Source organism: Aegilops tauschii, chromosome 1 (genome assembly GCF_002575655.3).
Source record: "Aegilops tauschii subsp. strangulata cultivar AL8/78 chromosome 1, Aet v6.0, whole genome shotgun sequence".
Classification (NCBI taxonomy): Eukaryota; Viridiplantae; Streptophyta; class Magnoliopsida; order Poales; family Poaceae; genus Aegilops; species Aegilops tauschii.
The window spans coordinates 435,520,781-435,592,869 of NC_053035.3; the positions used below are offsets into that span (position 1 = coordinate 435,520,781).

At 45.1% G+C, this 72,089-nt stretch overlaps 1 protein-coding gene and 1 long non-coding RNA gene across 12 annotated transcripts; one reads left to right on the forward strand and one right to left on the reverse strand.

Moving 5' to 3' along the window:
* Positions 1 to 326: 326 nt before the first annotated feature.
* Positions 327 to 6,699, reverse strand: LOC109773416 (bZIP transcription factor RISBZ1). 2 transcript variants are annotated; one of them, XM_020332106.4, is made up of 7 exons: positions 6,128 to 6,699; positions 4,212 to 4,648; positions 3,495 to 3,585; positions 3,197 to 3,317; positions 2,443 to 2,518; positions 2,225 to 2,350; positions 327 to 927 (listed from the first exon to the last, which is right to left on the reverse strand). In XM_020332106.4, exons 2-7 carry the CDS (start codon positions 4,626 to 4,628, stop codon positions 547 to 549), a joined length of 1,212 nt encoding a protein of 403 aa, XP_020187695.1. In that variant the 5' UTR covers positions 4,629 to 4,648; positions 6,128 to 6,699; the 3' UTR covers positions 327 to 546. The 2 variants fall into 2 exon arrangements, with proteins under 2 accessions (XP_020187695.1, XP_040245201.1); XM_040389267.3 differs by lacking the exon at positions 6,128 to 6,699 and adding an exon at positions 4,714 to 4,852.
* Positions 6,700 to 7,900: 1,201 nt separating this feature from the next.
* On the forward strand, positions 7,901 to 15,258 carry LOC123494030 (uncharacterized). 10 transcript variants are annotated; one of them, XR_006663866.1, is made up of 9 exons: positions 7,901 to 8,226; positions 8,334 to 8,457; positions 8,548 to 8,629; positions 9,181 to 9,287; positions 11,441 to 13,265; positions 13,527 to 13,656; positions 13,757 to 14,065; positions 14,596 to 14,690; positions 14,976 to 15,258. It is a non-coding gene; the product is annotated as an uncharacterized lncRNA (long non-coding RNA). The 10 variants fall into 10 exon arrangements; XR_006663862.1 differs by lacking the exon at positions 8,548 to 8,629 and adding an exon at positions 10,661 to 10,715; XR_012184996.1 differs by having other exon boundaries at positions 9,181 to 13,265.
* Positions 15,259 to 72,089: the final 56,831 nt, after the last annotated feature.

The window sequence follows — 72,089 nt, forward strand, 5'->3', positions numbered from 1 at the left end:
GCATAATTCATACTTCTACATTTGTATAGGTTATAAATGTGGTATGGATATTGTTGCCCAATCACCCGTAAGCTAAGGGAGAATGTAACCGACTTCATCAACCATGCCTTTAGATAGTCCTATTAAAGACTTGCTCATGATAGACTTGCCAGCTCCAGCACACCATAAACACATGGGGTTGCAATACATATGGAAAAGTTTTTTTTGAAATATATGCAAAGTAAAACTTGCCATAAAAGCGTCCTAATAGAAAATAAACGACCATATACTGGGATGTTCATAGATAATTAAAGTGTTATGAAGAAACATGTGGAAGATAAAAAGTCTGACTCAACCACACCACTTTATTGTCCAATAACCTTTAATATATGGTTATCGGAGACCAACTATGTCTAGGTTCTTATTCTGAAACAACAACAATAGATGTTTCTTAAACAAGTCTAAGAAATGTCCACTTAACAAGCCAAACTATAAATACCCCCAACGGTCAACAACAATAATGAATATAAAAAAAAAATCCTGCTCAGGTCTCTCATATAATTCCTACTACATCATCATGTTGACTATTTCATTTGAATCCAATGTAGTAGATTCCCGTTGCGGAGTAGGTGTCGATGTAGGAATACCTATGTGCATCCTTTGTGGGTGATGATCCAGGCATGACACAGGTTGCATATTTAGCGAAGACATTTGATCATGGATCTGGAATGCCGGAGCTGGCTCAGGGATGTAGTTGTTTTTCACAACAAAATTTGTTGTTGTAGTGGGGAGGTAGCTAAGTGAGGTGTTCTGGGTTGGCAATGGATTATCACAGATACCATCCAATGGGGAGCCACTGAAAGGAATCCTGAGAGATGAGCTAGATATTGCTTGAGGAAAATTGTTGGTGCATGTAACCCTCTTCATAGTTTCCTCGACCATCTTTACCTGCAATGCAACCATGTTAAATGTTAAACACCTACACTAGTTAATATATTGTCCACAATGAAACTATGTTTGTTCTTTCTTTAGAGTTGAATGTAATCTACTATGTCGTTGCATTGGTTGTCACCATTCACGAGTTGATTCGTTACTACATTTAATGCAAGAATCTGATGGAGAAGAAGGATAAACATTTGTGGCCATCAAGACTTGGTACCCATGCCTCTCCATTGGATGCATGGAATCACCTAACAACGTGTTTGGTTGTTTAAGGGAAAGGGATTGGGAATTTATGAGAGGGAATTGCCTGAGGGATTAGGCTTGGCAAGTGGACTATTAGTCCTAATCCCACGTTTGGTGTGGGGTGGGAATTATATGTGGGAATAATTCTAATGAACAATAGATAAAGAAGGGGACACGCAAATGTTGAAACAAAATCTGTAACATGTGAAGGCAAAAAAGAGAATAGAAAGGGAAAATAGATCTGCGTCGAACTTTGTTACGTAGCAAAATCAGATGGGCTACACGCTGCTGGGTGCCCCTCTTGCATGAGATGTGCTCGTGCTCGGCATTGCATCTGTAGATTAGTAAGCAGTTAGGCTGGCCGATTTATTTGGAGGAAAAATGATGTCGCTGCAAGTAGTAGGATTTTCGTGGAGTTTTTTCCTTTCTTTGCGGGAGGTGGGCCAATAAATCTGTAACAATTTTCTTCTAGGCGTCAACTCCCATTCCTTCGCGGAATTACCAGGGTTCCCCCCAGGGAAGAGATCGATGGGAGTTGGGCCTCCTAATTCCCCTTCCCCTTCCCTTGTTAATTCCCAAGTCCATGAACCAATCAAGAGATTTTTAGTCCCAACCACCTTAAACTCCCATTCCCTAGCTCCAACTCCCCCCCAAACAAACAGGCTGTAAGGATTTGAACTTCAGGTCTACATCACCATCTCCGCGCCTATTTTCTCGGGCATATTAATTTTTGTTCATACTTTGTTTGCACAGTTGCCTTGATTGTTTGTGATGTTCTTGCAACTTTCTGGATTGCTCGCATCACCTACAATTGTTAATATAGAATTACACTAAAATACCTTTCATTTCAACAATATCATTAAAATGATATTATCGTTTATATAATTTGATAGTCACCTTTCCACCCCTCCATCCAGTCAACACTATTGATCCTTCAAATTCTCGCAACATTTAATTGGCGTACTGAAACTCATTGCAGCTATGCGCATTGACACATGTTTGCTAGAGGATAATTCGGGATTCAATATGTATAACACACCAATGTAGAAGCAAGACATACCTTTGCTTCTAGGGTTTCAACATTTGCCTTGAGTACCCTATTGTCAATAGAGATATTAACGTATCTTTGACTTACATCTGCAAGATGTCTCATCAAAGAGTTATTTGCGACTCTTAATAGTGAGACCTGTATTGTTTTAGCAGCGGTCATCAGATTCCTTGCTCGTGTAGTATGCAATTTTCATCTTGAGAAGTAAAATAGTGTTTAAAATATCAGACCTGCTCCTCTAGTTCCTTCGTATGAGCTGCTTTTCTACTCCTTGAGCGTCTTGCCGAATCCCTGTTAGATTCTTTCCTGAAATCATATGAGGAATGTGCTTAAAAGGCGGGACTTGAGGGCTAAACGACAACAAAAATAGATGTTCACAAATGTTTGCCAAATATGATAATTGGTAGTGGTGTATTTGGCATATGATGTAATTAAATGTAAAATTTTCATTAACGTGCATGAGACATGCACACCCATTTCAATAAGAGGAGGGATAAAACTCCATGAGATAAAAAAAATTGTAGTTTGTGATCACGACAAGCTCCACCAAAAATCCTAACCATGCTAAATCAGGTTTCACACCATGAAGACGCCAACAACAACAAAATAAGATATATCTAGTACGTCTTCTCACACAAATATGAATTCACCCTCCATATGCAAGATTGATTGCGTGGCAATGTTTCAAATTAATTTGTACCACTATATGGATAATAATGCATAAAAAAAATCATAAATGTGTTCCTAAGTACATGCCAAGGTGCATGAAAATCAATCAAAATTTTGGATAAAATCTAAGGTATAAGCCAACTCCATCCAGTACAAAGCCACAAAGAGACTACCAAAATTGATGTAGGGAAAACTAAAGATAAAACAATACAGATATCTCCACATAAGAAAACAAAAACATTGGACACACAAGTTATAGTACAAAAAGTAGGATTGAATGGAAGGACCACGAAATAAATATACAACATATATTACCTCTTATTCGCTTTCTCTGCACTAATATGCATAGTTCCAATTGTTTGTGCCTCCCCTTCCATATCACCATCTGATGGTGATGGCTCCAATGAGGAAGAGCTAAGCTGATGCACACTGACATCTGCAGCACCACATGACATTTGTTGCACATGAATCTCATTACCCATATGCACACAAATAGTAAAGCGAAACAACTAGATATGAAAACAAGTGATGCACAGTCAACTTAGCTTAGCATATATTATTCCATAATATTGTTTCATAAGTAGCAAAGACGTAATTAGGCACAATTGAGTACCTCCGGTGTGGTTTTCTGAGCCTTGGATGGAATCTGGATTTTGCGATGCTCCATTGTCATGGGAGCTTTGTCGGCAAATTCCCGGAGTGGTCTGTACATGGGTTTACATGCCAAAAGTGGAAGTTAAACATGAAAGATGCACACTTAATATTTTAGGGACACTATATTCATACGGGAAACAAAGAATTTCTTGAGGGGAATATTTAAACAAAGTGAAAATTATATCTCCTCCCTCCGTATGTAAAATTCCACACATCTTAACCCTAACTCCAATACCTTTCTCCCTGCTGTCGCCACAACCCTCCCAATCGATGCCTTTTCCAGCTCGTGAGAACTGACAAAAATTTGCCTCTTTTCAAAATTTAGTAAAAAAGATACCCATTCTGGAACTTTTACCAAGTATGACTCTTTTGTGCAACGCTAGCTGTTCTTGTTATGGATGACGCCAGAGCACCGATGGACACAAAATGGATTGGCTGGTTCACATATGAGGAAATTCGACTTATTTCCAGAAAAGGCGGTGTCACGCTTAGCAAATCTTGAAATATTGCATGCATATTAATTCGTTGAGCAAATTCGACCTTTTTTTCTTGAAAAAAAATTAGTCAACGTATGTGTATGATTTATTTTTTTTATCACAAATCAGAAATCGTTTCCTTCATTTGTACTATGATGATGGTTAAAATAAAGCGATTAGTACTTCGATTAGTAGCGTACCCTTAACATGGCGACGGCGGCGAGATGCGCGTCCAACTTCCGTCTCAGCATCGCGTTGTAAGCCACGGGGTCCACCACCGGGCTCGCCGCAGGCGGCGTGGGGATGACCTCCACCGCGCCCACCATCTCATGGACGTCGTGCCGCCTCTTGCGGCTCCCCTCGGCCGTGGGATTAGGGTAAAGCGTCGAAGCTTCGGGGTTCGCCACTGGCGCGGTGGGGACGTTGAGCAGCCACGGCTCGTCCACGGACTCGTGGAAGCACCATTCTGTCGCGCCACCGCCGACGACCTTGCCGGCGCCCACTCCTCCGAGTCCTCCGGCGAGCACGTGTGCCTCCAGCGGCGGCGACGAGGTCCGGCAGGGGTTAGGGTCGGGCTCGCGCATCGCCTCCTCCAGTGAGAAGAACACGGGCTCCATGGAAGGTTTCCGAAATGGAACTGGGGCAAAGGTGATTGATTAGAACAAAATTGGGCGAGGAATGGTATGGATTAAACTTTCTAACCCCGTGGGGAACCGGCGAAGAGAGACGGAGAGGCCCAGTCACGCGGGTAACACTGAACGGGTTTTGGCTATGGCTAACCCATGGGTTGAGGGTGCGATCCTCTCATGTTTATTTTATTTCAGTAGTACTACTACAAGGTTTTGCTGTCTTGAATACTCGAGATAGATACAAATTCAGCTGAACTGATAATGCAGTTTCGGCCGCGGCGCCACGTTAGTCATACTTCCTGTTGTCCAAAAGATGTTCACCTTTTCTGACGGTCTACCATCGTCTAGACAAGTGTATGTGCTCGTTTAGCATGACAACGCTAATGCAAACAAATATCCTTTATGAAAAGAACAAAAAGTGTTAACAGCAAGTGTAAATACGTGTCACTAATACGACATGTTTATTCTGCCTCGTTGCGAGCCCTACGTTTCCATGTGATTTACAGGTGTTCCTAACTTTAAATTATTGTTGTATATGAAAGGTAACAGAAACACTTAGCTTCTAATATACACTATAGCTAGAGCGACAAAGGTTGAGTGGAAACCTCCCCGTCTTTGCTCAGGATGTGTTCCTCACACGGGGCCACCCTCTTTTGAGAATGATAAAACGACTTTACCTATTAAATTTATATATTACATAAATATGTTCTCTGAATATAGGTGACGGACCTTGCGAGTTGGATGCGTTATTATACCCTATATACACTAACGTGGTCCATACCGATAGGCCAGTATTAGGCGCGGGCGCGCCGACCCAATGTTTCGGCCGGTCAGCCCCCATTGTTTGATCTGATGATTTGTAGCCAGTCGCCGAATCATCTCCTTCCTATCGCTTTGGTCAACGTGAGCAGGAAATCCCCTCCTTCATGTTCCCCGTGAGCATCTCTGCTCTCGCTCACATGCGTGTGCGCTCAGGCGAGGGGTGGCAGCACCCCGTCCCCTTGCACCGCTACTCGTTGCAGCACCACCGTCGTAGCCCCCTACCACCCTTCTGCTGAAGCTTGCAGTTGCCGCACGTCGCGTCCATAGCTCAGGAACCAGGCCATTGCAGCTCCGGCGGCGCCGGTTCCAGCGCACGTTCACCATGGTTGGAGCACCACCGGCGTCGCTGTGGTCGTCGACTTACATAGTCGTGCCCAGCAAAAAACTTGGAAAGTAGCAAATCCACCATTTGTCAGTTGAAGCAAAAAGTTACCCGGTTCCAGCAGAATTGAACACCGGTTCCAACAAAACAACTCATCAAGAAGAACTCTCGGGTGATCGATTGTAGCAAAAATTTACACGGTTCCAACGAAATTGAACAGCGGTTCTAGCAAAAAAAACTTACTAGCAAGAACTCTCGTTGATTGATTGTAGAAAAAAATTGGCCAGTTTGAGCAAAATTGAATACCGGTTCCAACAAATTCATCGGGAGGTTGAAGCTTTACCAACGAATGGTTGCAGTTTTTTTCCGCCGCCCGGGGTGACGGCCGATTCCAGCACGCGGTATCATCCTCTCCGGTGTTGCAAGACTGCCGGTTGTAGCAAATGGCGGTTGTCGTTCCAGCAACGCCGGATGCTGGTTGTAGCACCAACGCGTCCGCTCCCGTCTTCTCCATTACCATCAGCCTCAAGGCAGCAAATTCCGTCGCCGGTCGCAACAACTCCTGCTACCGGTTGCAGCATTAGTGCCCGCGGTTGTAGCACCGCTGGAAACTACACCAACCACCGCATGGGCATGGTCTTCATGGCAGCGCCACCGCAGCATTGGTGACAACCGTGGCAACTCCAGTGGTCGCTGGTTGCCCCTGCTTGTATCATTCCCAGCCGCTGGCTGTAGTTCGCAGCAGGCATGGTGGGGGGCCTTGAGGCGAGCGGCTCTCGCAGGAGAAAAGGTATCTAATGAGGTTAGGAGGTAGCTCGCCGGAGCAGCAGATCGGTATGATGTGGTACTTGGCTTGTTTATCAGAGAGAAGAGGAAAGGATGAGGAAGAAAGGAAAGAAAATAGTGGACGGGGAAGAGATAAGGCACTGGACGGGGTCTCACCCATTATAGTGGACCTGGAAGTGAAAAGCGCTGAACGCGTGCGTGAGGCGGCCAGCCCATGCTTTTGCCGGCACGCCGAAGACAAGTGTTTTCCATAATGATAGGACTACTCTCATCCAAAATTTCATATTTTCCTAGTCCAACATTTATCTCTTCCAGTTTTGTATCGACCCAATGTTTGGTATTTCGAGGACACAAAAAAGTACAATCCCTTTCCACAACCCCCATGTTGTCACGTTCGGTGCGCTACTTAGATGGTTGCACAACCATATAGACCCCAGGCTTTCCAACCAACATCAGCTCTCATGCTGATGCTTGAGGCTGCCGGTGGGAAAGCCCGCACGACCACCATGGACGGCGGTGGCAAGGCATCCCCATTTGGTCTAGTTTCATTCATGGATGCTCAAATCTATTCGGATGCTAGTGTGACGGTATTGCTTCTCTGTCCTTCGGTAGTGCGTTTTTGAAGGGATGGGCTTGTGGTCGTGTCGCGGTGAACTGGATGTTCTTTCAAGTTATTAAGTTAGACCTAATAATAAATGTGATCCACATGTGACCACTCTCTTTTAAGAATGGGATAAGAATTTACTGGTTAAATTGTATAAACACACACGCGCGCGCACGCATGTAGAGAGAGTTGATAAGGTTATGCGAACTTGTATCCTCGTACTAGTATACGACTCGGTTGATGACTGGCATAGAGATGTTAACCTAATAGTATGGACTCGTATAGGGATCTGAGTGACTCACTCGGATGTAATCAAAGTGATTCACTTGCATGAATTGTTGAGTCGGATAGACCCACTACGAGATACAACTAGTTTATGTCATATGTTAGTCTCACGAACAATGTAAATGTCATGCCATAGACCGGAGTTCAGATGAGCCCATTTTGCATCACTTCTTAACCTTTGTTTTCGCATAATAGTCGTGAGATATTTGGAATTTTACTACATTCAAGTGTCCTTTTTGCCTGATTCTACCATTGAACATATAAACCCTGAAGAAGTGCTAGGCAGAACCAAGCCCTCCACGTCGCCCCTAATTCGCTATGAACAGTTTTGCTGCCACCGCCTGTAAGTTCTGCACCCCGCCGAGGGCATTTTAGTCTTTTCACGTGCAGTATAAATCTCAGCGAGCGCACAACGCACCGCGCAGGGGAGAGCAGCGCGAGGAAAAAAACAGAGAAAAAGGGCAGGAGGCAATGGGCGCGTCTCCCCCGCGACCCTCATCCCCTCTTGCCGCCGCCGGCTCCTCTCCTCTCCCCACACCTTGTCTGCCTCCCTCTCCGTCGTCTTCTCTCGCCCCAGCCGTCTTTGTCCTCTCCTGCGCCGCCAGCCCCGGATCTGGAGGAGGAAGAGGAGAACCGGGCGTCCTGGCGGTGGCTCGACCGGCGGGCACGGAGGCATGCTTCTCCGGTGGCGGTCAACAGCGGCGTCGGCGGTGCGGGTTGATTCACCGCCTGAAGCGACCAACGGCCAGCGAGGAAGACGGCTTGAGGTGAGCCGCCACACCACTCCCATCTATCCACCCCTTCTCTCTGTTGCTAACTCGCGCTGCCACCGTTCCCTGCCCCTTCTCTATCGCTAATCACCTGTTCTTGGCAGGAGGAGCACGGGTCAAGGGGAGCCTCCTTCGATCCTACAAGGCTCCATCTCGAGCACTTGAACGCGACACCAAGGACGGTGTCTCGGGAGGACGACGACAGTGGTGTGCAGCCTGGAACCCTAGGTAAGGTTATTACTTTCTTCACTGTTGAGATGCCACGTTCTTCCACCCGATTCCCTTCCCCGCATTCCCCATCTTTTGTTTCCTCCGTAGGCTTCTCTGCTCCATACCCATGGTCGAGCTGCCACGTCCTTCGCCCAGATTTGGTGCAGGTTTAACTGAACTCTTGATGATGGTGAGCAGATTTACTAGGCAACCATATCTCATTGGTGGAAACACATCATTTCTACCTGATTTCGGTTACTACTTTATAAGGGCAAGCATGGTGTCAGCCGATAATGCAACTGCAAAATTGGCCTACTATGCCTAAGATAGAGGCTCATGAATCAGAAATGGGACCCTGAAGCCGAGCATATCCCCATCCATCGGGAAACTACTACAGTCCACCCTCATGTTGGTTATACAGAACTACTGCAGTCCACCCCTCTTCAGTCCATCTTATATAGAAATCTCAAGCCTATATCTATATAAGATGTACGTGCATACATATACATTGCTTGAGCAACAACAACTTGTATACTACATACTCCTCTCTATGTGTATGTATGCATTACAAAGAGAAGAAACTGGCAATAGAATTTGTCAGTCGATTCACGGAACAGGGAGGGGAAGTTTTAACAACAAAGTGTTTTAGTTTACTCCATCCTTGATCTGGCAGCGGAACAGGGACCTGCTGTACTCCTTATAAACTATTTTAATTTATAATCATCTTTTATTTCTCTCCAGTTTTGTCAGCAAACACACCGAGACGTTGGAATAAATTGATGTGGTGTACAAGGAGCTGGCTTTACAGTCTGGCGTTAAGCACTGGGGAGGAGTTCCTTCTTTAGGTGGTGAGCTCACTTTCATTTGAGATCCTGTGGGTGTTACCGTAATCATGCCTTATGTTGGCACAATGGCAGATTCCAACCTCAGAGGCCTGGTAGGTGGCAAGTACACCACAGGACATGCAAATGCATTCTCTCTATTTGTTCATTCATGTTTTACATCTTACTCGATCATGTTGGCATCCAGTAATCTTATATGCATGTGGTTTCCTCAACCTGGAGTTAAATACAGGCTGGTCATGAATGAGCTTATAAGTGTTTCTAATGGTCTTTTTATGCATGAATTATTCAGTTATTTGAATCATGGGTTTGTTTTGGTATATGTTCCTTCGATGGTGACCTGTTCAGTTGAACTTTTGACAGGCTAGCTTTTAAATGGGTGTTTTAATTTTTTTATGGTGTTGTGTTTACATCACTAAACATGTTTTTATATACTTGATCTATGATGCATTTTTTTTGAAAATTACTCGGTGCTCATTGATATTAATTTATGCTTCAAAATGCCATTTCTCCTACAGCATTGTGAATCTAAACTGTATAGTGTATGCCAGTAGTTTTTGCTATTGATTAGTTTCCTAGGTAGAACAGAAGAGCATAAAACCATACATGTAACCTGCAGATTCAGTTACCAATTTACCATCAATATCATTTGATTCTTCTTGGAACTCAAGGTAGTGGAAGTGCACTGCTGTCCTGTATATGCCCGATAATTTTTTTTATTCTGTTAGTTATTCATATGGAAATTCTAGCATAAGGTGTGTTAGGATCTTTAGTTTTTTTACACATTCGTTCATTCTTATCAAAGTCGCGAACAGTTTAGCTTGAATCCAATGACTTTAAGAAGTTTAGAGATATTTTCTTATAAAATATTACTGTTTATTGCCCCCTCTGATCAACAATATTATTCACCATGGTATATAATGTGGTACAGATTTTTCTTCTTCTTTAACACAGACGTATTTAGAAGTATCTACAGTTGAAACATGGAAATGATGCAATGAAATTAGTAACATTTGTATACGTGAACTTTGTTTCCCTGTGGGTGCTAATTTTATGTTCCAGTCCAAACCTGTACAAGTATGATCTATAAAAGTAAAGCATTTTTTGTAATATTAATTTGTGACATTTGTAATCTTGCAGCCTATTTGTTTGAGCACTGCACAGGCAAGGACACAACCTCGGGCACCAATCCATTCTACCTTGCACATCTTTTCCTGCATTTACATTTTTATGTGCTTTCATTGGTCATGTTCTGTGTGTTTTGGGCTGACCCAATGCATTTCAGTTAATCTATATGTACCGTTGTTTGTTATTTTATATACTTTCATGCATTTTCTATGCCTGATCTGTTTCCTATGTTCTTTCCATTTGTGTTGCAGATCATGTCACTCTTCCACTGTCTTGTTGGTTCATGTACTGTTGTTCGTTGCCAAAGTTTGTGCTTCCTCTTTTCAGTTCTATTTTCTTTGGATTCTGAGATGCATAATGATTGAATGTGTTTAAGTTTGTCCGTTTCTGCCATGTGTTTTGGGTGACTATGTACAGTTTATCTATTCTATCTGGTGCATCTTGTGCTAAACTTCTCGCTGGATGTGCTCTAATTGGCTATCGCATGTGTGCTCTAGCCTAAGCCATTGCATTTGAAGTTGTCACTTTCTGAATTTTTCATGTTCCTGCTTGCATGCGCTGCGATTGGTTATATGCAAGGAAGAATGGTGTCCTGTTCTTTTTATTTTTATTTTTTCAGCCTCCACGTTCCCAATATTAATTAGTCACTTGGTAGAATTCTTAATCTGTGTATTTTCCATGCCTGAGTTGTTCTTGCTTTGTTATTTTCTTTTGTATTACAGGTCTTGTTGTTGTGGCACTCTCTTGTCATCACACGCGCTGCTGTTTTTGACTGCCAAGATTTGTGCTGTATATATTATAGTTCAAAAGCTTTTCGTTATGCTTCCTATCTCGAAAATAAGAATAGCTCCATGGTTTGTTGCTAGCTGCCTCCTTCTTTTGCCGTTGTTTATATTAAGTTACCTTCAGAGTATGGGTTTGTTATTTCCAGTCCTAATTAGTTGGCAACTTTAGTTTCATAGGTTCAGTTTGTGTTACAAATTTATAGGTCAATAATGACATTTAAGCAGAAGATTCTTTTCGTTATGCAGGGTGAGAAAGGGTGCTCCAGAAGGGCCAGAAATTTGGCCATTGTAAATTTGGACCAACACACATGAATTTCATCACCCAGAAGGGCCAGGACTTGGTGTTTTTTCAGAGACACCAAGCATGTATCCACCAGCGCAACAATTGCATGTCTCTTCCAGTTGGCAATTGGGAAGGCTTTCTGTTCTACCAGGATCATTTTTCTCAGGCTCTTATCCTCCAAATTATGCACCCATCTATAGTCATGCCGATGTAGTAATGGAACCCTTACATGGTAAGTTTCTAATATTGTATTCCTTCTCATTTTAAACGTTGTGCTACAAATAGTAGGCCATCGAACAAGGGTGTTTTATATTAATCTAGACCAAAGTATAAAAAAATAAATTTGTAGGGTCTGTTATTAATGATACAACCTTTACTGTCTAATTTCAGGAACTCACAATGTATGAGGAGCATTGTGCTGTAAAACAAGATTACAAAAATGACCCAAAACATGACTTTGTTCTTTTGTGCTATGAAGATTGTGATGCATTGTCAGAAAAATAAAACCTGCTCTGATGACTTCATTCTCCTTTATTTTCTTAGTCACCTATGAACCAAGTTGTGTCAACTAGGGCACAACAAACTGTTCTTTTTTTAGAAGAGACAACAAACTGTTCAGGCAGGACCATTTGGCGTATCACACCGAGGGCCTCCATCCGTAGTTGCTTATGGTAGTAATTATGCATCGTTGTCTTCTTCAACATGGCCTTCAAGTGGCAAACAAGAAATTGCCTGATTTCTCATGTTTTAATTTAAGCTTTGTAGCCACTTTGAAGCTTGCTTGCTACATATTTGACAGTACCTACATTAGAACCAAATATGTCTTAGTACATCCATTAGAACCAAATATGTTTTAGTTAAGTGATGTTCCTGAGGCCTTGCTCATACATATTCATGTTTTATTATCAATCTCTAAACTACTCTTGCATGGTTTGAATGCCTGGTTTTCTCTTGGTTTTTGCGTCAGGGGCGCAAAGGGTCATACTCTGTCGCATATAAGATATGTTGCAGATCACCTTAATGATGCAACTTATAATTAGAGAACATTCTACAGGAACCAAACAAGTATTATTAGGGGTTGGATGATGGTATGGAAGGCATTTTTATTTTTGGCAATGGCAACCCACCAGACACACCCACCATGAAGAGCTACTTAGATGATGAAGTCATATTCGATACCGATGGCATCTGCAACGATGACTACGTGATATTCATCACTACTCACCACGAGCTAAATGATCGAAGCTGTCTATATGCATAACCTATGTGTAGCTTTCTTGATAAACGTAGTATAAATAAGCTATCGTAATCTAATCCCATGCCTTTCTCATAATGCTATATATCAATTTCATACGAAAATATCTATTCTCTTATGATCCAATCGGCATCTAAATATTCTTACGTGCGTGGTTTGAATGCTTGGTTTGTACAATATTTGTCCCCTTATTTCCCTGATCTTTTTAGTTTTAGTTTCTGTTGCCGCAGACAAGCAATTCAAATGCAGAGCTACATCAAAGATCCGCGTCAAATAATTAGGCCAATATAAATAACAAAATTTGGGCGTAGTGTCGTAGTCGCCTCCATCCTGTAGCATCTTAGCTCTTTGTACATTTTGATTGTTCATTTTACTGGCTCCTTCATTTTCGTCTGCTAGCTCAATGATTTGTCATTGTTATAATTGGTTCCTTTCTGTCACTGCTGGTCTTGAACACATACTGGTGGCATCCGATGGGACAAATTCGACTGGTCTCTATCCGAGAGGAGAGATCCGGGGGAATGTGTGTTGAGGTATGTTAACTCATCAGAGGAATGCCTCTTTATTTTGGTTCCCCTTATTTTATTTGTTGCTGCTGGAGCTTCTTTGGTTGCCACTGAAACATATATACTACTTTTGGAGGTAGAAAACGATATGGCGTTGTTTGTACTGAGGCCTGAGTCTGATCATTAGGCATCAATTTCTGGATTACTTTTCAACAAATTTGATAAGTTGGTTGTTCTTTGGTATCCATTTTCACAACTGGTGAATAATGTTAGATGTATGTAATACAGGCTCTCATCATGTTGGTACATGGTGAATGTTCCATCAAGTTGTGGATGGCTCTAAGGCATGTGACACCAATGATAGATACTCCTGCCGTGTCATGAAGCTCATTAAGTGCTACAAAAATATTTCACAGGGGTAATTGTTTCTGTTCTTCACCAATCTACCGTGTCAGATGTTGTTTTATTATTGTTTGTTCTTCGTAGGCATAGCCTATTAATTATTCACTTGTCCGTAGGTATGTATCATGGCTCTAAGTCACGCACATGAGATTTGAGACTTTTTTGGGGGCTAATGATAAATATTGTTGGTGATAAGGAGTGTATGCTTATGTGCTGTACTTTTCATTATCCAATATATGGATAATATTTATCATTGTCAAAAGAGTGCACCTCGGGATAATGGTTATGAAATATTTTTCCTATATTATTATGTACTTCAACCTTTTCATATTTCAAAGTGGTTGTGAGAATGGCTATGAAATTGAAGAGGCGGCCAGAGGAGGTAGTGAGGGAGCTGCTCCTTCATCCTCCCCTCCATACTGTCGGTAATACATTATTTTCTCTCATAGATTTAAAGTGATTTTTTCTGTTGTTGCAAAGCATGGGTATTTAAAAAGCTGCAACCCAGTAACTTTGATTTTCATAGTCTACTCTGCCTTCTGCGTCTACCTTGTTGTATAAGAGACCAGTCAGCACTATGTATACCAACAATAACCACACACATGAATTCTGATTTGTGCACAAGGAAGCTCACAAATTTGTGTCCATCTTTTTCGTAGTAATCATATTGCTTGCATATTTTATTAGACTGATCATAGTCACGATGATCAGACAGATAATATTTGGTAGAGAAGATTAGAAGAAACATTTATATCATATTTTTGTATGTTTTTTCTGTAGAAAAGGTACCATGGGTTGATTGTGTTGGATCCCATTACTATATGATGTATTTGACTGCTATTCCTAAGAACTGCTCCTGGACACAGTGCTCTATGTTGACATGTCTTACATTTTATTGTGTCGCCTATCTGTATAGTTATTCGGATCTTACATTTTTGTATTTTTGTCGATGCAGGTGTGTTCTTCCTACTATAAAGCAACATGGATTTCTTTAAATTAAATTGTGCATATTATGGAAAATAAATCTTGTGTGTCTATAGTCATGTTCATGTATGTTCTGAACTGAGACAAATATTCTTCATTGTCTATGCTTTTTCCTTCTGTTAATGATGATAGTGCAGCTCTCCATGTTATTAATTCCTTACCCATTCACTTGAAATATTGCCTAAATATTATTATTTTTGTAGTTGGTTCAGCAGCCTGACTTAGATCTTCTACATTGCCCATAGAGAATCTTCAAAAGTGTAGTCATATAGAGAATCTTCAAAAGTGTAGTCATATATGTCACTTGATAAATTCCAGGACATTAATCTATACTGCTCCTATGCGTTTCAGCTGTCACAAATCCATGGTGAAATAAACAGGAGAATACATGCTTGCAGAAGTTGTCAAGAGGCTCCATTTAACCATCAAAGACCATGAGACCTACGAATCCAGTGATAGAGATGGACACAATCTCTCCTTGTGGAAGGACAATGTATCAATTGCCAACAAAACCAAACATTTCATCCTATCTTACCATGTAGTACTAACTTAACTGCAATGTATCACCTGTGTCAAAAACTATTTGAATCGCGTATTTGGCTATCTATGATATCAAACCTTTGTGTTCTTTCAATATCATATACACTCGAAAGCAAGGCCATTATATGATAAAAACCCATGTGCACTCCTAAGTTTATCAAAATAATTGCTTTCAGTTCATAGTGGGCTTTCGCCTTTCCTACACAACAAACAATTCAAAATATTTCTATATTGATTCATAGCACTTGATAAACAAGTATACATCAAAACCGTATGCTAAAAAAAGGCAAAGGGATCTCTTTTAGTTCTTGGTTCAAGTTTGTCTTGCGCGCCAAATGGCGCGATAGGTCATCTAGTGTCGTTAAAGGTGAAGGATATTTCGAGCACTGATTGGAAAACACATTTTTTGGGGTGAAAATCACGCTAATTGATGTTTATAATAACCTACCATGTGAAGAGAAGATCACATGGGAATAAAACCATCCACACATGGTGTTTCAGAGGAGAGGGCGACATGCGGTACGGGCACTGCCCGTTCGTACCAATGCTTGTACCGTACGGTGCCACCACCTGGTCAACTATTTAACCTCTGACAATCAGATCTCGCAGGAGAAGAACAAAGAGGGCATAACCGTGAACCTTAAGTAGAACACCTGGTCAACTATTTAACCTTTGACAATCAGATCTCACAGAAGAAGAACAAAGAGGGCATAACCGTGACAATCAGCTGATGACGTAATGGTGTTCTTCAAGCCTAATAGCATTGAAACAACAACTTGTGGTGCGATCCTACGGCTGTTTGGACATGCCTCGGGCCTGATCGCCAACATGGCAAAGAGTGCGACACTGCCAATACGATGTTCTCAGGAAGAAATGATGATGGTTTCACCTATGCTGGGATGCCCAGTGGCACCCTTTCCTTGCAAATACCTGGGGCTGCCTTTGACGCTCAGAAAGCAGACTGCAGCTCAGTTACAAGCGTTGGTGGATCATGTTGGAGACTGCTTGCCTCTTTGGAAAGCCGCTACTCTACCTAAAAGTGGTAGGCTATTAGTCATTCAGTCAGTCCTTTGCACGATTCCGGTACACTCCATGCTGGCACTGGACCTCCCCGCAAAAACGCCTAGCTGCCCTCGCAAAGATTTGTCGCGGTTTCCTGTGGTGTGGCAAGAAGGAGGCGAGGGGTGGCAATTGTTGGCGCCGCCTCCATCGACGCCGCTCTTCTTCTACCTCTTGCCTCACACAAGGAGAAACTCCACGCACACCCATGCACACATGCACCAAGGAAGAACTCACAAGCTTTGCCAAGAGGCTCCCTTGGCGATCACACAGTGGCTACATTGTTTCTCCAGCCCTCACGGACTTTATCTCATTGCTTGATATGCAACATATATACAAGGGGATGGCCTCACGCATGTGCTAACTAGTCGGCACGTTCGGCCACTAACTACACGTACCGCACGCCCAGGTAACTACCCTAGAATCCCTCCCAGCTAACAACTTATCCATGCAGCCACTAACTAACCCGTGCATGCATTTGACTCGACTAAACACAATACTGCTGTAGTTTGCACGCACACTCGCCACCACACGGCCACATGCATGGCTTATTGCCATCAGCAATTGCTCCGTCGCATGGGACATGGTTTGTTCTCCAAAATGGGCAGGTGGACTTGGTATCCCCAACCTGCAATGGCTAAACAAAGCGTTGAGGGCAAGATGGCCATGGTTGCAGAAGGCAGACAATAACAGGTCATGGGCGAAATTCCACATCCCGGTGCCAACGGAATCTCTAGAGTTGGTCCGGGCAGCGGCGCGCACTTCGGTGGGTAACGAAAAAGAACCCTCTTTTGGAAAGACAGGTGGATCAATGGGTATAGGCTACAGGAGCTTGCCCCGACAGTGCATAGACTAGTGCCCGATCGGCTAAAAAGATCAAATCTCGTCTCGGAGGCGATACATCACAATAGCTGGGCAAGTGACTTGGGACCCAACATAACCACGCAGGCCTTGGAGGAATTCCTACAGCTGTGGCCTCTCATAACTTCTGTTCAGCTCACGGAGGATGTGGAGGACGTGGTCACTTGGACCTGGGAGAAAGACGGGCAGTTTTCAGCGAGGTCAGCTTATGCGACCAGGTTCATGGGGCGCACGGTTGCCCCGACGGTGGCTTTCACTTGGAAATCTAGAGCGCCCTTGCAGTGCAGTTTCTTCGCGTGGTTGGCTTTCAAGAACCGATGCTGGATGTCTGATCGGCTAGCACGACGAGGGCTACCACATCAGGAAGCCTGCCCGCTCTGTAATCAACACGAGGAGACCATTCAACACCTCCTTGTGGGATGCGTTTTTCCGAAGCAGGTCTGGCATTGGATGGGAAGAACGACGGGCAGGCAAGATTTTGAGCCGAAGCAAGATGAAGGTCTTGGGGAGTGGTGCACTAGACAAGAGCGTACCACCATGCACTGCAAGTCCACTAGGGCCCTATGCTTACTCACGATGTGGATGATTTCGAAACACCGCAACGACATTGTGTTCGACGGCCCGACACCTTCCCTCTCGGCGACAATTCCCAGGATTAGGGACGAGGGTAGGCTGTGGGCTAAAGACGGCCTCTTGAAAGGAAATGTAAGAGGTTTTGAGGTGGATGAGGGTAGGCAATATCGAGAGGCTGATGACTTTGGGTGGTGCCGGATAAAATTCGGCATGTAAATATGTTGTACATAAGACTTGGGAGTCCCTCCCCCCTTCTTTAATGAATGATACGCGCACTCGTGTGTATTCGAGAAAAGAAAAGTAGAACACCCCACCTTCGAAAGGGATCCGGAGGAGGAATCGGTAGAAGAGCACCGCCACGCCAACACCTCAATCAAGGAGACTTCAACGTCTATCATCATCATCATCATCATGCACGTCCTTGATATCAGCTACTCCATTCATCTCTTTGTAATACCAAACCCTAGGTGAATTCATATGTGTATTACATTAATCATTCATCTGTTATTTCCATGAACATTATGATGATGTTTATTGTTTCTATGTGTGAATAAACTCCATAGTTCCCAGGGACATGGAGGAACCCTAGTATGTATATGATCTGAACACCGATAACATAGATGATTTTCTTTATATGTTTGTGTTAACTATTCTTCTTGATGTTCTATGAAGTCGAACTCACAACATTTGCCTTTAAGGACTTGAGGGATGCTACTATCATTGTGATGCGGGGATGAGGAGGTGTTGCGATGACGAAAGCTATTTCCCTCTGTAGAATGTTTCATAAGGGGAATAAACGGAGACCTCAAAGCGTTAAGCCACGTCCACGGGTAGACCCTTAATCATTGCCGCCTTCACCTGGGAGGGGAAGGGATGGTGGTGGCGTCCGTAGATAAGGAGCTGTGGCAACATGCATGTATATTTATTTTGGCTCCACCCACGCATGAAAACATATAAAGTGGATTAGTTATTTGAACTCAGATTAATTGCGCATTTGCACAATTACGTAGCAAACACAATAGTAGTGAATCCAGACTCCCTGAGAATGCATTAGCCCTATTGAAGTACCCATCACTTTCATTTACTCTCATGTTTTTACTTCAATTCTAGCATACTTTAATTCTTGTCACAATACTCTTACAATATTTTAATTTTCACCTTGCCTTAGCTTCTGGCGGTTATTAACTTGTAGGCACATTACGATAAACCTCTGTGAAAGGCAAATACCATTTTCAGAAAGTAAGAGATATTGAAGTGAGGTGCAAACATATATATTCAGCTGAACTGATAATGCAGTTTCTGTGGCGGCGCCATGTTAGTCATATTTTCATTGTTCAAAAGATGTTCACCTATTCTAACGGTTTATCATCGTCTAGTCAAGTGTTTTCATTCTTGCGAGTACATAGAGAAGTGTGATCCACGGAACCTCATACTATGTAATGTTGCTTGTCGTCTTCTATGAGCATTTACGGTTAACCTTTTTGTTTTCATTCAGGTGTTCATGTTTTGTCTCTCGAAACCAGAACGCATAATGTTGTGATATATATGCTCGTTTAGCATGACAACACTAATGTGGACAAATATCCTTTATTAAAACAACAAAAAGTGTTAACAGAAAGTGTAAATACGTGTCACTAATGCGACATGTTTATTTTGACTCGTTGCAATCCCTACGTTTCCATATGATTTAACACGGTTGTTTCTAACTTTAAATTATTATTGTATATGAAAGGTATGGGAAACACTGAACTTTTAATATACACTATACCTAGACTAACAACAGTTGCGTGGAAACATCCCCATCTTTGCTTTGGACTTTGTTGGGTGTATTAGACATAAAAAGTGTTCCCCACACGAGACCACCCTCTTTTGAGAATGATAACGTGACTTTACCTATTAAATTTATAAATAACATATATATAGGAAAAATACATCTTACGATCCAGGGCAATTACCCCATATGCATGTCTCATATACTATCATGTGATAGTATATATTGAAGGAAATATGCCCTAGAGGTAATAATAAAGTTGTTATTTATATTTCCTTATATCATGATAAATGCTTATTATTCATGCTAGAATTGTATTAACCGGAAACTTAGTACATGTGTGAATACATAGACAAACAGAGTGTCACTAGTATGCCTCTACTTGACTAGCTCGTTAATCAAAGATGGTTAAGTTTTCTAGCCATAGACATGAGTTGTCATTTGATTAACGGGATGATGTGGGTCAATCTGTCAGGAGGCGGGGTACAGGTAGACCCACAGTACGGAATGAAAACAGTGGATCTGAACAATCTTGGGTACACAGACGAACCATTCGTCCTAGCCAATGATGTGGCGCAGGTTTTCTATGTGAAGGACATGTCTACCAAACCGAGAAAAAAAAGAAGGAAGCGAATACATCATACGATGAGCCAAAGCGCCACATAGTTCTTTCAGGAAAAAGAGACATCATGGGATTGGAGGGCAAGATAGACATGTCTGAAGATTATGAAAGGTTTCATGAAATTCCTCCCTTCAAAGTCAAGGCTGACCCAAGCACCCTGTTAAACGATGAAGATTATCCATGGTTACGACGCAATAAGCAAAGGACCCAAGCGAAGAAAAAATGAAGACTTTCTCTCCACAACTATTATGATGATGCCTTCGATCTAGAATATCACTGCAGTTACATGTGAAGAAATGAAATGCCTTTTGTAACAGATGAGTTTTCCTCCGAAACCCTGATACTTCGAAAGAGATTGTCCATTTTGTACACGAAGTGCATCCAGTTTTTGCCGTAACCCTCAACTTTTTAGCACATGCTATGTTGGTGAAATGATGATACCATGCCAACTTTTAACCTTTTCAGAGTTCATTTGTAGTGATTTTCAATTTCAGGGTCATTTAGCTCAAAAAATCAGTAAATGCATGAAAAATAACAAATGAAGTCAGAAAGGGTTGAAAATTGATGATGTGGCTTTGAATGGTGCATTTTGAACATACAAAAAGTCTGGAGTTCAAATAAGTTCAAAAAATGAAATCTCTTTGTAACAGATGAGTTTTCGTCCGAAACCATGATACTTCGAAAGAGATTGTCCATTTTGTACACGAAGTGCATCCAGTTTTTGCCATAACCCTCTCAACTTTTTAGCACATGCTATGTTGGTGAGATGATGATACCATGCCAACTTTCAACCTCTTCCAAGTTCATCTGAAGTGCTTTTCAATTTCAGGGTCATTTAGCTCAAAGAATGAACTAATATAAAAAAGAATGAACTGGAAAACTTTTATGAAACTCTAATAGCAAAAATAATAAACTAAAAGAATAAACTAGAAAACTTTAATGAAACTCTAATAGAAAAAAGAATGAACTAGAAAACTTTAATGAAACTCTAATATCAAAAGGAATCAACTTAAAAGCTTTTATAAACCTCTAGTATTATTGAAACTAAAATTATATAAAATTTATGCAACTAAAATTATCACAGTATTTTCTGTTCAAAACATTGAAAGGAAAGAGAATTTTCATAAAGTAAATAAAAAAGCAAAAAATAAAATAAAATAAATAAGTAGAAACAAAATAAAATAAAATAAAATAAAATAAACTTTAATAAAATAAAATAAATAAACTTTAATAAAATAAATAAAAAGCAACAGTAAGTATTTTGTTGTAAGTAGAAACAAAATAAAATAAATAAAGCAACAAAGAGAAAAAACTGGAAAAAAATAAAAAAATGCCACCTACTCGGCCACCACGGCCTGAGTACGACTAGAAACCCACCCATGAGCCAGGATTCAGGCCTGCAGAAGGCCCAGTAGGCCCACAGGCAGATACAGTGTGTTTAGGCCCGTAAGCCTGCATTTGAGAGGAGCTCAAGTGGGTAGCGGGAGTGGGGCTTTTAAACCACTCCGAGCCCCTCTCAACTAGCGATGTGGTGTAAGTGCATCTAGTGCCCCTTAGTGATTTTGGTGTATTGAAGACTTATAGGTTAAGGGACTAATGTGTTTATGAGTGTACACAGGCCTATAAGTCTATGAGGAGTTTGATATTTACAGAGAAAGTCGACCCCTAAAAATGAAGTTCTTCGACTGAAGACTTTGGATTTCTGAAGACTTTGAAAGTGAAGAAATTGGTGTGACCTTGAAGACTTGGTATTCATTCGAGGAACATGAAGCGTGAACACTTTTGTTTTCGTAGTTTCATTTTCTTTTTCTTGAGTCATAGGAAACACCGTACTGTTAAAGGGGTCGAGGAAATACTAAGGAAAAAATTTCCAAGTGATGCTCAACTCAAAATCCTACACGTACCAATCACTTCGAGTGAAGCCATTGGAAATCTCATACAGTTCAGTCATATTCTTCAATGACAGAGACGAAGTTCTTCTGGTCTATGAGGAATTTGTTTTGACCGAGGAGTTAGGAATTCGCCAGTGCGGATTGCCTACACAGTGAGGAACATGATAGCCCTGAGGAATTTGAGCCTCAAATATCCGACCGTTGCTGTGCTACGCGCCAGCTGTCCCAAAATATCTACCCACCTAACGGTCATATCATTGAAGGGCATTTATGTCTTATCATGTCGGGCTGCTCCCTAGGCTATAAATAGCCGCCCCCTACAACCACTAGCTGGTTGGCTGCTTCGAGAGAAACTGACACTTGTCATTTGAGAGCATCCCATCCTCCGAGGACTTTGAGCGAAAATCATCGAGTGAGGAAAACCCAAACCCAAACACCTACAAACCCAAAGTGATTGAACATCACTGAAGAGATTGATCCTGCGTGGATCCGACGCTTGTTACCTTTGAAGACTGTGCTTCTTCCAGACGGTTAGGCGTCATGGTCTAGAGCATCCATGAGGAATTGTGGATCGCCGAGTGACCGAGTTTGTGAAGGTTCGGAAGTCACCTGAAGACTTACCACGAGTGATTAGGCGAGGTCTGTGTGACCTTAGCTCAAGGAGAATACGGTGAGGACTGTGTGTCCGGGACTGTGTGTCCCCAGGTTTAAATACCTAGCCGCTCCAACCAGATGTACAACTGAGACAGCAGTTGGAACTGGTCTACCAAATCATTGTCTTCACCAAGCCTTCTGGTTCTATTTCCTCAACTCTTTCATTTCCTCATAACCGTGTTGTGCGCTTGTTCATATCTGTGTTTGAAGAATTTGACTGAAGACTTTCTCAATTTCCTCAGTTCAATTTCTTCAGTTTGTTTGTCTTCATCCTGTGTTATCCTGTGTTTACGCTTTCTGTACTCTATGTCTGTCTTCATTTCATCATGATGACCATGCTTGTGTTCTGTTATGTTTACTTCTGAGTACTTATTCCGCTGCAAGTAGTTCTTCGCTAAGGAGTTTCCTCACCTACAAATTCCATCAGTGAAGAATTCATAAAAATCGCCTATTCACCCCCCTATAGTCGATATAACGCACTTTCAATTGGTATCAGAGCAAGGTACTCCCTTGTTCTGTGTGATTTTGGTTTAACCGCCTGGAGTTTTAGTTATGTCGACCACAGGTATGATCAAGGTCTCTGCGGGGTGTCCTACCTTCGATGGCACGGACTCCCCTACTGGAAGAATAAGATGCGAATGCATCTTGAGGCAATTGATAACGATCTCTGGTATGTTGTGGAAAATGGTGTTCCCTCAGTCACACCTTCTCTGAACGCCACTGATGTGAAGAGATTCAAGCAACTCGATTATCAAGCGAAGAACATCATATGTGGCCATCTGAGCAAAGGGCAGTATGGAAGAGTGAGTGCTTTGGAAACTGCTAAGCTTATCTGGGATAGACTGTCCAAAGTGAATGAAGGAGTCTCAACTCAACGTGACTCTCGTGTTGACGTTCTTCGCAATCTCTTCAACCGCTTCAAGAGACTCGACAATGAAAATGTTCAGCAAACCTTCGATCGCCTCACTGACATCTCAAATGAGCTTCAAGCACTTGGTGCCACTGACATCACCGACCATGAGGTGGTGAAGAAATTGATGAGATCGCTTGATTCCTCATTTGATACTCTGGCACTAATGATACAAGAACGTGCTGATTACAAGTCACTTGATCCCGCTGATATCCTTGAGAGGCTAAACACTCATGAGTTCCAGCTTGCTGAGAAGAGAGATCTCTATGATTCGAGCTATGGAAGATCACGTGCTCTGAAGGCCAAGGTTGTCTCTGAATCTGAAGGTGAAGATTCTGGTAGTAGCCTTGGTGATCCTGAAGAATTGAGCCAGGAGCTAGCACTGCTCGTGAAGAAATTCCAGAAGTTCTCAAGACGTGGTCGCTTTGGAAAATCCTCAAGGAGCATTGATCCCTCATCCAGTGACTACAAGAAAAGGCTATGCCACAAATGCAAGAAACCTGGTCACTACATTCAAGATTGTCCTCAGTGGGAAAAGGAATCAAAGAAGAAGAAATACAAGGATTACAGTTCTGATGGCTCAAAGAAGAAGAAGAAATCTTCAAAGTCTTCATCATCAAAATCCTCGAAGTCTTCATCTCACAAGAAGAGCAGGTCCAAGAAGGCTCGGGCATTCATTGGCAAGGAAATGGACTCTGAGGCCGAATCTGAGGAACATGAGGAAGAGCAGGCATCTGAGGAGTCCGAGTCCGGTGTGGCGAGCCTAGCTCTCGCTACTGCATTCGTCAGCAAGTCCATCTTCAACTCTGAAGAAAATGGCTTCACCAACAAGGCTGATGAAGACAATGATGACTACGCTCCCACCTATTGCTTCATGGCAAAGGGTGCCAAGGTTCTCAAATATACCTCCTCTGAATCTAGTGAGGATGAATCTGATGAAAACCTCAAGCCCAACTACTCTAAACTTGCTAAGATTGCTATGAAACAACAAAAGGCTTTTGAAAAGGTTCAAAACATGATATACAAAAGTGATGATATGTTGGGTGAAGAAATGGATCGCACTAAAACCTTGACTGAAAATCTTCAGAGACTTCAGTCTAGGTTTGACAACCTTCAAGGTCATCATAACACTCTCTTATCTGATCATGAGAAGCTTTCTTATGAATTTCTTCAAAGAAAGCAAGATCTTGAAAATCTAAGAGTGAGTTATGAAGATATTCAGAAGGAGCGCAATTCATTACTTGCTCAACAAATCAGCGCTTCTCAGGAAGAATTTGTTCCTCCATGTTTGAAGTGCATTGAACGTGAAACTGCTAATTCTTCACCTGAATGTTCAAATGCTTCCAATGCTACAAATTCTTCAACTGTCTCTACTATCACTAATTCCTCATCTGAGGACATTGCTAGTATCACTGATGATGCAGGGCTGAAGGAATTGTACATGACAGGCATGTACAAAAGCCTCAAAGGGCATCAGACTCTTTGTGATGTGCTTAAAAAGCAGATCCTCAATAGGAACCCTAGGAAAGAGGGTATTGCCTCTGAAAGGAAAATCAATGCTGATGGTACATATTGGAAGCCTGAGCAGTACCCCAAAACCTCATGGGTTGCTGCAAAGGGACCTCCAGTTGATCCATCCAATTTATCTGGCTTTACATGTGAATCCCCTCATTCTTCTGATGAGTCATTTGACTCCAACTATAAACTATTCAAAAATCAGAATGGTGAAGTATTTGCTAGATATGTTGGCACTAACTGCAGGAACGGTTCCCCTGTGAAGAAAATCTGGGTTCCCAAAAGATGCCTTGAAAATCTTCAGGTGAATGTCCTCATGACACCACCAGTGAAGAACAGGAACCCCAGATCAAATTCTTCATATGGACCAAATTCTTCATATGGATCCAAGTCCTCATACGGACCAAATTCCTCACGTGGATCAAATTCCTCAAAAGGATCAAAGTCCTCATATGAATATCATCGTGCTAACAACTCTGTTTCGTAGGGAAGAGCTAAGGGCTATGAATATGAGCATTATTCTTCTAACCATTATGTTCATAAGTCCTCGAAGAATTTCTCTGCTTATTCATAGGCTTATCCTAACTCCTCTTATGTGAAACGAAATGGGCTGGCTTCTATGCCACCTTTCTCATATGGAGTTCGCAGAGTGATGAACTCTTTGCCACCCCTTCAGATGTGGGTGGTGAAGAAAAAGAACTAATCTCTTCTGCAGGTCAGGTCTCCAGACGTGCTAAAACGTCTGAAGAATTTGCTGGAGACCTAAAATTGCCTGATAGGACGCAGGCTAATCATGAAGAAATGAACTCTCATTTCTCGCGTCCTCATATTGCTTTATCTGTTCTATTACTTGATGAAGTTGATCTAATGAATTGATGTCATATTCTTCACTGATGAAGTATATGAGTTCGTAAGCTGCACTAATTCATCTGCAGGATGATCAACCCAAAGCCACTGAGTGGGTCCTCGATAGTGGATGTACAAATCACATGACTGGTGACAAGAATCTATTAATGGATGCTCCCTTATCTCCATCGCATCTGAAGCATATCATCTTTGCTGACAAAGGCAAAAGTCAGGTATTGGGTCTTGGTAAGGTTGCGATCTCAAAGGATCGACACATGGACAAAGTCATGCTTGTCGAGTCCTTAGGATACAACCTCATGTCTGTCTCAATGCTTTGTGATCTTGATACGATTGTTGTCTTTGGCAAGTATCATTGTGTTGTGATCATGGAAGCTGACAATTCCAAAGTCTTCGAAGGCTTTAGGAGAGGAGACTTGTATATTGTTGATTTCTCTACAGGACCACAACTAGTTGTGTGCCTACTTGCAAAAGCTTCAGAAGGCTGGCTATGGCATCGACGACTTGGTCATGCAGGCATGAGGAATTTGCACATGCTTGCGAAGAAGAAGCATGTCATTGGCATTGAGAATGTCAAATTTCTCAAGGATCACTTATGCGGAGCCTGTGAAGCTGGAAAGATGACAAAGGCCAAGCATCCGGCGAAGACTATCATGACTACTACTCGACCATTTGAATTGCTTCACATGGATCTCTTCGGTCCTAACCATTATTCTACAGTTTCAAATGATACATCTCAATATGGCTTTGTTATTGTTGATGATTACTCTTGATACACATGGGTACACATTGTTACTTACAAACATGAAGTGCAGGAAGTCTTCAAACAATTTTCCTCGAGGGCTTCAACCAACTTTGGTGTGAAGATCAAGCACATCAGAAGTGACAATGGAACTGAGTTCAAGAACTCTGGTCTTGATGACTATCTTGATGAACTTGGTATTACTCATGAGTTATGTGCTGCTTATACTCCTCAGCAGAATGGCGTCGTGGAGCGCAAGAACAGGACTCTTGCTGAGATGGCTCGCACTATGCTTGATGAATACAAAACGCCTCGTCGTTTCTGGATTGATGCAATTGATACTGCGTGCCACATCATCAACAGAGTATATCTTCACAAATTCTTCAAGAAGACTGCCTATGAACTCCTCAGTAACAAGAAACCTAATGTGAGTTATTTCAAAGTCTTCGGTGCTAAATGTTGGATTAGAGATCCTCATCACAACTCAAAATTTGCACCGAAAGCACATGAAGGTTTTATGCTTGGTTACGGAAAGGAATCGCACACCTACAAAGTCTTCAACAATGTTCTTCACAAGGTTGTAGAAACTGTAGATGTGCGGTTCGATGAAACTAATGGCTCGCAAAGAGAGCACCTACCTTCTGTGATAGATGAACCAGCACCTGAGGAAACTATCAAGTTCAAGGCTACTGAGGATGTCATTCCTACCGAAGAATCCGCTGAAGAATTCATTCCAGAACGAGAAGAACGTCGAGCTAATGCACCTGAAGAAAATGGTGCTGAAGAAAATGCTGATCAAATTCCTCGACGACAACCCGCTCATCCTCGCATTGCAAATGAAGTGCAAATTGAGAAAATCATCAATGACATCGAAGCACCAGGTCCTCTCACACGCTCAAGAGCTTCACATTTATCTAACTTTTGTGGGCACTTTGCTTTTATCTCTATCACAGAGCCCACTAAGGTAGATGAAGCATTTATGGAGCCTGAGTGGATTCAAGCTATGCAAGAAGAATTACATCAGTTCGAGCTCAACAACGTCTGGGAACTGGTCAAACGTCCAGATCCTCGCAAGCACAATATCATTGGCACAAAGTGGATCTACCGCAACAAGCAAGATGAAAACGGCCTTGTGGTGAGGAATAAGGCACGGCTTGTAGCTCAAGGCTACACACAGGTTGAAGGAATTGATTTCGATGAAACTTTTGCACCTGTTGCTAGACTTGAGGCTATTCGCATATTACTTGCTTATGCTAACCATCATGATATCACTTTATATCAAATGGATGTGAAAAGTGCATTCCTCAATGGTAAGCTTGAGGATGAAGTATATGTTGCTCAACCCCCAGGTTTTGAAGATCCAAAGCATCCTGACAAAGTCTTCAGACTCAATAAGGCCCTCTATGGCCTCAAAAGGCCCCTCGGGCATGGTATGATACTATGAAGGAATTCCTCATGAAGAAAGGCTTCAAACCCGGTTCACTTGACCCAACTCTTTTCACTAAATCTTATGATGGTGAATTGTTTGTGTGCCAAATATATGTTGATGATATTATCTTTGGCTGTACTGACCAACGTTACACTGACGAATTTGGTTATATGATGAGAGAGGAATATGAAATGTCTATGATGGGAGAATTGAAATTCTTCTTAGGTCTTCAAATTCGTCAACAGCGCAATGGCATATTCATATCTCAGGAGAAATACCTCAAGGATGTACTGAGGAAATTCGGCATGCAAGATTGCAAAGGGGTCAAAATTCCTATGCCCACAAATGGCCACCTATGCACTGATGAAAATGGTATTGACTTCGATCAAAATGTATACTGCTCCATGATTGGTTCTTTATTGTATTTATGTGCATCTAGGCCAGATATTATGCTTAGTGTTTGCATGTGTGCCCGATTTCAAGCTACACCGAAGGAATCACACCATAAGGCTGTGAAGCATATTCTTCGATATCTAGCTCACACACCAACACTTGGATTATGGTACCCCAAGGGCTCGGCTTTTGATCTCATTGGATATTCAGACTCTGAGTATGCTGGTGATCGTGTGGACCGCAAGTCAACATCTGGTACATGTCATTTCCTCGGACGATCTTTGGTCTGTTGGTCCTCGAAGAAACATAACTGTTTATCACTGTCTACTGCTGAAGCTGAGTACATTGCTGATGGTTCTTGATGTGCTCAATTGCTGTGGATGAAGCAAACTCTCAAGGACTACGGCGTCAACATGAAGAATGTGCCTCTCTACTGTGACAATGAGAGTGCCATCAAGATTGCTCACAACCCAGTTCAGCACTCGAAGACAAAGCACATTCAGATTCGTCATCGTTTTCTTCGTGATCATGTGTTGAAGGGCGACATTTCTATTGAGCATGTGAAGACTGAAGAACAGTTAGCCGATATCTTCACAAAGCCCTTGGATGAGAAGAGATTTAGCAAGTTGCGGTGTGAGCTAAATATCTTAGAATCTTCGAATGTTCTTTGAATAAGACACTCATCCTAACACTTATGCATAAATTGATGACTCAGATGTGCAACACATGAAGAAACGTTTTTCTTCAATCAATGAAGAATAACACTCTAAGTGTGAAGAAATTAACGAAGAATTTGATTCACAGAACCCTACGACAATTGTACGCGGTGTCTGAAATCATCATTCTTATACGGTGGGTCACGCCACCACCAAAGTTGAAAATCTTCAATTTGAGTTTTTCCTCAGTTGTTCATTTTCTTCAACTTTGCATTGTCTTCACCTTTTCCGTCGTTTTTCTTCATTAGCTATATATATATGAGTTTATGTCCTCTACAACATTCACTTATTGCTAATTCTTCAAGCTGTTTTTTCTGCTAAGTGAATGTGATCGGACCCTTCCCCCTCTATGCTAAACTCTCAACCCATTCTATTCACAAATTCTTCATGTGCGTTCTATTTGAAACTCGTTCAAAATCTTCACCGTGTCCTTGTTAGCTGAAGAATTTGAGAACGCAACGTTAAAACTTATCTTATCCAAAATTTTCGGTTTTGCCGCTCAAACCGTTCCGGATCCCACGAAAACACTTATCTATTCACCCACGATCTCACACGATCTCCACTTCTCAGTACATGGGTGACACATGTCAAGCGACTGAGAAGGGTCAGGGGCACGTTCGTCCAATTTCTTTGGGCGAATAGTTTTTCACCGTGGCCATATATACCCCTCCCCTTCCTCACTCCGTTTTACTCCACTCGACCTCACTCCAGCTCGAGCTTCTCAAACCCTAGCGCCGCCGCTACTTCATCGTCGCTGGTGAGGAAGAGCTTCACTGCCTCGACCTCGTCGCCGTCGTACTCGCGCCGGCTGCAGATTTCTTCTCTCCGCCGCCGCCGTAGCTGTCTTCCTCAGCCGAGTTAGGGCGTGGAAGATCTGAACTGATGAACTTCATATCTACACTTCCAGGGTAATTAAAAGTTACTTTTGTTGCCCTCTTTGATTCAAATGATTTCTACAAAATCTTCAAAGGTGTTTATTCTTCAAATTCTTCACACACTAAACACCTCACATGTCATCTGTTCTTGATTCGTTTCTCTAAGCAACGATTTTTCTCCAAGATTCCTCAATTGTGTGGATCTTCGATCTATACAACTCTGGAACCTAAGACAAAGAATGCTTAGTGAGATTCTTCAAGACTCATCTGGTCAAATTCCTCAAACTTGTTCTTTTCGAAAAACCTTCTGAGAACGCATATGACCTCTCCAAATTCCTCGCAACTATACTCTGTTCATTGGTACTCATGTCCGCTGCTGAATCACTAGGTTCTCATCAACTTAACTCATTTACAGCGTTCCTCGAAGAAAAGTTGCATACATCTCCAGAGAATTCCATTGTTCAAATTCCTCAGCTGAAGAAAATGGCTGATGGAAAGAAGCCACAGAAAGGAGGAAAGAGGCCTGAAATCAATACCGCCTTTGAGATCCCTGATGACATATACAAAGATTATTGCACTCCTGATGAGGCCAAGTTTGGTAAGGAGGACAAGAATCAGCGCAAGGTGCGCATCCAAAGGATAGAGAGGAGATGGGCAAGAGAGTGGAGGGAGTACAGATATGTTACTCCCAAATACATGAAGAAATTCGCGCTAAATCCTCCATGCCCAAGACCTCCGTTGGCACCTAGCCAAGAAGCAGATCCCACCAGCCTCAAGCGCGGTGAGGATTATCCTGATGAATGGGCCAAGCGCCAGGCCAAGTTGGCTAGACAAGCCAGAGGAGCAGTGAGCAAATTCAACGAAGACTCTGCTGCTGCTGCTGCTGCTGCTGAGGCCTCTGTCAAACCGAAGAAGGCCATGTCAAAGAAGCCTGCTCACAAGCCAAGTGCTTCTTCTTCAATGCCCTCACGGCCAAGTTCCTCAGCAATGCCCTCACGGCCAGAATCTTCAAAGCCCTCACGGCCAACTCCTCAAGCTGCTCCTGCTCCTCCAAAGTCCTCAGCTCCTCCGCCAAAGTCCTCAGCTGCTCCGACCAAATCCTCAGCACCTGTGCATCTTGCCACGTGCCAAAGGACGACATGCATCTCTATTGCCTCAGGAGCTTCTGCTAGTTCCTCAGCCGCACCAAATTCTTCAACTGGTCCTTCTCTGCTGAAGACAAAGGCCACTGCCGGACGAGGTTCTCGCCCAAGTCCTCAGAAGAAGCAGGTCGCCTTCCAAGTGCCGTCTGACGAAGATGAAGCTGATGATGAAGAACTTGTAGAAATCATCAGAGACAGGCAGGTCAGGGCCGCTAGAGCCAAGGGCACAGATGTGCCTCTGCTTTTGGATCCAAAGTTGATCCTCGACTACATTGATCTCTGGCACAAGGACCCAAACACTCCTTTGCCTGATTTCAAGCTGACTCCTGGCCAAAGTCATATGCTGACTGCCTTCATCCAAGAAGAAAAATGGAAGTTTGAAAAGGCCAGGCAGATCAAGAAAGCGCAGTACAAGAAGGAGCGTTTTCTGAAGAAAAATGTTGTCTCTATGACAACTGAAGAACTTGTCAGTATTCAGTCTGAGATCAAGAAACTCAGTGATGAATTTGACGTTTACCGGGCTGACTGGCTTGGAGCCAAAGTCCGTTTTGTGAAGTTGACAGAAAGATTCACTTCAAATGTTGCAGCACCTACGCAACAAGAAATTCCTCAGGCTGAAGCATCTGCTCAGCCGACTGAAGAACATGCCAGCACCGCTGATGAAAATCAGGCAGTTGAAGAAAATGAGAGCGCCAGGGCTGATGACTGCATTCCAGCCGTTGAAGAAATTGCTAGGGCATCCACTAGTGGTGCGCCTGAAGAAAATGAAGAAGTCAGGGCAACTGCATCAGTTGTGCCTGAAGAAATTCAACCAAGTTCCTCTGCTCCTCCTGCGCCTACCCCAACTCCGATCCTTCCATTTGCATCAGATGTGAAGAAGACCAAGGCTGCAGAGCATGCAGCAGTGAAGAAAAGGAAGGCATCAACTTCATCAGATTCTTCAGCTCCGAAGAAGATGAAGCCTTTGACCAGCTCGTTTGCAAATCCGATTGATCTGTTGCTATCTCAACCATGCCATCTAAGGACCTTGTTCCTTATGATGAAGACTATGTGATTCCAAGTGAATCTGATGAAGAGAATCCTTCTGCTGCTTCGTCAGAGCAGTTGGATGAAGAAATTGAAGTGGATGCAATCCCTTCAACTCCAATTGTCTCCTCGCCCATGCCTCAGTTCACTGCTGAAGAGGCCGGCGTTGAAGAATTGGAAGAAGAAGAAGATGTGGACATTGGAATTACTACTCCAGTGATGAATGATGACTTTTGGGAAAGTCAGCACCCCAACTCTCCTCTGTTCACACCATTTTAACAAATTCCTCAGTTCCCGATTGCTACTGAAGTACAAATGGGATCTGAAGAACCTCGTGCAACCCCGTCTGTCCATGAAGAAATTCCAGCCACTAGTGCTGAAGAAAATGTAAATGAAGAATTGAAGACCCAGGCTGTCACTGAAGAAGAAGCTGAAATTCCTCAGCCTGTGGAACCTGAGATTGCGATTCCTGAGGTAATAATGCAATTGACTGACACTCCTCAGCCCAAACCAAAGGATCCATTCTCAAAGAAGCAGGAATTCAAGGCTGATGATTTCTTCGGCGAGCACGTGTTCTTCACTAACTATAATCCCTATGACTCTGCTCGTCTTAGAAGGAAGCGCTTCTGGACCGCCAGCCAGGCCAACTTCTATTCTTCACTGCTCTTTAACAAGGACAAAGTCTTCGACCACGAGCATATTCCTCATGTGGACATGGAATCACTGCCTTGCTTCACCCCTGTCCTCAGTGAGCTTCATGACGCAGGCCTCCTCAACTTTTGCACACACATAGTTGATTGGAATGAAGAGCTCATTCTTCAATTCTACGCAACACTGCACATGACAGGAGATGCTGACGATGTGAACTCCTGGGTTCTGGACTGGATGACCGATAACACTCACTATAAGGCACCGGCCTCTGAATTACTTCACGCCCTGCCAATCAGTCCTCCACCTGAAGGAGCTCGTTGCCTATACCAAGAGCCTGAACTTACTGCTCATTATATGCAAGTGCTCATGAAGCCTCTGAAGCAAAATCAAGCCCCAAGGACCAAATTCCTCGTGAGGGAATTGCTCTATGTGCCAAGAACAGTCTATCACATTCTGATGAAGACTATGAGTCCAATCAAAGGCCATGATTCAAATGATGAAGAAGTTGTTGGCATCATGAAGAATCTGCTGTTCAATATCATGCATGGCATTCCTGTCAACTATCATTATTTCTTCATGAGGACTATGGAAAATGTTGCACTTTCTCCGTTTGAGCTGAAGCATTATGCACCTTGGATTATGAGATTCCTCAGAACAAGGTCTTCACTCAACTACAAGGCTGATTTTCAGAATCACCTCAGCTACTTGCCCCCGATTGAAGTCCTCAAGCGAACCTATTCCTCAGCTGATGAAAAGGGCAAGGCACCAGCTGTTATTGATGAAGGCATTCGTCCATTGGATGGTCAGTTTCGCAAAGCTGCATCTTATTCCACCAATGATGACTCTGCCACTCATGATTCTGCTGCCCATGCATCCAAGCCAAATCCTCAAGCCACTGCTCCTCGTGTGATGACTGACCGTGAGCTTCTACTTAGTCTTCACCAGAAGGTGGATCGAAACCATAAATGGGTTAAGCGTCAGTTTGGTTCAATTCTTCACAACATGACTGCTACACATAATGCAGTGAAGAAAAACCATTACTACCTCCATGAAGTCTTCGGTCGCACCTGGGCTATTCTATCTCATGTATATGGTGAAGAAGATCTGAAGAAAATGGGTCTCAAGGAAGATTTTGACTGGTCTGCTCCTCCACCCAAGAAATACAAGAAGTTCAAGGTTCCTTCCTTGGTGGCCAGTTCATATTCTTAATCGCGCGAAACCGACGAGCATGAAGACTTGTACGACACTGCGGCAGGCCCTACATCAACAAACGACCCCAACAATGCTGGCGCTCCTTCATCAACTTGATATTCTTCAGGGGCGTTAGTCCTCATTTTCAACCCTTTTGGTCATTCGATGACAAAGGGGGAGAAATTTGAGTTAGTCTTCAAGCGGGTCTATCTATATGGGCGTGTCTTTTACTAAGTTGCAACTCTCGTTCTTTTGATGACTTTGCTGGATCGAGTTGTAAACTTAAACTCTATGGTGGCCTGATACTTTTGCTGAGCTTTTCTGCATGCTTATTCCTCATTAATGTTAATGCACGCATGCTGAATTACATCAGTCACCATATTTCATCATGCATTTCAAATTCTTCATATATTATGTCAAATGCGTGTATGAATTACAAGATATAGGGGGAGATCTCCATGATTCTACTCTTCAAGTGTGCATTGCTTCAAAAGCAAATTCCTCACTATACACATCTTCAGGGGGAGTTCTTCTATATCTTGCAATCAAATTCCTCAATTTCAGTATTTACACTTCATATGTTTATCCCCGTTGAAAACTTAACCTATATTGTCATCAATCACCAAAAAGGGGGAGATTGTAAGTGCATCTAGTGGCCCTTAGTGATTTTGGTGTACTGAAGACTTATAGGTTAAGGGACTAATGTGTTTATGAGTGTACACGGGTCTATAAGTCTATGAGGAGTTTGATATTTACAGAGAAAGTCGACCCTAAAAATGAAGTTCTTCCACTGAAGACTTTGGATTTCTGAAGACTTTCTGAAGACTTTGAAAGTGAAGAAATTGGTGTGACCTTGAAGACTTGGTATTCATTCGAGGAACATGAAGCGTGAACACTTTTGTTTTCGTAGTTTCATTTTCACTTTCTTGAGTCATAGGAAACACCGTACTGTTAAAGGGGTCGAGGAAATACTAAGGAAAAATTTCCAAGTGATGCTCAACTCAAAATCCTACACCTACCAATCACTTCGAGTGAACCCATTGGAAATCTCATACAATTCAGTCATATTCTTCAGTGACAGAGACGAAGTTCTTCTGGTCTATGAGGAATTTGTTTTGACCGAGGAGTTAGGAATTCGCCAGTGCGGATTGCCTACACAGTGAGGAACATGATAGCCCTGAGGAATTTGAGCCTCAAATATCCGACCGTTGCTGTGCTACGCGCCAGCTGTCCCAAAATATCTACCCACCTAACGGTCATATCATTGAAGGGCATTTATGTCTTATCATGTCGGGCTGCTCCCTAGGCTATAAATAGCCGCCCCCTACAACCACTAGCTGGTTGGCTGCTTCGAGAGAAACTGACACTTGTCATTTGAGAGCATCCCATCCTCCGAGGACTTTGAGCGAAAATCATCGAGTGAGGAAAACCCAAACCCAAACACCTACAAACCCAAAGTGATTGAACATCACTGAAGAGATTGATCCTGCGTGGATCCGACGCTTGTTACCTTTGAAGACTGTGCTTCTTCCAGACGGTTAGGCGTCATGGTCTAGAGCATCCATGAGGAATTGTGGATCGCCGAGTGACCGAGTTTGTGAAGGTTCGGAAGTCACCTGAAGACTTACCACGAGTGATTAGGCGAGGTCTGTGTGACCTTAGCTCAAGGAGAATACGGTGAGGACTGTGTGTCCGGGACTGTGTGTCCCCAGGTTTAAATACCTAGCCGCTCCAACCAGATGTACAACTGAGACAGCAGTTGGAACTGGTCTACCAAATCATTGTCTTCACCAAGCCTTCTGGTTCTATTTCCTCAACTCTTTCATTTCCTCATAACCGTGTTGTGCGCTTGTTCATATCTGTGTTTGAAGAATTTGACTGAAGACTTTCTCAATTTCCTCAGTTCAATTTCTTCAGTCTGTTTGTCTTCATCCTGTGTTATCCTGTGTTTACGCTTTCTGTACTCTATGTCTGTCTTCATTTCATCATGATGACCATGCTTGTGTTTTGTTATGTTTACTTCTGAGTACTTATTCCGCTGCAAGTAGTTCTTCGCTTAGGAGTTTCCTCACCTGCAAATTCCTCAGTGAAGAATTCATAAGAATCGCCTATTCACCCCCTCTAGTCGATATAACGCACTTTCATGTGGGACTAAAGTTTTGGCCGCGGCAACAGCCCCCCTTTCGTCCCGGTTGGTGGCACCAACCGGGACCAATACCCACCTTTGGTCCCGGTTGGTGGCACCAACCGGGAACAATGCCCCTCTTTAGTCCCGGTTGGTGCCACCAAGTTTCCCGCCCTTTGGGCTGCTGAAAAGAGACCTTTGGTCCCGGTTGGTGGCACCAACCGGGGCGAAAGGGGGGCATTGGTCCCGGTTGGTGCGACTATATAAGAAACAGTTAGCAATTTTTCAAAAATTCATCGCCAGTTGCCCCCCGCCCGATGACGCCGAGCTCATCGAGGGCACCAGGCTGCCCCGATCGACGCCGTCCGCCGCCCCTGCCGTTGCCCGTGCCTCGTCGTCACCGCCTCTATCGCCGCTGCCGCCCGGCCCGTCCTGACGCTGCCCGGCCCGCACCGACACCGCCCCGACGCGTCCCAGCCCGCCCCGATGCCTCCTCTGTGAGCACCGTGCCATGCCCTACCCCGCCGCTACCGCCGCCGCGTTGCCACCCCGCCGCTGCCGCCGTTGCTTTTTTTGTTATATATGCTTTCTTTTTATATGTATGTATGTATGTATGTATGTATGTTCTGTATGTATGTATGTATTTTTAAAACTTTTTACATGTATGGAAAAGAGACGAAGAAGGAAGAAGGAAGAAGGGAAGGAAAAAGGTAGAAGGAAGAAGGAAAAGAAGGAAGAAGGGAAGAAAAAGAAGGAGAGGAAAAAGGGGAGAAAAAAGAGAAGAAGAGGAGAAAAAAATAAGAAGAGAAAGAAGGAGAAGAAGAAGAGAAGAAGAGGAGAAAAAAATAAGAAGAGGGGGTGTCGTAATATATCTATTTTTTCTTCTTCTTCCTCTTCTTATTTTTTCGGGAACGAGGGTGTCGAGGATCGCCGAGCGGTCGAGGGTCGGACATGACATGAGGGGGGACGTCGGACATGTGATGAGGGCGGACGTCGGACATGACATGAGGGGGGACATCGGACATGACATGAGGGGGGACGTCGGACATGACATGAGGGGGGACGTCGGACATGACATGAGGGGGGACGTCGGACATGACATGAGAGGGGACGTCGAAAAAAATAAGAAGAGGAAGAAGAAGAAAAAAAAAGAGGAGAAGAAGAAGGAATAGAGGAGAAGAAGAAAAAAATAGATTTAATCTATTTTTTCTTCTCCTTTTTTTCTTCTTTTCCTCTTTTTTTCTTCTTCCTCTTCTTAATTTTTATCGGGAACGAGGGTGTCGAGGATTGCCGAGCGGTCGAGGGTCGGGAACTAGGGTAGAGGGTCAAGGGTCACCGAGGGGACGAGGGTCGCCGAGGGTTCGAGGGGCGAGGGTCGTCGAGGGGTTGAGGGTCGCCGAGGGTTTGAGGGTCGAGGGTCGTCGAGGGGTCGAGAGTCGAGGAACGCCAAGGGGTCGAGGGTCGAGGGTCATCGAGGGGTCGAGGGTCGAGGATCGCCGAGGGGTCGAGGTTGCCTTGTGTCAAAGTATTAAATAAATCCATGGATTCATCATTAGCCGGAAGTAACCGGGGCATGATGCTACGAAGTTCTCCAAAGTTATTTTGAAACGGAGTCCCGGATAGGATAATTCGCCTTTTGGTATGAATTTCGGCAAAGGCCTTCCAAATAGCGATATTCGGAAGGCTCTTGCTGAACTTTGTACCAAAAAGCGAATTACCCTATCTGGGACTCCGTTCCAAAATAACTTTGGAGAGCTTTGTACCATCATGTGCCTGTTACTTTCGCCTAATGATGAAGACATGGTTTTGTTGAATCCTTTGACACTAGACAAACGTAACATGAGGGGGTCGAGGGTCGGGAACTAGGGTAGAGGGTCGTTGATCGTCGAGCGGTCGAGGGTCGTGAACTAGGGTAGAGGGTCGAGGGTCGCCGAGTGGTTGAGGGTCCAGGGTCGTCCAGGGGTCGAGGGTCCAAATTTATCAAGAATGCCCCCATTATGGATGTGCACAAGTTGATCCAATTTTTTTTTCTGATCTCATCTCTCTCTCTCTCTATATATATATTCTTCTATATGTCATGTTGTCTGTCAAAGTATTGAAAAAATCCATGGCTTCATCATTAGCTGGAAGTAACAGGCGTATGATGCTACAAAGCTCTTCAAAGTTGTTTTGGAACGGAGTTCCTGATAGAATAATTCGCTTTTTGGTACGAATTTCAGCAAAGGCCTTCCAAATAGCGATATTCGGAAGGCTCTTGCTGAACTTTGTACCAAAAAGCGAACTATTCTATCAGGAACTCCGTTCCAAAACAACTTTGAAGAGCTTCGTACCATTATGCGCCTGTCATTTCCAGCTAATGATGAAGTCATGGTTTTCTTGAATTCTTTGACACTAGACAACATGACATATAGAAGGGTAGATGAGACCAGGAAAAATATGGACCATTTTCTGCACATCCAGAATGGCGGCATTTTGTTAAATCCCTTGTCGGTCTGGACGTCGGACATTCATGAGAGAGGCGGTCCGGCCCAAACCCTATAAAAAAACGTTGTCGGTCTCCTACCCCCTCTCGCCCCTAACCGACAACTCTCTCGAGATTTATAAGAGATTTATCAAGAATGCCCCCATTATGGATGTGCATAATTAAGTTGATCCATATTTTTCCTGATCTCATCTACCATTCTATATTTTCACTTTCTCTTGTGTCTAAGTATTGAAGAAATCCATGGTTTCGTAATTGGCCGGAAGTAACAGGCGCGCGATGGTATGAAGCACTTCAAAATTGTTTTGGAACGGAGTCCTGATAGGATAATTCGCCTTTCGGTACGAAGTTCAGCAAAGGCCATCCAAACAACGATATTCGAAAGGCTCTTGCTGAACTTCGTACCAAGAAGCGAATTATCCTATCAGGACTCCGTTCCAAAATAATTTTGAAGAGCTTCATACCATCATGCGCCTCTTACTTCCGGCTAATGATGAAGCCATGGTTTTCTTGAATCCTTTGACACTAGACAACGTGACATATAGAAGGGTAGAGGAGATCAAAAAAATAGGGACCATTTTCTGCACATCCAGAATGGCGTCATTTTGTTAAATCCCTTGTCGGTCCGGACGTCGGACATTCATGAGAGAGGCGGTCCGACCCAAACCCTAGAAGCATTGTCGAGGCCACCCCAAACCCTACAAGCGTTGTCGAGGCCACCCCAAACCCTAGAAGCGTCGAGCTAGCTAGGTATATGTTTGCCACTAATATATCCATCTCTCATGTTTGTATATTAATTGCCATGTTGTAATATTTGCAGAAACTATGGATCATCTAAGAGACTTAGAAGGAGAAGAGTTGTTGGGGGACATCATCCGCGGAGGAGCTGATGTAGTCTTGTCGTTTCTCAACGACACCGATGGTCTGGAAGGAGAGGGTGAAGCAGGCTCCGGTGATCCAATGGAGGTAGAAGGCATGATCATGATGGCTCTGGTGACCGAATGCCGGTGGAAGAAGGAGACCATGATGACGGCTCCGGTGACGGAACGGAGGAAGGAGCTATTGCAAAGTCCGGAGAGGTATATATATTATTAATTTAGTCTGTGCTGACTAGCTAATTGATGCATTAATTGTTTTGGTATGTACACATATTAACTCTCTTCTTTCTTCTTTGCTAGCCCCCCGGATCGAGCCAAACTTTGGTAATGAGACGAGGCCCGAAGAAAAGGTTGCGCCAGGATGAAAGGTTCATGATCACAGCAATCAAGGGTGATGGCCAACCGATTGAACCCATCCGGACCAATGAAGCATTTTCTGCTCAGTGCGGGGTTCTTGTCCGGGACATGATCCCGATCAGCATCCACCAATGGAATAAGCCTAAGAGCGAAGACCCTCAAGTGTCTTATGTCAAAGATAGACAGAAAGATGATCTTTGGACCGCGCTGAATGCAAATTTCACCCTACCGCCAGAGGAGGATCGAAGCCAGTTATAGAGCCATTGATCAAGGCTCATGCTCTTAAGAAGATGGCAGATCTTTTCAGGAGGTGGAAGAATGAGTTGAAATCAATGTTTGTCGACAAAGATAAGACTCCATAATTCACCGGCCGATTTGAGAAGATAAGAGATCACTGGCCCGCATTTGTGGCCCACGAGACATCGGAGAAGAGTAAGAAGATGTCAGCGACAAACAAAATAAATGCTGCACAGAAGGAGCATCACCATCGCACGGGGTCAGGTGGCTACCTCAAAGCCCGGCCGTTGTGGGACAAGGCTGAGAAGGACCTGCTTGATAAAGGGGTCGAACGAGAGACATTGAACTGGCCAGACCGTTCAAGGACTTGGTTCTTCGGGGTTGGGGGAACCTTAGACCCTGAAACAGGGAGGTGCCGTTGGACGGATGAGCAAATGGGAATACCCATCAAGAAGCTTCAGTAGTATATCTCTGCAGCATGGCAAGGGATGTTCGTTCCCGACAGAGAGAACGATGAGCTCACAAAGGCCCTCGGCAATCCTGAGCACCCAGGACAACCACGAGGCACGGCAGGCTCCGTTGCGTGGAGGTTGGGTTTCCCGACGTAGGTGGGTACAAAACCCAGGAAAGGAAGAGGAAACAGGAGCTCAGCGATCTGCAGAAGCTGAATGCAAGAGTACTAAAGCTAGAGCAACAAGTTGAGAGCCAGCGAGCTACCGACTAACCAGATCAGCGGCACGAAGCTACCCCGCCATCTCAGCGGAGAAGCAACGTGGCTTCCACCAAGCTCCTTCAGCAGCCTGACTTCACGGCTCCCAGCTACCCCGTGGATGCTATCACGGAGGCTCAAGATTGCCACCTTATGACGCAATGGCAGCACCTCAAAGTCAAGGCGGCTGTCGGCTCTGTTGCACCTCCTATACCCGGCGCAACTTTTCACTGCCTTCCGATTCCACAAGGCTATACCGTTGTGATGGTCGATGAACGGAGCGATTTGAGGAGCTCAAGCTTGACCACCCTACCGGTGAAGGGGAGACTCAGTTGCATCTTGCTCTGAAGACTCCATGTCTATGGCGGAAGGAGCTCATCAAGCTTCCGAACTGGACGCCTCTGCCTCCTCCTCCTCTTCCGGCGAGTCAGGGCACTCCGCCTCCTCCTCCAGCGAGTGATCAGGGCACTCCGCCTCCTTCTCCGACGCATGGCGGCAGTCCACCTCCTTCTCCGCCTGCGCTGGTGTGTCCGAGCAGCCCGCCTCCTCCTCCGCCTCATCAGTAAGGGCGGAAGAGAGCCGCCGCTGATCCGGCTGCTCCAGCGCGTCGTAGCACTCCGCCTCGTAAGCAACAAAGGAAGACAGCCGCCGCCACTCCGGCGTCTAGCAGTACAGCCAAAGGTGGGAGGCAATACAGATTCGGTCCATCTCTCAAGCCTCTAGAGAAGTTACCATACGAGATGACCGAGAAGGAAAACACGGAGATCTGTCAAGCCTATGTGAAGGACTTTTTTGCAAAGAAAAAAACCACCTCTGGAGGAGAAGATAGATCCGGTTAAAATGAAGCGCACTTTGGATGCCCTGAAGCGACCACCACCGCCTCCGCCGTATGACAACCATGACCGCGCTCTTAAAAAGGCAGCGCAAGAAGCGTGCCGGTCGGGAACCACTTCAAGTGAAAAAAAGGTTACAAGAACGAACAAGAAGTGGGAAAAAAATTCCCCAGCTCGGCGAACAGGCGAACCAATCGTGACCCCCGTTGAAGGTGTCTAGCGATATCGTCGCAAATCTGCCGGGGATGCTGCCCGGTACCAATCCTGGTGATTACCTGCCCGACGATGCACATTTTGATACAATGGAGGTGGACAAACACAAATACCGGCACAGGAAGCCTCTCGTCAAACCTGGTCATCCTCCTCTAACAACGATGATGCGAAGATTCCATAAGTGGTACATGGACACCTGCAGGTCTGGGAAGGATACTTTGACGTTGAGAATTAAAGAGGAGCACGACCTCATTGCAATTGATCTATTGTCTGTTCCATTTGAGGAGTTCTTCCAGTTTTTCAATCAAAAGGCCCTCGATAAAATAATCGTCACTTGCTACTGTCTGTAAGTACTACTTCTCTAATTAAGTCTCTATATATAGCTCAGCTCTTTCATTGCATGTATATATAATTATCCTCACTATATTATGCAGATTGAAGATCGTTGAATGCAAGAAAAGACAAATCTATGATATTGGGTTCATTAACACAAATCTCATAGGTGAATGGACGGTTAAATTTGATGCCAAAGAAGCCGAGGCCAACTTGCTAAAACCGTTGCTTCAAAATCAAAACAAAGAGAAAATACTCTTTCCTTACAACTTCAAGTGAGTAACCTTGTGCATATTCGGTTTCCCTTATTACTCGAGGTTATAGTAATGTAATTGATGAGTTATGCATGCGGTCGCAGCTTCCACTTTTTTCTCCTAGAGATGAAGCTTGAGCAGGGACTAGTAATCGTCTTAGACTCAAGACGAAAAGATTCCAAGGAGTATGCGGCCATGACTGAAATGCTCGAGAAGTAAGTTCAATCGATCATTATCGCACCATATCGGCAACTTTGTTCATTTCCTGATATCAAGTAATAATTATTTTCTTTGTCTCGCAGGGTTTGGAAAGTGTTCATCGCAGAAGCTCCGGGACTGCCGGGGGAGCTAGGATTTACACACCCAAACGTAAGTACTACTAGCTAGTTCCACGCATCTCCCATTGATTCTAGCTAGTTTCATCAATACCATTTATAATGCTTGATTATTAGTTTGATTGACCTCTATTTCTCGTAAAGTGGTTGTGGCAGGAAGGCGGGAATAATTTTTGTGGATACTACATTTGCGAGTACATCTTCAACGCGACGACCTCTAAGCGGGGCTACTCTAAAGAAGATTATGAAGTGCGTAAGCAATAATATACACAATTTTATTTTATTACCATCATTTGTGTTGAGTTTCATTCATATATATGTATTGACCCCCTTCTTCAAATTAGCTTTGGCAGCTGCGAGATGAACTCCTACCACAAGATCGCATAAAAGCAATTCAAGAGGAATTAGCGGGATTCTCTCTTGACCACGTCATAGATAAAGACGGAGAGTACCATGTGGAAGTTGAGTTCATATGCTAGGGATTGTAAGAGATCTTATACTGTATATATGTAGCTAGTAGCGTCGGATAGATGTACGAAAACTTGTTGTTCGGCCAATCTCTCGGACAAAGAGAGGTCGATCACTTCGCTTTGTATATGTTCATGACGATCTTGTGTACTTAATGGTTTCCTTCATTTGCTTACTAGCTAGCGTGTCGAGTCCTCTCTATACGTATAGTACGTAGTGTCGACCAAGCACGGAGATAAGAGAGGACACTTCCCTCTATTAGCTAGCTAACACAATATATGAAACCCCTAAATTAACCCTACAAAACCCCCAAAAACCCCAAACCCCCCTCCCCCCTTAAAAAAAACAAAAACCCCAGCCCCTGAACTGCTGACGCGTGGATGCCTTTTGGTCCCGGTTGGTGCCACCAACCGGGACAAATGGCCCTCCTGCCTGGGCAAGCCGCGGCGGCCACGTGGAGCCCCATCTGTCCCGGTTCGTGGGAGAATCAGGACTAAAGGTATTGGGATTTAGTACCGACCCTTTAGTCCCGGTTCAGGAACCGGGACAAATGGGCCTTTTTGTACTAGTGCAACAAGGGCTACATATTTTCCTAGGGTTGGGGATATAACTATTAGCGTAACCCGCCCAGGAGGGGCCGGGTTACGCCTATGACGAGTCATCATATGAAGCCCAATATCAAGCTTGAAGATGGCGGTTCATTTAAGGGCCCAAAGCCTAAAGGCGACTTAAGGCCCGTAGTGATAAACCGCCATAATGGCATGGCTTGTATTGTAAGGCAGGATTAATTGGTCACCGAGCCGGACACTGTTTATGTGCCGGCCGGGATTCTATGAGCCGCTTGGCGTCGACCTCTGTATATAAAGGGACGAGCCGGCGGCGGTTCAGGGCAAGTAACATCAAATCGAGAGCCAGGCATAGCGGATTCGCTCCCTGGTCATCGAAACCCTAGCAATTCCACCTCAACTGGATTAGGCTTTTACCTTCACCGTAAGGGGCCGAACCAGTATAAACCCTCGTGTCCTTTGTCCCGCTTTAACCCCTTCAAGCTTCCTAGTTGCGATGGCTCCACGATTAAGTCCTTTCACGAGGACATCTGCCGTGAAAATTCCACGACAGTTGGCGCCCACCGTGGGGCCAGCGCATGGTGGATTTGTGTTCTTGAAGGGCAGCTTCGAAGGGCTCAAGGGATACGTTGTGGGCCGGATGACCAAGAGTCATCGCAGCAAGCTCTACATCGACGACGCCGGCTTGGGCCCCGACGCCGGCTCAATTGAGTACGAGTATCGGGTCCCCTTCGGCAGAATCCACGTCTTCATCAGCTGGATTGGCAAGTCGGGCCCTGAGCCGGACAACTGCATCGACATCATCGAGACGGCTCAGCGTGCGAGACCCACCCAGGCTCAGCCCGCCATCAAGCGTGCCTTCGTGGGTTGCATCCATGGAGGGGAATTTTCTGAAGGATCCGTGGATAGCGGTGAGACGGCCGTCTACTCTGATGGTGAGTCGTCCACTGGTGAGACGGATTCGTTATATCAATTACAAGACAGCAGGCTTGGGGGCTGTTCCGATGGCAGCAGTATTCCGGACCCCTTTGAGCCGCCGAGCAGAGTAGGTATCTTCATGGCTGGCACTCAACCAGGTCAAAACTCTACGGCTGCGGCAGCAATAACCTCCGGGTCAGGAGCAGCCGGGGCAGGAGGCCCTGTGCGCCCGCCGGCTCAAGTGTTGATAGACCTCATGGACAGATTGACAACCCTGTTAACCGCCACAGTTATTCCGGCGGATCAGGCTGAGCATGATGCAGAGGTGGCACGGGTGCGTGAGGAAGTAGCCCGAGCCAAAGACGCCCTAGCAGATGAGGACACCAGATTGGCCGCAGAGCGGGCAGCTTTGGACGCTCGAGCTCAGCAGATCCAATCAGAGGCTTTCCAGCTTATGATGAATTTAAACGCATCTAATGAGGTCATGAGAAGGAGGCACCAGAAAGCCCAATCTCGTCTGCCTCCGGTTTATGATCCTCGAAATCTTTTCAACACACCTGGGGCTGGCCCTAGTAATCCGCCGGAGGTGAACCGGATTATAACACCCGGAGCTGGAGCGCCAGTTCAGCCCCGGATGATGGAACATCCTCACATGCATATGGCTCCGGCTCGCTACATACCAACACCACCGGGTCATTTTTCTAACCCTTTGGAGAACCTGATCGCTGCGTCGGCGCGTTTGGTGGCTCTCCCAGTGGATGGCGATTCTCCAACAGCAGTTGAGACGCAAAGGGTCAGAGAACTTCTTCAGATGGCTCTGGCGCAGCAAGAGGCTTATTCTTACAGTCGGGACATGATTCATTCAACTCCTCGCCCAAGCCGGAGCCCGAGTTATAGCAGACATATGGATTCGGCAGCCGTATCAAGCAATGCCCAGCGCCTTAACCAGCCAGGTGGGCATAACCCGGTGCAGGACAGGGTACGTAAAGAGGCTGAGCGGGCGGCTCAGCAGGCGGCTCACCAAACCTTCCCAGATTATCCAACGACTTCTATTGAGGCAGGTGTGGCCACGAGAACCGGCGGTGTTCCTTGTTTTGTACCGGCTCTGCGTAATGAGCGTTTACCCAAGGATTTCAAGGAACCTCGAAAGGTGCCGAATTACACAGCCGATTTACAGCCTAGAGCGTGGATTGAGAGCTACGAGATGGCCATGGAGCTATTGGAGGTCAGTGATGCGGAAATGGCCAAGTACTTCACCATGTTGTTGGATGGCACGGCCCGTACTTGGCTGAAGGGGCTACCGCCTAACTCCATTGGTTCATGGGCGGAGTTAAAAGTCCGGTTTATTCAAAACTTCAAAGACACATGCAAGGAGCCCATGTTAATTGTGGATTTAACTAATTGCAAGCAAGAGGAAGGTGAGTCCACGAACCATTGGGTGCGCCGGGTCAAGGAGATAATACATTCATCTGATAAGATGGATGCCGGCTCTGCGGTCTTAATGTTGGAGAAAAATTGCCGATTTGAACCTCTGAAACAGAAGCTGAGGCGGCTCAAGCGTGATTGTAATGACATGGGCCAGCTGATGGCAGCTCTAGTCAAATACGCCGACTCTGATAGTACCAAGGATCCCGCGTCTGAAGAAGAGAAGACAGGGAAGGGAAAGAAGAACGGCAATGGAAAGGGTCATCAGCATAACCCGGTGAGTCAGGGAGGCAATAAACGTAAAGCCGACGGTAACCCGGAGTTTGTGGCTAACACCAATTCGCAGGGCAACAATCAACGACGCAAGGGGAGGCCGCCCCCTCGGTTCAGGTCCTACTCTTGAGCAATTGCTCAATGAGCCCTGTCCAAAACACGGCACTCGGGAAAGGCCAACCACTCACCTATGGAAAGATTGCACGATTATGAAAGCTTTCAAAAATTCTAACATGTTCGACGGCAACCATGGGCCTGGCGGCGGCTCAGGTGGAGGTGGTTTTCATGGCTCGGGCGGTGGTTCAACTTCTGGCTTTCAGGGAAATCAAGGTGGTTATAATCAATAGTCTGGGCAGGGAGGTCAGCAGCAGCAGCAATCGGGTTATCAGAGCAATCCAAAGCAGCTGAATAGTGGACAGTATCATGTGTTCATCACTAGTTTGTGCAAACGAGACCAGAAGCTTCACAAAAGGGCTGTGAATGCTGTTGAACCAGCAATCCCTTGTTATTTGAGGTGGTCAGAGCAGCCCATTGTATGGAGCAGAGAAGATCACCCTCCCCGGGTTGACAATCCGGGTCAGTTGGCTTTGGTGGTGGCACCTCAAGTTGGTGGATATAAATTCACTAAAGTCCTCATGGATGGAGGCAGCAACATCAACATCCTCTATTATGAGACCTTCCGTCGTATGGGGCTGACTGATAAAAATCTTAAGACGTCCAACACTGTTTTCCATGGAGTGGTGCCTGGTAAGTCGGCATACCCAGTGGGTAAGATTGAACTGGAGGTAGCCTTTGGAGATGAGCATGATTCTAGGGCTGAGAAATTAACCTTTGAAGTGGTCAAGATCAAGAGCCCATATCACGCTCTATTTGGACGGCTGGCTTATGCCAAGTTCATGGCGCGGCCGTGTTATGTTTACTTGCAGCTCAAGATGCCGGGTCACAAGGGCACCATCACAGTACATGGGAGTCAGAAGATAGCCCTGGAATGTGAAGAAGGTGACGCTGCTTATGCTGAATCTGTCTGTGCAGCAGAGGAGTTAAAGTTTTATAAGGATAATGTGGACCCGGCAGACATGACGTCTCTGAAGAAGCCAACCACGGAACATGAGCCGATGATGAAATTTAAGTCGGCCGATGACACCAAGATGGTTGATTTTGTTCCAGGCGACTCATCTAAGCAATTCAGTATCAGTGCCAATCTGGATCCCAAATAGGAAAGCACGCTCATCGAGTTCATCCGTGAGAACCGGGACATCTTTGCATGGAAACCTTCTGACATGTCGGGTGTACCGAGAGAACTCGCTGAGCAAAATCTCAATATTGATCCAAAGTTTAAGCCGGTCAGGCAGTTTCGGTGATTTAACGAGGAGAGACGTAAAGCTATTGGTGAGGAGGTGGCCCGGCTCTTGGCGGCCGGGTTTATTATTGAAGTTATTCACCCGGAGTGGTTGGCTAACCTGGTGCTTGTACTTAAAAAGAATGGCACCTGGCGTATGTGTGTGGATTACATGAATTTAAACAAGGCTTGTCTGGCTGATCCTTTCGCTCTCCCCCGTATTGATCAGATCATTGATGCTACGGCGGGTTGTGAGCGTTTGAGTTTTTTGGATGCTTATTTTGGTTATCATTAGATCAAGATGGCAGTCAAGGACCAGGAGAAGACGGCTTTCATCATTCCGTTTGGAGCCTTCTGTTATGTGTCTATGCCTTTTGGGCTTAAAAGTGCCCAGGCAACTTATCAGCGATATGTGCAGAACTGTCTCCATAACCAGATTGGGCGTAATGTTCATGCTTATGTGGATGATATTGTGGTGAAATCCAGAGAGAAGGAGACCTTGATAGATGACCTGAAGGAAACCTTTGATAATCTCCGGGCCTACAAAATGATGCTTAACCCGGCCAAGTGTGTATTGGGCGTGCCAGCAGGCAAACTTTTGGGTTTCCTGGTTTCTAACAGGGGCATTGAGGCTAACCCGGAGAAGATCAAGGCAATCACCTCTTTGGCTAAGCCGGCGTGCGTCAATGATGTTCAACGACTGGCGGGTCGTATCACTGCTTTAAGCCGGTTCATAAGCCGGTTAGGTGAGAAGGCTATACCGCTGTATCAGATGATGAAGAAGACAGACAACTTTGTCTGGAGTGATGCCGCTAACGCTGCCTTTGAAGATTTAAAGAGACAGTTATCTGAGCCGCCGGTCCTTGCTGCTCCCATTGACAAGGAACCCTTGTTACTGTAAGTAGCTGCTAACTCACGTGCTGTCAGTGTTGCAATTGTGGTGGAGCGCAAGGAGGCTGGCAAGGAGCATCCGGTTCAACGGCCAGTTTACTACATCAGTGAGGTGCTTATTGAGTCTAAGCAAAGATATCCACATTGGCAGAAGCTCGTTTACGGGGTGTTCATGGCGAGCCGGAAGCTTAAGCAATACTTCTAGGGTCACCCCATTACTGTGGTAAGTTCTGCTCCTTTGGGAGACATCATTCAGAATAGAGAAGCCACAGGACGAGTCGCCAAGTGGGCCATTGAACTTGGGCCTCATGGCTTAAAGTATATGCCACGTACTGCTATTAAGTCTCAGGCACTGGTGGACTTCATCAACGATTGGACAGAGCTGCAGACGCCTGAAGAAAAGCCGGACAACACATACTGGACTATTCACTTTGATGGGTCCAGGCAATTGGAGGGCTCGGGGGCTGGAGTTGTTTTAGCTTCCCCTCGAGGTGACAAATTTTCTTACGTGCTCCGGTTGATGTTTTCCTGTACTAACAATGCAGTTGAGTATGAGGCCTTGCTCCATGGTCTTCGGATGGCTAAGGAGATGAACTTAAGCCGGGTAGGTGCTTTGGCGACTCAGATTTGGTGGCTCAACATGTGTCAGGCAAGTGGGATTCTAAGGATCCTCTCATGGCGGCTTATCGCCGTGAAGTTGATGCTATCGCTGGACACTTCAAGGGTTATCAAGTGGAGCACATTGATCGAAGAAAGAATGAGGCGGCTGATGCTTTAAGCCGGCTGGGATCTCAGCGTAAACCGGTGCCACCTAACACTTTCTTAGATATTCTGCATAACCCTTCTGTTAAGTTACCCACAGAGGAAGACTTAGCTGTTCCAGACCCAGAAGCGCAATTGGTGGCGGCACTTCACGTCATCCCAGATTGGACAGTGCCATATTTGGCTTACATGACCCGGGGCGAGTTGCCTGAGGACGAGACCTTGGCTAGACAAATCGTCCGGCGGTCTAAGTCGATGACAATTGCTAATGGTGAGCTACATCATCGCAGTGTTACTGGGGCGTTTCAACGTTGTGTTTCGCCTGAGGAAGGTCAAGAAATTTTTCGTGAGATCCATGAAGGCGATTGTGGTCATCATGCCGGTTCAAAATCTCTTGTGGCCAAAGCTTTCCGTCATGGTTTTTATTGGCTGACGGCTCACGCTGATGCGGAGGATCTGGTCAGTAAATGTGATGGTTGCCAGAAATTCTCACGACGAGCTCATGTGCCGGCTCAAGAACCGAGGATGATTCCAATCACTTGGTCGTTTGCAGTCTGGGGGCTTGACATGGTTGGGCCTTTCAAAAGGTCCAAAGATAAAAGGGATAATTAGATTTATGCCCCTAGTTGTGTCCCACTCGGCTGTTTTACCCCTAATTTCCAAAAGTCACTGCTTCTGTCCAAGTCACTTCGCTCCTCTTATGCTTTTGCCCTTTGACCGTTTGACCGTCAGTTTGAAAACTTCATAACTAATTCATACTAAATCATAAAAATGCAAGTAAGATACCAAAATGTTTGAAAAAACATCACCTATATGTCAGTGTCATTTGCATTTCATGAAAAAAGTGTTTGAAAGTGCCCATCCGAGTTTTAGCTCTTATGCTACCACCATGAATAGTAAAATCTAAAAAAATTCAAAAAATCCAAAAACAATTGGTGGCAAAGAATGAGAAATGTTTTAAGTGCTCGCCAAGTTTCGTGAGGGAATGACATTCATGGGTGCCTCGGCAGAAAAAACAATCAGCACTCCAAAATAGATTATTTGTTTGCCACGACTTCCACGAATGTCGTCCCCTGATGAAACTTGGCAAGCACTTAGAACATTTGTCGTTCTTTGCCACCATATTTTTTTTGAATTTTTTTAGATTTTACTATTCATGGTGGTATCAAAAGAGCTAAAACTCGGATGTGCACTTTCCAACACTTTTTCATGAATGCAAATGACACTAACATATAGGTGATGTTTTTTGAACATTTTGGTATCTTATTTGCATTTTTCTGATTCAGTATGAATTAGTTATGAAGTTTTCAAACTGGCAGTCAAACGGTCAAAGGGCAAAAGCATAAGAGGAGAAAAGTGACTTGGACAGAACCGGTGACTTTTGAAAATTAGGGGTAAAACAGACGAGTGGGGCACAACTAGGGGCCTCTTGGTGGCGGTTGATAAATTCACGAAGTGGGTTGAGGCAGAGCCGGTCAGTAAGTGTGATGCAGCCACGGCGGTTCAATTCATGAAAAAAGTGATCTTTCGTTTTGGCTTTCCACACAGCATCATAACTGACAATGTACTAATTTGTCCAAAGGTGCCATGGAAGAGTTCTGTCAACGTGAGCATATCCGGCTCGATGTTTCATCAATAGCTCATCCTCAATCCAATGGTCAAGCTGAAAGAGCCAATTAGGAGATCTTGAAAGGCATTATGCCCTGGCTCATGGTCCCCTTACAGCGGACGCCGGGTTGTTGGGTGTAGGAGTTGCCTTCTATGATATGGAGCATCAATACTACACCTAACAGGTCTACGGGTTATACGCCTTTTTTCATGGTTTATGGAGCAGAGGCGGTTCTACCAAGTGACATCCGTCATCACTCGCCCCGTGTGGCGGCTTATGTTGAAGCTAATAACGAACAAGCCCGTCAGGATGCACTTGACCTGTTGGATGAGCAGCGTGACTTAGCAGCAGCCCGCTCGGCGATTTACCAACAAGACCTGCGTCGTTATCACAGCCGCCGGGTTAAGTCCAGAACCTTTCAAGAAGGTGACCTAGTGCTCCGGCTCATTCAGGATCAGTCTGATACGCACAAGTTATCCCCACCTTGGGAAGGGCCCTTCATGGTCAGTAAGAATTTACACAACGGGTCATATTACCTCATCGATGTTCGAGAGCACAAATACTCACGTAAGTCGGAGGAAGAGACCCGCCGGCCGTGGAATATCGCTCATCTTCGGCCTTACTACACTTGAGCCGCCGGCTCTCATGATGTACATATTTCGACGATGTATCCATTATGATAAGTAATAAAGCAGGACCTCTGTCCTCTTCATCCTCAAAAGTTTATATGTCTTTATTATTATATCTTTTAAACGACCAACAGGGAGTTGATCATATTTGAATCTGGCTCTCCTTTTGGTCCGGCTCATGATCGTATTCGAATCTAGCCGTTAAATATCATGATCGCTAGGGGGCTTCCTGTTCAAACATAGGTCGTATTCGAACCAAAGAGAACATAGTTGTTGATACCCTTTTGATTGGCACACTGCCAAACCCACTAGGGGGCTTCTTGATCGTATCCGAATCATAGCTCAACCCCTTTGGGTCCGACGTGGATCGTATTCGAATCAGCGTCGTTAAACAACTCTCAAGGTCATTTGGGGACTTCCTGTTCAAACATAGGTCGTATTCGAACCAAAGAGAACATAGCTGTCGGTACCCTCCTGATCGGCAACACCAAAGCCACTGGGGGCTATATGATCGTATTCGAATCTTAACTTAACCCCTTTGGAACGGTTTATTGATCGTATTCGAATCAGAAGCCTCAAAATTTTGCCTGTTTCTTATAAGTCTTTGCAATCACAATTATTTGACTTCGTCTTGAGACTTTTTTGATCATATAGCATCTAGGGAGTGGCTTTTACTTCACCCGGCTTAACCTTGATCAATAAAAGTTGTCAGCACATAACAAACATCATATATGCCGGCTTTTACAGAATTGGGTTCTCACCCTCACTGTCCGGGTCACATAAACCGGCGGTATCACTCAAAGGATCATAGGTAGGATATCATCAGTTTATATTTCAAGGTTATAATTGATAACAAGCTTATCTATCTATGACTCTTTTTGGGTTTTATATAAATTATATGACCCACCTTGCGGTAAGTCGCCAAGGATCTTGTGATTTATTTCTGTATGCAGGACAGTTAAATCAAACTCTCTTAAAGCATAAGGAAACAGATGATAAGCATAATACGGAGGAATATCAGACGGCGGCTTACTATTGTTGAGCACTAAATACGTGCACGATGGCACGGCAAAATAAAGTTATTTCTACCCTATTACATGACTCCCCGAGTCCAAAGGATTAACATTGTTTTCTCAGCAAAACACATATATAAGTCGCCCGATGGATCAATTGTTTTGTTGGCCTGAAGCTTCCGGCTCATCCCTTTCCGCTCCTCCATCTATTTCCCTGTCCTGGAAGGTTGGTGATGGCCAGTTAATGCCACTCAAAGCTTCAAATTCAGCTTCATCATCAATTAACCTGGCCGGATCAACTTCAGGGGCGAAGGTATGCTTACTAATTGGAGGGATCAGACTGATCACTTCATAATGCGGCGTTGGGATCCTCCGGTTTTCAGCGTCATAACCCGGATGATACTTGGTAAGATCCGTGTCATTACCAATTAGGTGGCCACAGGGCATATTTCCTTAACACAAGTGGTGAAGTCCTCCTGTCCAAAAGGTGTGCCGTCCTCTTTAAGGCCGTGATACCCGATGGCGATGTCGGCCGGGTCTAGCTCCGGTAGCCATGCCTTGGCCCGGCTTAATGCAGCTACGGCTCCGGCTCTAGCAGAAGATCGCCTTAGTTCATTAAACCGCTGAGGTAGCACAACAAGCCGCTTTAATACATCCGACAGGAGGGTGGGAACTTCATTCGACAGGGCCACTGCGGCTAAGGCACGCTGAGACCCGGTGTAGAGTTTCTCCACCAGCGTATAAACCGCCTTCAGCTTTATCAGCATGCTTTGGTTAAGATTTGAGCTCCTGGGGCCTGCATTACAATGTCAGGTAAGTTGATGACAATTGATATGCTTATTAGAAAGATTCACATATCTAACACTTGCAGAGTGACTTACCAAAGATTGCTGAGACCATCTGAGATATATGGCGTTTTAAACCGGATAATTCGGCGGTCACTTCTGCAAGAGCCGCCTCTGCCTTGTTAGCCCGGTTGATCAAGGCCATCTTTTCATCAGCCCAGGCCTTCTTCTCCGCTTCAAAGCCTTTTTTCAGTTTTTCTTGTTCAGATACACTGAATTCGAATTTGGAGTTGGCTTTTTGGGTTTCAATCTCTTGTGCTCCCAGGTGATTCTTCAAGTTAGATATTTCCGATTCAAATTGAGTAATGGTGGCCTGTACAAATGCCGGGTTACAATCAGGATTATCATAATACAACATTAAGTCCCAAGCACTTTGCAAGCAAAGATACTTGGCACTTGGGGGCTAATGTATGCTGAAGAACTCTGTTTACAGTGGCGGTTCATGCAAGTAAGTCCCAAGCACTTTGCAAGCAAAGGTACTTGGCACTTGGGGGCTAATGCATATTGCTGTTCCAAGTACTTCTCGATTAAAACATGATAAGGACCGGTCCAAACATGCTACTTAAGCCAGCCCTTGGGGGCTACAGGATAAGCCGGAGTTCTTATATATATTACCAAGCTGGTTTTAAGTCTACATCATATTTCATCATAAGCAATAGACTTGGGGGCTGGTATGGTAAGAATAAATAAAATACAGAACAAGAGTTATACCTCAGATTTTTGGTGTATCTGCTTCACCATGTCAATTTCCAGGTCACGGCTGTTGTGCACTTGGTTCATATAACCAGAAACGATTTCTCCAATACTCAGGTGAGCATAATCAGTGACATCCAGCTTAGCCCTGCGGCGTTCCAGAAGTTCTTCCTTGGCGGAGCACTTGGCTAGCACGGTTGATCTCCCCGGTTCAACAAAGCCGGTCTTGATAATTTCGACATCGGGGTCATCTGTCTTGGCCGGGCTAGGGATCTCCGGGTTTTCACAACCATCAATGGCTTGCTCGACAGGCAGATCACCAGCAGGCGTTGGAATATCGTGGGCTGGTTCAGGCGGCGGCTCATGAGTGGAGGTGTTAGGAGCAACCGTTCCGAGCTCCGGTTCATTTAAGATCGGCTCTTCGGCCGACTTGTTCTTCTTCGCCCTCTTGCTGGGTTTTGCTTGGCCACTGCATAAGATCAAAATGTCAGTACAAGTGAAGTAAATTGAAATGAATACAGATAAGCATGTTACCCTGGAGCAGTTTTAAAAGCCGGCATATTGGAGTGCATTGATTCGCCGGAAGAAGGTGAAGTTTCCTGATAATTTGAGTCAGAAGAATTGAGTGGCTGACGAGTGAGACCCGCCAAAGGATAAAAGGGATATAAATCAGAGGTGACCTTGTTCCGACGCTTTCTTGGTGTATTGGGCAAGCCGGAGGAGAGTTCCGCATCTTTGCTGGTCCGGGTCTGCCTCCGGCTTTCATACTTCTGTTGCTTCGAAAGAAATTGAGGATCTTGTTAAGCTAAAGGATGTGAAAATCTTACTTTCCGGGTTACTCTTCGGACTTTCTGTCTTGGCAAAGGCTCGGAGTCGGAGGAAATAATAGTTACCTCTTCAACCACTGCGTGACTCACTCCAGTATCCTCCTGATGATAATCAGAGTCAATAAGATAGTTAAAAAGGAGCCTAGAGAATCAAGAGCTACCTCTGACTCAGAGGTGTTGGGAATCGTAGCATAATTTTAAAATTTTCCTACGCTCACCAAGATGCATCTATGGAGTCTACTAGCAATGAGGGGAAAGGAGTGCATCTACATACCCTTGTAGATCGCGAGCGGAAGCGTTCCAATGAACGTGGATGACGGAGTCGTACTCGCCGTGATCCAAATCACCGATGACCGAGTGCCGAACGGACGGCACCTCCGCGTTCAACACACGTACGGTGCAGCGACGTCTCCTCCTTCTTGATCCAGCAAGGGGGGAGGAGAGGTTGATGGAGATCCAACAGCACGACGGCGTGGTGGTGGATGTAGCGGGTCTCCGGCAGGGCTTCGCCGAGCTTCTGCGAGAGAGAGAGAGAGGTGTTGCAGGGGAGGAGGGAGGCGCCCAAGGCTGTAGTCTGCTTCCCTCCCTCCCCCCACTATTTATAGGACCCCTGGGGGGGCGCCAGCCCTTGGGAGATCAGATCTCCAAGGGGGCGGCGGCCAAGTGGGGGGGAAGGGGTGCCTTGCCCCCCAAGGCAAGGGGGAAGCTCCCCCCTAGGGTTCCCAACCCTAGGCGCATGGGGGGAGGCCCAAGGGGGGCGCCCCAGCCCACTAAGGGCTGGTTCCCTTCCACTTTCAGCCCATGGGGCCCTCCGGGATAGGTGGCCCCACCCGGTGGACCCCCGGGACCCTTCCGGTGGTCCCGGTACAATACCGGTAACCCCCGAAACTTTCCCGGTGGCCGAAACTTGACTTCCTATATATAATTCTTCACCTCCGGACCATTTCGGAACTTCTCGTGACGTCCGGGATCTCATCCGGGACTCCGAACAACTTTCGGGTTTCCGCATACATATATCTCTACAACCCTAGCGTCACCGGACCTTAAGTGTGTAGACCCTACGGGTTCGGGAGACATGCAGACATGACCGAGACGCCTCTCCGGTCAATAACCAACAGCGGGATCTGGATACCCATGTTGGCTCCCACATGTTCCACGATGATCTCATCGGATGAACCACGGTGTCGAGGATTCAATCAATCCGTATGCAATTCCCTTTGTCAATCGGTATGTTACTTGCCCGAGATTCGATCGTCGGTATCCCAATACCTTGTTCAATCTCGTTACCGGCAAGTCTCTTTACTCGTGCCGCAATGCATGATCCCATGACTAACGCCTTAGTCACATTGAGCTCATTATGATGATGCATTACCGAGTGGGCCCAGAGATACCTCTCCGTCACACGGAGTGACAAACCCCAGTCTCGATCTGTGCCAACCCAACAGACACTTTCGGAGATACCCGTAATGCACCTTTATAGTCACCCAGTTACGTTGTGACGTTTGGCACACCCAAAGCACTCCTACGGTATCCGGGAGTTGCACGATCTCATGGTCTAAGGAAAAGATACTTGACATTGGAAAAGCTCTAGCAAACGAAACTACATGATCTTTTATGCTATGCTTAGGATTGGGTCTTGTCCATCACATCATTCTCCTAATGATGTGATCCCGTTATCAATGACATCCAATGTCCATAGTCAGGAAACCATGACTATCTGTTGATCAACGAGCTAGTCAACTAGAGGCTTACTAGGGACATGTTGTGGTCTATGTATTCACACATGTATTACGGTTTCCGGACAATACAATTATAGCATGAATAATAGACGATTATCAAGAAGAAAGAAATATAATAATAACCTTTTATTATTGCCTCTAGGGCATATTTCCAACAGTCTCCCACTTGCACTAGAGTTAATAATCTAGTTACATTGTGATGAATCGAACACCCATTGCGTCCTGGTGTTGATCATGTTTTGCCCTAGGGAGAGGTTTAGTTAACGGATCTACTACATTCAGGTCCGTGTGTACTTTATAAATATCTATGTCTCCATTTTGAACACTTTCACGAATGGAGTTAAAGCGACGCTTGATATGCCTGGTCTTCCTGTGAAACCTGGGCTCCTTCGCAAGGGCAATAGCTCCAGTGTTGTCACAGAAGAGAGTCATTGGGCCCGACGCATTGGGAATCACCCCTAGGTCGGTAATGAACTCCTTCATCCAGACTGCTTCCTGTGCTGCCTCTGAGGCTGCCATGTACTCCGCTTCACATGTAGATCCCGCCATGACGCTTTGCTTGCAACTGCACCAGCTTACTGCTCCTCCATTCAAAATATACACGTATCCGGTCTGTGACTTCGAGTCATCCAGATCTGTGTCGAAGCTAGCGTCGACGTAACCCTTTATGACAAGCTCTTCGTCACCTCCATAAACGAGAAACATATCCTTAGTCCTCTTCAGGTACTTCAGGATATTCTTGACCGCTGTCCAGTGTTCCTTGCCGGGATTACTTTGGTACCTTCCTACCAAACTTACGGCAAGGTTTACATCAGGTCTGGTACACAGCATGGCATACATAATAGACCCTATGGCCGAGGCATAGGGGATGACACTCATCTCTTCTATATCTTCTGCCGTGGTCGGGCATTGAGCCGTGCTCAATTGCACACCTTGCAATACAGGCAAGAACCCCTTCTTGGACTGATCCATACTAAACTTCTTCAATATCTTGTCAAGGTATGTACTCTGTGAAAGACCAATGAGGCGTCTTGATCTATCTCTATAGATCTTGATGCCTAATATATAAGCAGCTTCTCCAAGGTCCTTCATTGAAAAACACTTATTCAAATAGGCCTTTATACTTTCCAAGAATTCTATATCATTTCCCATCAATAATATGTCATCCACATATAATATGAGAAATGCTACAGAGCTCCCACTCACTTTCTTGTAAACACAGGCTTCTCCATAAGTCTGTGTAAACCCAAACGCTTTGATCATCTCATCAAAGCGAATGTTCCAACTCCGAGATGCTTGCACCAGCCCATAGATTGAGCGTTGGAGCTTGCACACTTTGTTAGCATTCTTAGGATCGACAAAACCTTCCGGCTGCATCATATACAACTCTTCCTTAAGGAAGCCGTTAAGGAATGCCGTTTTGACGTCCATCTGCCATATCTCATAATCATAGTATGCGGCAATTGCTAACATGATTCGGACGGACTTCAGCTTCGCTACGGGTGAGAAAGTCTCATCGTAGTCAACCCCTTGAACTTGTCGATAACCCTTAATGACAAGTCGAGCTTTGTAGATGGTCACATTACCATCCGCGTCTGTCTTCTTCTTAAAGATCCATTTGTTTTCTATGGCTCGCCGCTCATCGGGCAAGTCAGTCAAAGTCCATACTTCGTTTTCATACATGGATCCTATCTCGGATTTCATGGCTTCTAGCCATTTGTCGGAATCCGGGCCCGCCATCGCTTCTTCATAGTTCGAAGGTTCACCGTTGTCTAACAACATGATTTCCAGGACAGGGTCGCCGTACCACTCTGGTGCGGAACGTGTCCTTGTGGACCTACGAAGTTCAGTAACTTGATCCGAAGCTTCATGATCATCATCATTAACTTCCTCCCCAGTCGGTGTAGGCACCACGGGAACATTTTCCCGCGCTGCGCTACTTTCTGATTCGGAAGGGGTGACTATCACCTCATCAAGTTCCACTTTCCTCCCACTCAATTCTTTCGAGAGAAACTCCTTCTCTAGAAAGGACCCGTTCTTGGCAACGATGCCTTCGGATCTGAGGTAGAAGGTATACCCAATAGTTTCCTTAGGGTATCCTATGAAGACGCATTTCTCCGATTTGGGTTCGAGCTTTTCAGGTTGAAGTTTCTTGACATAAGCATCGCATCCCCAAACTTTTAGAAACGACAGCTTAGGTTTCTTCCCAAACCATAATTCATACGGTGTCGTCTCAACGGATTTCGACGGAGCCCTATTTAAAGTGAATGCGGCAGTCTCTAAAGCATAACCCCAAAATGAGAGCGGTAAATCGGTAAGAGACATCATAGATCGCACCATATCCAATAGAGTGCGATTACGATGTTCGGACACACCATTCCTCTGAGGTGTTCCAGGCGGCGTGAGTTGTGAAACTATTCCACATTTCCTTAAGTGTGCACAAAACTCGTGACTTAAATATTCTCCTCCACGATCTGATCGTAAGAACTTTATTTTCCTGTCACGTTGATTCTCAACTTCAGTCTGAAATTCCTTGAACTTTTCAAAGGTTTCAGACTTGTGCTTCATTAGGTAGACATATCCATATCTACTTAAATCATCAGTGAGAGTGAGAACATAACGGTATCCTCCTCGAGCCTCAACACTCATTGGACCACACACATCGGTATGTATGATTTCCAATAAGTTGGTTGCTCGCTCCATTGTTCCGGAGAATGGAGTCTTGGTCATCTTACCCATGAGGCATGGTTCGCACGTGTCAAATGATTCGTAATCAAGAGACTCCAAAAGTCCATCTGCATGGAGCTTCTTCATGCGCTTGACACCAATGTGACCAAGGCGGCAGTGCCACAAGTATGTGGGACTATCGTTATCAACTTTACATCTTTTGGTATTCACACTATGAACATGTGTAACATCACGTTCGAGATTCATCAAAAATAAACCATTGACCAGCGGGGCATGACAATAAAACATATCTCTCAAATAAATAGAACAACCATTATTCTCGGATTTAAATGAGTAGCCATCTCGAATTAAACGAGATCCAGATACAATGTTCATGCTCAAAGCTGGCACTAAATAACAATTATTGAGGTTTAAAACTAATCCCGTGGGTAGATGCAGAGGTAGCGTGCCGACGGCGATCACATCGACCTTGGAACCATTCCCGATGCGCATCGTCACCTCGTCCTTTGCCAGTCTCCGTTTATTCCGTAGTTCCTGCTTTGAGTTACAAATATGAGCAACCGCACCGGTATCAAATACCCAGGAGCTACTACGAGTATTGGTAAGGTACACATCAATTACTTGTATATCACATATACCTTGGGTGTTGCCGGCCTTCTTCTTGTCCGCTAAATATTTGGGGCAGTTCCGCTTCCAGTGACCACTTCCCTTGCAATAAAAGCACTCAGTCCCGAGTTTGGGTCCATTCTTTGACTTCTTCCCAGTAACTGGTTTACCGGGCACGGCAACTCCCTTGCCGTCCTTCTTGAAGTTCTTCTTACCCTTGCCCTTCTTGAACTTGGTGGTTTTATTCACCATCAACACTTGATGTTCTTTTCTGATCTCCCCTTCCGCTGATTTCAGCATTGAATATACCTCGGGAATGGTCTTTTCCATCCCCTGCATATTGTAGTTCATCACAAAGCTCTTGTAGCTTGGTGGAAGCGACTGGAGGATTCTGTCAATGACCGCGTCATCCGGGAGATTAACTCCTAGCTGAGACAAGCGGTTGTGCAACCCAGACATTCTGAGTATGTGCTCACTAACAGAACTGTTCTCCTCCATTTTACAGCTGAAGAACTTGTCGGAGACATCATATCTCTCGACCCGGGCATGAGCTTGAAAAACCAGTTTCAGCTCCTCGAACATCTCATATGCTCCATGTTTCTCAAAACGCTTTTGGAGACCCGGTTCTAAGCTGTAAAGCATGCCGCACTGAACGAGGGAGTAATCATCAGCACGTGATTGCCAAGCGTTCATAACGTCTTGGTTCTGTGGGATTGGTGCATCACCTAGCGGTGCTTCTAAGACATAATCTTTCTTGGCTACTATGAGGATGAGCCTCAGGTTCCGGACCCAGTCCGTATAGTTGCTGCCATCATCTTTCAGCTTGGTTTTCTCTAGGAACGCGTTGAAATTGAGGACAACGTTGGCCATTTGATCTACAATACATAGTGTAAAGATTTTAGACTAAGTTCATGTTAATTGAGTTCATCTAATCAAATTATTTAATGAACTCCCACTCAGATAGACATCCCTCTAGTCATCTAAGTGAAACATGATCCGAGTTTAACTAGGCCGTGTCCGATCATCACGTGAGACGGACTAGTCAAGATCGGTGAACATCTCCATGTTGATCGTATCTTCTATACGACTCATGCTTGACCTTTCGGTCCTCCGTCTTCCGAGGCCATGTCTGTACATGCTAGGCTCGTCAAGTCAACCTAAGTGTATTGCGTGTGTTCCGAGGCCATGTCTGTACATGCTAGTCTCGTCAACACCCGTTGTATTCAAACGTTAGAATCTATCACACCCGATCATCACGTGGTGCTTCGAAACAACGAACCTTCGCAACGGTGCACAGTTAGGGTGAACACTTTTCTTGAAATTATTATAAGGGATCATCCTACTTGCTACCGTCGTTCTAAGCAAATAAGATGCAAAAACATGATAAACATCACATGCAATCAAATAGTGACATGATATGGCCAATATCATCATGCTCCTTTGATCTCCATCTTCGGGGCACCATGATCATCTTCGTCACCGGCATGACACCATGATCTCCATCATCATGATCTCCATCATTGTGTCTTCATGAAGTCGTCACGCCAACGATTACTTCTACTTCTATGGCTAACGCGTTTAGCAACGAAGTAAAGTAATTTACATGGCGTTATTCAATGACACGCAGGTCATACAAAATAATAAAGACAACTCCTATGGCTCCTGCCGGTTGTCATACTCATCGACATGTAGGTCGTGATTCCTATTACAAGAATATGATCAATCTCATACATCACATATATCGTTCATCACATCTTCTGGCCATATCACATCACATAGCACTTGCTGCAAAAACAAGTTAGACGTCCTCTAATTGTTGTTGCAAGTTTTTACGTGGTTTGTAGGTTTCTAGCAAGAACGTTTCTTACCTACGTATGACCACAACGTGATTTGCCAATTTCTATTTACCCTTCATAAGGACCCTTTTCATCGAATCCGTTCCGACTAAAGTAGGAGAGACAGACACCCGCTAGCCACCTTATGCAACTTGTGCATGTCAGTCGGTGGAACCTGTCTCACGTAAGTGTACGTGTAAGGTCGGTCCGGGCCGCTTCATCCTACAATGCCGCCGAAACAAGAAAAGACTAGTAGCGGCAAGAAGAATTGGCAAACTCAACGCCCACAACTACTTTGTGTTCTACTCGTGCATAGTAACTACGCATAGACCTGGCTCATGATGCCACTGTTGGGAATCGTAGCATAATTTTAAAATTTTCCTACGCTCACCAAGATGCATATATGGAGTCTACTAGCAACGAGGGGAAAGGAGTGCATCTACATACCCTTGTAGATCGCGAGCGGAAGCGTTCCAATGAACGTGGATGACGGAGTCGTACTCGCCGTGATCCAAATCACCGATGACCGAGTGCCGAACGGACGGCACCTCCGCGTTCAACACACGTACGGTGCAGCGACATCTCCTCCTTCTTGATCCAGCAAGGGGGGAGGAGAGGTTGATGGAGATCCAACAGCACGACGGCGTGGTGGTGGATGTAGCGGGTCTCCGGCAGGGCTTCGCCGAGCTTCTGCGAGAGGGAGAGAGGTGTTGCAGGGGAGGAGGGAGGTGCCCAAGGCTGTAGTCTGCTGCCCTCCCTCCCCCCCCCACTATTTATAGGACCCCTGGGGGGGCGCCAGCCCTTGGGAGATCAGATCTCCAAGGGGGGCGGCGGCCAAGTGGGGGGGAAGGGGTGCCTTGCCCCCCAAGGCAAGGGGGAAGCTCCCCCCCTAGGGTTCCCAACCCTAGGCGCATGGGGGAGGCCCAAGGGGGGCGCCCCAGCCCACTAAGGGCTGGTTCCCTTCCACTTTCAGCCCACGGGGCCCTCCGGGATAGGTGGCCCCACCCGGTGGACCCCCGGGACCCTTCCGGTGGTCCCGGTACAATACCGGTAACCCCCGAAACTTTCCCGGTGGCCGAAACTTGACTTCCTATATATAATTCTTCACCTCCGGACCATTACGGAACTTCTCGTGACGTCCGGGATCTCATCCGGGACTCCGAACAACTTTCGGGTTTCCGCATACATATATCTCTACAACCCTAGCGTCACCGGACCTTAAGTGTGTAGACCCTACGGGTTCGGGAGACATGCAGACATGACCGAGACGCCTCTCCGGTCAATAACCAACAGCGGGATCTGGATACCCATGTTGGCTCCCACATGTTCCATGATGATCTCATCGGATGAACCATGGTGTCGAGGATTCAATCAATCCGTATGCAATTTCCTTTGTCAATCGGTATGTTACTTGCCCGAGATTCGATCGTCGGTATCCCAATACCTTGTTCAATCTCGTTACCGGCAAGTCTCTTTACTCGTGCCGCAATGCATGATCCCGTGACTAACACCTTAGTCACATTGAGCTCATTATGATGATGCATTACCGAGTGGGCCCAGAGATACCTCTCCGTCACACGGAGTGACAAATCCCAGTCTCGATCCGTGCCAACCCAACAGACACTTTCGGAGATACCCGTAATGCACCTTTATAGTCACCCAGCTACGTTGTGACGTTTGGCACACCCAAAGCACTCCTACGGTATCCGGGAGTTGCACGATCTCATGGTCTAAGGAAAAGATACTTGACATTGGAAAAGCTCTAGCAAACGAAACTACACGATCTTTTATGCTATGCTTAGGATTGGGTCTTGTCCATCACATCATTCTCCTAATGATGTGATCCCGTTATCAATGACATCCAATGTCCATAGTCAGGAAACCATGACTATCTTTTGATCGACGAGCTAGTCAACTAGAGGCTTACTAGGGACACATTGTGGTCTATGTATTCACACATGTATTACGGTTTCCGGACAATACAATTATAGCATGAATAATAGACGATTATCATGAAGAAAGAAATATAATAATAACCTTTTATTATTGCCTCTAGGGCATATTTCCAACAAGAGGTGTCCTCTAGTCGAAGCATATCTGAGGCGCTGGGTTTATTTCCTTTCTTCTTGGCGGCGGCTCTCCTGGCGGCTTTCTTAACTTTTCTGGCCTTCTTTGCAGCCTCATGATCATAGTTGGCTTTCCAAAACTCGTCAGTGGCCTGTGATTTCAACAAGAGTTTTGAGTAAAGGTAAAACCTCAAAGGTGAGAGTATAAAATAAAAATGTTTAAGTTACTAGCTTACCGCTGGAGCCGGGTTAGCTTTGCAGAAAGGGCTCAAACCTACTTTGCCACAGTCTGCCAGGCTCTCATTCAGGAGTGATTTTGTCCTATCATCAATGACGTCATCAGGTAAATCGTCAGGGCTGTGCCGCAAAGGATCATTCTTCTGGCCTGTGTAGTCGCACATCAAACCAGGGCGGCGGCTCAATGGAATAACCCGCCAGGTGAGCCAAACCCGGACCAAATCAATACCATTCAAACCATTCCCCAGAAGAGCTTTGATTTTGCTCATGGTAGGGGCGAGTTTCTGGCGTTCAGTAGCTGATAGCTTATCTGGTAGAGGATGAGTAGACGCGAGGCGCAGGGCGCGAAAGCCGGGCAGAGGGTTTTCACCAGCCGGAGAAGTATCTTGACAATAGAACCATGTCTGGTTCCAGTCTTTGGGGTGACTCGGTGGATCGGCATACGGAAAAATACAGTCTCTTCTTCGCTGGATTGAGATCCCACCAAGCTCCAAGCTACGCTGAAAGATCATGGATGTCGCCTAGAGGGGGGGGGTGAATAGGCGCTTTAAAATAATTACGGTTTAGGCTTGAACAAATGCGGAATAAACCTAGCGGTTAATTTGACAAGCACAAAACCTACAACAACTAGGCTCACCTATGTGCACCAACAACTTATGCTAAGCAAGATAAACAACTAAGTGATAGCAAGATATATGACAAGAAACAATATGGCTATCATAAAGTAAAGTGCGTAAGTAAAGGGTTCGGTTAAGAGATAACCGAGGCACGCGGAGACGACGATGTATCCCGAAGTTCACACCCTTGCGGATGCTAATCTCCGTTTGGAGCGGTGTGGAGGCACAATGCTCCCCAAGAAGCCACTAGGGCCACCGTAATCTCCTCACGCCCTCGCACAATGCAAGATGCCGTGATTCCACTAAGGGACCCTTGAGGGCGGTCACCGAACCCGTACAAATGGCAACCCTTGGGGGCGGTCACCGAACCCGTACACTTTGGCAACCCTTGGGGGCGGTCACCGGTACCCGTCAAATTGCTCGGGGCGATCTCCACAACCTAATTGGAGACCCCGACGCTTGCCCGGAGCTTTACACCACAATGATTGAGCTCCGAACACCACCAACCGTCTAGGGCGCCCATGCACCCAAGAGGAACAAGCTCAAGGGCACCAAGCACCCAAGAGTAATAAGCTTCTCAACTTGTAACTTCCACGTATCACCGTGGAGAACTCAAACCGATGCACCAAATGCAATGGCAAGGGCACACGGAGTGCCCAAGTCCTTCTCTCTCAAATCCCACCGAAGCAACTAATGCTAGGGAGGAAAATGAGAGGAAGAACAAGAAGGAGAACACCAAGAACTCCAAGATCTAGATCCAATGGGTTCCCCTCACATAGAGGAGAAAGTGATTGGTGGAAATGTGGATCTAGATCTCCTCTCTCTTTTCCCTCAAAAACTAGCAAGAATCCATGGAGGGATTGAGAGTTAGCAAGCTCGAAGAAGGTCAACAATGGGGGAAGAACACGAGCTCAAGAGACGAAGTAGAATGGGGAAGAAGACCCCCTTATATAGTGGGGGGAACAATCCAACCGTTACCCCCACTTCAGCCCCGCAGAGAGCGGTACTACCGCTTGGCCAGCGGTACTACCGCTTGCCCCTATAAGCGGTACTACCGCTCCCCCTCGCGGTACTGCCGCTGGGCCCAGAGCGGTACTACCGCGGTGGCAGGGCGGTACTACCGCATACGAGTGGTACAACGGCCCCCACTGCCCTGGCTAGTACCGTAAAACCCGACACGAAAAAAGACCCCTCGAATCGAGGCGGTACTAGCATGAGACCGCAGCGGTACTACGGCTGGGGGCTACCAGCGGTACTACCGCTCAGGAGCGGTACTACCGCTTGTAGCACCCAAGCGGTACTACCGCTCCGGCCCGCGGTACTACCACTAGGAAACCAAAACTACCATAACTTCTGCATATGAGCTCCGAATTGAGCAAACTCAAGCTTGTTGGATAGAGGAAGACGAGTAGCATCAAAACAGCGAATAAGAAGAGGCAGGGGAGGTATGCCAACAAATAGAGGAGTGAAACCTCCAACATCGAAAACATCATAGAAGATGCGAGTGAACTCCGTTTTCGATGAACTCGAGCTTGTCATCAAGATGACCATAAGCTCCAAAACTCACAAAGAGAAGAACCAAACAAGAACCAATAAAGATGATGCAAGGATGCAATGGTTTGAGCTCTCTATGAACGATACGATCAAGCTACTCATCGAGAGCCCCCCTTGATAGTACGGCAATCGATCCTATAACCCGGTCTCCCACCTACCATCATGAGACCGGTAAAATAGAAAACCTATCAAGAGCAAACCTTTGTCTTGCACATGGTCCACTTGAGCTAGATTATGACGATCTTGACTCCCTCAAGTTGGACCACCTTTCTTGGTTGCGTTGGCTCGATGAAGACTAGTTGATTGCTCCCCCATGCTCCACTATGGGTGAGCCACTCTTCCACACATCTTCACAAGTCCATTGTCAGCACAATGGACGGCAAGCTTCAAGCATTTGATCTCTTCATGATGCTTCACTTGAACTTGCACACCGCAACATCTTCACAAGTCCATTGTCACCACAATGGACGACAAGCTTCAAGCATTTGATCTCTTCATGATGCTTCACTTGAACTTGCACACCACAACCTAACCCCACAAAGAACTCTCACGAAGATCATGGGTTAGTACACAAAGCGTAATTGACAATGCTCACCACACCATGGGATCGCTTGATCCCTCTCGGTACATCTTGTGCGCTTTGTGTGTTGATCAACTTGATTCACTCTTGACTTAGTCTTGATCAACCTTGACTCTTTCCAACTCTCTTCATTTGGATGATGTCTTGAAGGTAAACATGAATGATCACACAATCTTCTTCTTCAATACATGCTTGCAATAAGCTCAACTCTCACATGACCAATCTTTGGATAATTCCTTAATAACACCTTGGTCACCACATAAACTCCTTGAAACCAACATATGGACTTCAAGAAATGCCTATGGACAAATCCTTCAAATATAACTCAAGGCAACCATTAGTCCATAGAGATTGTCATCAATTACCAAAACCAAACATGGGGGCACCGCATGTTCTTTCATACGCCCATTGGCACGTTCATTCTGGCGGTTCAAATAAAATAATTCCCTGAAGAGCAGCAAGTTGGGTTCCTCTCCAAGGTACACCTCACAGAACACTTGGAAATTGCAAATGTTAGATACGGAGTTAGGACCGATATCTTGAGGTCGGAGGTCGAAAAAGTGCAGGACATCTCTGAAAAACTTTGAGCCGGGTGGAGAGAAGCCCCGGTTCATGTGATCAGTAAAGACGATGACTTCCCCCTCTTTGGGTTGAGGTTTTTCCTCTGTTGGATCAGGAGCACGATAAGACATGACTTCCTTCTTTGGCAGGTAGCCAGTCTTCACAAAATCAGCAAGGGTGCTTTCTGTGACGATAGATTTGACCCAATTGCATGTAGCGGGTGATTTGGGCGCTTTCGGCGGCATTGTGGAGATGAAAGCCTAAGACAGAGAAAAATTACCGGTTTAAGTTTAAGCCGGAGGAAATATTTCAATGCATATTTAAGATGGCGGCTTACAAAGGGGCCTAATGATATATGGCTAATTGTGACAGATTTTTTAAGCTGCCATGAGCAGTTAAGTTATTTATGCCGCCATGTGTGGTTAAAGTTAGCTATTGAGCATTTCGAATAATAGCCGGTGGTATGAGCCGCCATGGCTAGGTGGATCTATAAAGATACAGGCATCGACTAAGTGTGTAAAAAACAGGTTTCACAGATTGCAATCATTATTTTGGATCAACGGATGCTCAGAAAAGGAAAAATATTCTAGACCTAATAAACCAGTACAGAGGAGTTCATCAGTTCTAAAGAGGCCTTTGTACAAGAAAAGGGGATCTATTAGCATCTGAAATGGATGCGAAACAGCTACCGCACAAGTTATATGTTCCTTTTGGATCAGAAGAGGCTGCGGTGGAGGAACTACGAAGAAATGGTGATGAACTATGAAGAACACAGAAGAACTTGAAAACCCTAATGCAGATCTGAAGTGCGGGAAAGTGAAGACTTACAGCTGCAGATCTACTGCGGAGGATCGCTGCCGTTTTCTGGATTGATTCAGGTTGATGCAGCGGCCGAGGTCGAGGAAGACGAGGTACTCTGCGGCGGCGGCGGCGGAGCTCGAGCAGCAGTGAAGTAGCGAGAGGAAGAAGACGACGAAAGGGGGAGAATGAAGAAAGACCTAAAGTCGTGCCTATTTATAAGGGAAGACTGATAAAGTGGGCGCAAAAAACGAGGAGGCCAAACATGGCTATCCAGCTACTCAGACGCCTCGATTCTCGGGACGGTCATTAAGATAAGGATCTGTTAAGATACGTTGGACAAAAACGAGTATTAATGACAGATGACGTCATGGCGGGTTACCACGAATCCAAAGGGTGATGTCATGGCGGGTTACAAGATTCTTATACGAGAGAAGAGCAGAAGATTTTTTCTGAAGTACTGAAGATTGAAATGAACCAGTTCAAATCAATCTGGGGCCTAATGTTGGGGATATAACTATTAGCGTAACCCGCCCAGGAGGGGCCGGGTTACGCCTATGACGAGTCATCATATGAAGCCCAATATCAAGCTTAAAGATGGCGGTTCAGTTAAGGGCCCAAAGCCTAAAGGCGACTTAAGGCCCGTAGTGATAAACCGCCATAATGGCATGGCTTGTATTGTAAGGCAGGATTAATTGGTCACCGATCAGGACACTGTTTATGAGCCGGCCGGGACTCTATGAGTCGCTGGGCGTCGACCTCTGTATATAAAGGGACGAGCCGGCGGCGGTTCAGGGCAAGTAACATCAAATCGAGAGCCAGGCATAGCGGATTCGCTCCCTGGTCATCGAAACCCTAGCAATTCCACCTCAACTAGATTAGGCTTTTACCTTCACCGTAAGGGGCCGAACCAGTATAAACCCTCGTGTCCTTTGTCCCGCTTTAACCCCTTCAAGCTTCCTAGTTGCGATGGCTCCACGATTAAGTCCTTTCACGAGGACATCTGCCGTGACAATTCCACGACACCTAGTGTTTATCAAAGGAACGCCAACAGAACGCTTGGCCATAATAATATCAGAGGAGCACATGAACAGTACTCCCTCCGTTTTTATTTAGTCCGCGTATTAGCTTTGGTCAAAGTCAAGCTTTGCAAACTTTGACAGAGTTTAGAAACAAAAAGATTAACCTATACCATAACAAATCAACACCATTAGATTTATTATTGTATGTACTTTCACATTATATAGATTTGTTATCGTGAATTTTTATATTGTTTTCTATAAACTTGGTCAAAGTTTACGAAGTTTGACTTCAGTCAACTCTAATATGCAGAGTAAATAAAAACGAAGGGAATACACAACAAGGGGTTCAGAGTTTTGTTTGTTTGGCATGACATATGGGCTACAGATTTGGCACGGCATGAAACAGTTCATATGCACACGGTACTAATTTGTCATGCATTAAAAGATATTTTGTTCATGTTGTGTACAACAAATGGTTGCCTTTGTACCTTGAGAAATTTTTATATTTAAGATTTAGATTTGCTGAGCGTTCATTACTAGAAAGGTCACAGTTTGTTGGGGGTGACGGAGACTCGGCCTCATATTCTGTTACGAGGGCCTACTGTGCCGGCAACCCATTGCGACATTAGTATTGTGGTAGAGCAAGTGTCTTGATAAGCTCAATTGTTACGCCCCCACTGAAAGACGCAGACACTTTTAATGGACAAGCGTGGTGCCAAAATTGGGGTTGGGTTCTTTGTGGTCTGGGGGTACGAACACCCTCCTAACCATCTAATCAATTGGTTCTTGATAAGCTCATCTGTTTGGAATGAGAGTACATATTCATTTCTGAGACATTTATACAGGTTGTAGTCCTCGAAACAACTATAAAATTGTATAACTGGACAATACATATCATCGATGGTTTTGCATGGTTTCTAGTAGGGTAAGGTGCATAAAAATTTGTCTACGGGTAATAGGAGCTGCTCAAACAAACCAAACATTACTCATGACTGACACGTGGTATCAAAGTTTCAAACTGAACACGGCCCTTGATTCACGCACGATTCAAACTAACAATCAGTATTATCCGCGGTATAATACAACATATTCTTTGTGTTTTATCCACCGAAAGGACTACAGGTTTTTGAGATAGCATCATGATTGAAGACCAACATAGTTACTTAGGCAACTGAAGATTCAAGACACTTTGAATCGTGTTTAAAGAAGTAGAGAATCAGGTCATCAGTGGTGAACAGAAGCAGTCATGGGATTCTGCAGTTACAGAGGATGGCATGCATGGCAGCACCTATAAAACACCAGGGCGTGAAGGGGCTATTTTAAGCAAAAAAGGAAGAAAAAGAAGAACAGGTTCAGACTTGCTCAAACAAACCAAACATTACTCATGACTGACACGTGGTATCAAAGTTTCAAACTGAACACGGCCCTTGATTCACGCACGATTCAAACTAACAATCAGTATTATCCGCGGTATAATACAACATATTCTTTGTGTTTTATCCACCGAAAGGACTACAGGTTTTTGAGATAGCATCATGATTGAAGACCAACATAGTTACTTAGGCAACTGAAGATTCAAGACACTTTGAATCGTGTTTAAAGAAGTAGAGAATCAGGTCATCAGTGGTGAACAGAAGCAGTCATGGGATTCTGCAGTTACAGAGGATGGCATGCATGGCAGCACCTATAAAACACCAGGGCGTGAAGGGGCTATTTTAAGCAAAAAAGGAAGAAAAAGAAGAACAGGTTCAGACTTGCTCAAACAAACCAAACATTACTCATGACTGACACGTGGTATCAAAGTTTCAAACTGAACACGGCCCTTGATTCACGCACGATTCAAACTAACAATCAGTATTATCCGCGGTATAATACAACATATTCTTTGTGTTTTATCCACCGAAAGGACTACAGGTTTTTGAGATAGCATCATGATTGAAGACCAACATAGTTACTTAGGCAACTGAAGATTCAAGACACTTTGAATCGTGTTTAAAGAAGTAGAGAATCAGGTCATCAGTGGTGAACAGAAGCAGTCATGGGATTCTGCAGTTACAGAGGATGGCATGCATGGCAGCACCTATAAAACACCAGGGCGTGAAGGGGCTATTTTAAGCAAAAAAGGAAGAAAAAGAAGAACAGGTTCAGACTTGCTCAGTTTCACCTGATAAATCAGGTGCACATTTGGCGACCCATGTTGCCATTGAGCGTTTCATCAATACAAGGTCTTTTTTGTGTGGGGTGAGAGAGGCTCGAACTCACTACCTCAGGATCACTCGCAATTTAGCTATGAGACCTACGCGGCCAACTGCGCCACCACCCCACTTGTTGAATTACGAGCGGAACAAACGTACTTGTCAGCGACGACAGCACCGTACAAATCAAGGGACGTTTATCTCTTGCCAATTCCCGTTCAGGTAGGCTCCCTAAACAGCTTGATGAAGTGATCGGGTTTAACACGACTTAAATTAACCAGAGATCTGCGTTACAAAATCAAACACACATAATCAGTAACTCGGCAATGATTTCATAACATAATCAGTAACTCAACATTCACCCGAGTGATAGCTTGTGAGGCTTTCACGGATCAGGAAGGCAGGAGAAGAAGATGGTGGTGGTGGTGTTCAGAGCGTGTTGCCGCCGGCGCCGGACTGGTCGCCATCGTCGAGGATGTACGAGTAGACGCTGTGGAAGCACAGGACGAGGCCGACGGCACCCAGCA

Bases quoted from the DNA above. Each gene is read 5' to 3' on its own strand.
- LOC109773416 (XM_020332106.4), bottom strand. From the start codon at position 4,628: ATGGAGCCCGTGTTCTTCTCACTGGAGGAGGCGATGCGCGAGCCCGAC. The intron at 3,586-4,211 runs GTACGCTACTAA...ACCCATGTACAG, and splicing joins CCGCCGTCGCCATGTTAAGG to ACCACTCCGGGAATTTGCCG. The intron at 2,351-2,442 runs GTCTGATATTTT...AAAACAATACAG, and splicing joins CGAAGGAACTAGAGGAGCAG to GTCTCACTATTAAGAGTCGC.